Source organism: Lepidochelys kempii, chromosome 1 (genome assembly GCF_965140265.1).
Source record: "Lepidochelys kempii isolate rLepKem1 chromosome 1, rLepKem1.hap2, whole genome shotgun sequence".
NCBI classification, from domain to species: domain Eukaryota; kingdom Metazoa; phylum Chordata; order Testudines; family Cheloniidae; genus Lepidochelys; species Lepidochelys kempii.
Window position 1 is genome coordinate 5,484,957 of NC_133256.1, and position 57,754 is coordinate 5,542,710.

A 57,754-nucleotide genomic window follows, 5' to 3' on the forward strand; every position below is an offset into this window, starting at 1 on the left:
AATACAGAAAGTAGGATTTAAGAGGTTCCAAGTAGTAACAGATAGAACATCTTGTGGGTGGAGATCCCCTCCACTCCCCTAGACAAAGTCCAGCTGCAAAATGGAGTTTTGGGGTCCCCCGGGCAAGTCACATGTCCACGCATGACTGAGTTCCCTATCAGCCAAGCCACATTCCTGGGAAAGCCCAGATGTGGATCGCATCTCCTAGTTCATTGTTGGCATAAGGGCTTCTTGATCGGGCACTGACTGAGAATAATCTTTTCTCACGAAGCTGACCAATTGCTTCACTGAAACCTACTCAGAATTAAACAAGTATGCAGCCAATATTCATAATTTCAAATACAGAAATGAGACATGCATACAAACAGGATTAATAGATTCAGTAGATCATAACCTCTACAGAGGCAATAAAACCTGTTTATACGTAGCTTCAATGCAGGACAGCTAAATAGAATCACTGTTTTCAGCTATATAGAATGACTCTTTTCACTGCACTTGCCATGTCTTTACCATCTGATACATATGATACAACGGGTCACACTCAGAAGTGGAGGGCCAGAAAGGGTGTCTTTAGGAAGGTCGCAACTGTACAATCACACAGTGCTCAAGTAGGCTGTGGAACTCAAAGCCACAAGATACGAATGGGGCCAAGGGCTAAGTATGATTCAAAGAAGGACTGGAGGTTGATATGGGTAACCAGAAAATCCAATTACAGTCATGAGGATTTGTTTTTTAAAGTCTTGGAAGAGCTCTAAACCTTCCAGATTTACATCACAAAATATGCCTAACCAGTTGGTGTCAGGGGGACACTTTTCCTGGGAGCAGGTTATCTCATAGCTGCCTATTGCAGGGCTTCTTCCACTTTCCTCTGTATCATCTGGAACTGGTCATTGGATACTGGGCTAGATGAAGTGCGGGTCTGATCCACTCTGGCAGTGCCTATCTTCCTATTGGTGCTGCAAATCCAACGATATGTATTTGTTGATCTTCCTTAAGCTCCTGAAAGTCTCTCAAGTGCCACAGAGAGCAGAAAAATGTCTCATTAAATATCATCTAGTCTCCTGTTCTTTTTTATTTTAGGAAGTAAATCTCAAAACTCTTCGGAATGGCCCAGTCCATTATGTCAGCTGCGAATGAAACCGTATTCAACTCTGCAGTATTCCTTTTCACTGGGATACCTGGGCAGGAAGATGTCCATATCTGGATCTCTATCCCCTTCAGCTTAATGTACGCTATTTCGATATTTGGAAATTCAGTCATTCTGTTCATTATAAAAACAGATCCAAGCCTCCATGAGCCCATGTACATTTTCCTTTCCATGTTGGCCGTCTCAGACCTTGGCTTATTGATATCCACCACACCGACAATCCTGGGCATATACTTGTTTAACTCTAGGGAGATCAGCCTTAATGCCTGTTTTGCCCAGCTGTTCTTCATCCACTTTCTTGCAAAAATTGAATCTTCTGTACTCTTGTTCATGGCCTTTGACCGCTTTGTTGCCACCTGTAACCCACTGAGATATGCCTCCATCTTAACTCCACCGAGAATAGCCAAGATGGGGTTGGTGTTTGTGGTAAGAGGGGTGGCTGTAGCATCACCATTCCCCTGTCTCCTGAAAAGGTTCCAATACTGTCGAGCCAACGTCCTCTCGCATCCCTACTGCCTGCACCAGGATGTCATGAAGTTGGCTTGTTCAGATATCATAGTCAACACCATCTACGGCATGTTTACTACAGTTTTCACATTGGGGTTGGACTCGCTGCTCATCTTCTTCTCTCATGTGATGATCCTCAAAACAGTGCTGAGCATCGCATCCCACACGGAGTGCCTCAGGGCCCTGAACACCTGCTTCTCCCACATCTGTGCCCTCCTGCTCTTCTATATACCAGACATTGGCCTGGCTGTGATACACAGATTTGGGAATAGCTCTTCTCACTTACTTAGGATTCTCCTGGGATACGTCTACCTGCTGGTCCCGCCCCTGATAAGCCCAATCGTGTATAGCGTGAAAAGCAGACAACTTCGTGTTAGGATAATCAGGGCCTTCATCAAATGAAAGGTCAGTTCTTCACCCAGCTCCAGCATGTGTGAAAGAAGAGAGAAAAAACATGAGTGACGGCAATGGCCACCTATTCCATCCTGGTTCCTATTTCCCTGAGGCTGCTCTCTTTGCCTCATCTCTTCCCCCAAGGCCCCACCCGTACTATTCTCCTTTAACTGAGACTTTGCTCTCTCTTCTGGCTGCAAGCCAGAGCTGGGCCGTGGTAAGAGCTGCCCAGACAACCACAGCCACTGTGAGCTGCCCCAGACTCCCCACATTTTACCCCCAAGGATGTACAAGTCAGGGAAAGTGAACAGTCTGGAGCTCCTCACAGCAGCCAGTGCTCCCGGAGCAGCTCTTACCATAGTCTGACTCAGGTCTGCATGTAAGGCGGAGCATCAGGGAAAGTGGAGAAGCAGGAGGCAGGGCTTAGTGGGAAGAGATGGGATACAGGGTGGGGCTTCAGGGGAAAAAGGAGAGTAGGGGATATGGCAAGTCTGAAACAAATGTCACCCCAGCAAGCAAGATGGTGGGGATGTTCCTGAGTAAAGGAGGAAGATGGGGCTGGAGGATCGGAGAGCCTGTGTTTTGGAGAAGACTAAATTAATGTGACCCCACAAAGGGGGCTCCTCTTTTAAGTATCCCAGGCTGAGAGTAAGCCACTGCAAGAATCTCAGAGGGAAGGTCAGCGTGCCTTCAGGGCCACCTCAGGCCTGAACGAGGCACCCTAAGGTGGCATCTGTGCTCAGCGACTTAGCCAGAGTGTGCTGTGTTCTAAGAAGCTGTTACCAATGGGAGTATGTGTGAAGTTATTGACATGAACTGTGACCGTATTGATCATTGTTGCAACCAAGGTCTTATGGTGGCACCAAATATGGTAAAGCTTGTTGTGTAAGGTGTCTATGGAAAGGTTATGATTTGCTGGGGATGATCATGCTGTCTGTATGCATGTATTGCTGTTGTACTTAAAGTTATATGTATTGGTTCTATGCTGTCTGTATTCCAAACTTGCGCTATACTTCTGGGTGACACCCCAGACAATTTGGCATTAGCAGTACCTAGCCTGCTTGATGGCCAATCATCAGCTGTACAATTGACCCTTTGAAAGAAGGCAGGTACACTTTGTGACTCAGCGAGGAAGGCAGGGACATGCCTATGGACAGAACTGGTTTTACCATGCCCTGTGCTGGGAAGCTTGTGTTTGGAATCAGAGACTATAAAAGGCAGCTGCATCTTCTCCATTTTGTCTTCAATCCTGCTCCTTACCCCGGAGGAACTTTGCTACACTGAAGCTCCTAATAATGGCCTGAATGACCCACCCAAGCTGTGGATGGACTCCAGAGACTTGATTTGAGCCTGCAGTTTATTCCATCACTGCTGCAAGCCTGAACCAAGAACTTTGCCATTGCTGTATGTAATTGATTACTTTGACCAATTTTAGCTCTCATCTATATTTCTCTCTTTTATGAATAAACCGTTAGGTTTTAGATTCTAAAAGATTGGCAACAGCATAATTTGTGGGTAAGATCTGACTTTTATATTGACCTGGGTCTGGGGTTTGGTCCTTTGGGATCAGGAGACCCTTTTTCCTTTCACTGGGGTGTTGGTTTTCATAACCATTCATTTCCATAAGCAGTGATGCTAGCGGTGATACTGGGAAACTGGAGTGTCTGAGGGAATTGCTTAAATGATTTCTGGTTCGCGAGTGGGGTAAAACCGAAGTTCTCTGTGTTTGCCTGGTTTGGTGTGCCTTAGTTGTGAAGGACCCACAGCCTTGGGCTGTGACTGCCCTGCTCCAAGCAATTTGTCCTGAATTGATACTTTCAGAGGTGTCCCGTCAGAGGCCGCATTGCTACAGCATGCCAGCTCAGCCCCCAGGCTGCCCTAAACTCCACTGCGGTAGGGTGAGAACAGGCCAGTGAATCAAACCTCTCCTTACCATCCTCAATCTCCACAGCGCAGAGGGGAGATCTGCTGGTATAGCAGAGAATCCAGCCAGGCCTGTCACCACTCTGGTGACTGGAAGTCTGGTTCTGTGCTCCAGACACTGCTCTGTGACTCAGGACTGCTGGGTTTGCTTCCCTTGCCATGTGTCACCATGGCCAAGCCATTGGCTGTCTCTCAGCCTCTGCACAGGTGGATAAGAGCCCTGCCCTGCCTCACAGCAGTGGCGAGACATTCCAGGTGCTCAGACACTCTGAGACCCTAAGATCAGGGCGGTGTCAGGGTTCCATAGAGCATCACCTCTGACATTTGTTGATAAAAGGCTTCTTACAACAGCCTCCTGTGACAGCTGGCCTCTGGGAAGCCCCATGATTCCAGCACCTTAGTGTCTGCAACACATTTGGGGGTGCTCGGGGCTGAGAGTGAAGGGTCGGTAGTGGATTTCTGAGGGGAGTGATGGAGTGTCACAGGGATACCAGGAGTTTCAGCACAGTCACCCGATTGGTATTTGCAACCCGTTGAGGCTCAATGGGTCTAACTGCCAAACAGTGGAGCAAGGGTCACTGGGGCCTCATCTTAGATGTCTGGCTGAGAGAAAGCAGTCTCGGGGCAAAAGTCAGTTTCACACCTCAGCTCTGTAACATGGACATGGCTGAGCACTGTGGTGACTGGGCCCAGGCTCACACAGGTTTCAGCAAAGGCTGCTTCCACAAGAAAATGGCCAAAAGATGGGAAGATGCTCTCATAGACACAGGGTAACTAAGCTGTGTCCCAAGAGCTCCTTGGCTTTCCAAAAGAACGTAAGATGGGCCAGCTCTGTTCCTCTATCTCCAGAGCAAACCCTGTCTAACTTAGTTGGTAGAGAGATGTGAGATGGATGAGTGTAGATGTGTGACAGCTGCCTGTTATTTTAAAACCATTTTCTCTAATGCTTTGTGCTATTTGACAATAAACCGTCTACTTTGAAGGAGGCTGGGTTGGACTATGTAGTGCTGGTCACAAAGCCCCCTAAAGGGAAGGGATTGTGCTGTCCTACTCTCCTGCTGTGTGGGGCTATGCTGACTCTTTAAAATAAAAAAAGCCTCAGGCAATTCTGATTCCTAAAACAAAGAGTGGTTAATTTTCAGTGACACAGTTAATGTCCTTTTTAGAAACTATTTCAGAAGTACTCCACATCCTGGTTGCAATGGGTTTGTGCTATTAATTGTTTTGTTCAGTGAACCATTCTATGATACTATCTCCTGGTAACTCACAGGAAGCTGTTTCTAACACATACATTAAGGTCCTGCATTCATTTACTATGCAAGACTTGTGCAAGGCTTTCCAAACAGCCCTGAGAGTACAGAACCGCTGGCCTGTGTTACTGCAAAGAGCAGAGTCGAGGTGCAGCAAAGGGGAGTGCAATAGAGGTTGTACATAATTTACACCCATCAACTGTTACGCATTCATGGCTGAAGTAACCTGCACACTCAGCTAGGTATTAGTGCACAACTAGTGTTTGCATTATTCACCCATTTGTGAAGCCAACCCTTCCCCCCAGCTGAAGTAACTGTCAGTCTTATCTTGTAACTTGCCTGATATCCACAGATCATTGCACGGGGAGATGATGCCGTTCCTGTTAGGGTGAAGAGAATCTTGTTGGATGATTGATTTCTCTGGAATCAGTCAATGCTGACCGGGCAAAGCACTTCAATTTCTCTTGGAGGGATTCTTGAGAGTCAGGGTGTATCACAAAGAGCATTTGGTAAGGGAGAGTTAACAGAGTTCAGTTCTGATCGAATTTACACATTTATATGTGGAGTGCTGCAGTTGAAGTCACTGTTACTGAATTCAGAACCTGGCCCTGCGAATTGATCCCATGTGCTACAAAGAGGCAGTGGCAGAATTTTGACTCTGATGAGTTCTCATAAACATACAGCTGAGGGTAGCCTAGAATTCCTCCTTACCTGTAAGGGGTTAAGAAGCTCAAATAACCTGGTTGGCACCTGAGCAAAAGGACCAATGGGGAAAGAAGATATTTTCAAATTGGGGTTGTGGGGAGGGGGGTGGAAGAAGGCTTTGTTTGTCTCAGTATTGCAAAAAGACTAAGTAAATAAGGCAAGGCGTGTTAGGTTATCTTTTGTTTTTAGCTTGTGAATTTTCCCTTTGCGTAGAGGGAGATTTATCCCTGCTTTTTGTAACTTTAAAGTTTACCTAGAGGGGAATCCTCTGTTTTTTTATTCTGATTACCCTGTAAAGTTACCTTCCATCCTGATTTTATAGAGGTGCTTCTTTTACTTCTTTATAATAAAGTTCTGTTTTTGAAGAATCTGGTTTACGTATTTGGTACTAGATTATTCTCAAGGCTCCCCAGGAAAGGGGTTATGGGACTTGGGGGGATATTTTAAGGAAACAGGAACTCGAAGTGGTCCTTTTCCTGAATTTTTCTCTAACTCACTTGGTGGTGGCAGGAGAACCCATCCAAGGACAAGGAAGGATTTGTGCCTTGGTGAAGTGTTTAAGCTAAGCTGGTAGAAATAAACTTTGGGGGTCCTACATACGGGTCCCCACATCTGTACCCTATAGTTCACAGTAGGGAGGGAACCTTGACAGGAGTGGAGAAAGTGAAAAGAATGTATATAATGAGGCAATGAAACACATTTACAAATAGCTTCAATGGAGGACAGATAATACAACGACCGCTTTCACCATGCACTTGCTATGTGTTCATGCACGAGTCATGATACAATGGGCCACACTCAGAAGTGAAGGGCCAGAAAGGGTGTCTATGTGAAAGTTACAACTGTAAAATCACAGTTATCAAATAGGCTGCGGAACTCCCAGCCACAAGATATCACTGGGGATGAGACTATAGCAGGATTCAAAGAGGGGCTGGATGGTTATAGGGGTAATTGGAAAGGGCTGTAGACCCTCCTGATTTACACCACAAAATATGTCTAACTAGTGGTTGTCAAGGGGAAACTTTCCCTGGGTGCTGGTTATCTCATTGCTCCCTATTGCAGGGTTTCTTCCACCTGCCTCTGAAGCTTCTGGAACTGGCCACTGGATAGTGCACTAGATGGGCTACAGGTCTGATCCAGTCTGCCAGTGCCTGTCTTCCTATTAATGGTGTAAATCCAAGAGTGTGTTTTTGCTGATCTTTCTTGAGCTCCTGGGAGTCTCTAGACTTGCACTCAGAGCAGAAAGATGTCTAATTAAATATCAGCTAGTCTTCTGTTCTTTTTCCTTTCAGGAAGGAACGCTGAAAACTCCTTGAACCTGCCCAGTCCATTATGTCAGCTGTCAATGATACCAAATTCCAATTTACAATTTTCCTTCTCACCGGGATACTTGGAAAGGAAGATGTCTATCTCTGGATCTCTGTCCCTTTCTGCTTAATATATGTTATTTCAATAGTAGGAAATTCAGTCATTCTGTTCATTATAAAACAGATCCAAGCCTCCATGAGCCCATGCACATTTTCTTTCCATGTTGTCCATCACGGACCTTGGCTTATCAATATCTACCATACCAACGATACTGGGCATGTTCTTGTTCAACTCTAGGGAGATCAGCCTTGATGCCTGTTTTGCCCAGCTGTTCTTCATCCACTTGCTTCAATGTATGGAATCCTCCTTCCTCTTGTTGATGGCCTTTGACCGCTTCATTGCAATCTGTAACCCACTGAGATATGCCTCCATCTTAACTCCATGGAGGTTATCCAAAATGGGACTGCTGTTTGTGGTAAGAAGGGTGGTCTTAGTATTACCATTCCCTTTTCTGCTGAAATGGTTCCAATACTGTCAAACTAATATTCTTTCCCATTCCTACTGCATATATCAGGAGGTCATGAAGCTAGCTTGTTCGGATATCACAGTCAACAATATCTATGACGTGTCTACTCTAGTCTTAACCATTGGGTCGGACTCGTTGCTCATCTTCCTCTCTTATGTGATGATCATCAAAACAGTGCTGAATGTCGTGTCCCATGCAGAGTATCTCAGGGCCTTGAACACCTGCGTTTCCCACCTCTGTGCTGTCCTGCTCTTCTACATACCAGAGATCGGCTTGTCTGTGATACACAGATTTGGGAATAGCTCTTCTCACTTGCTTCAGTTTGTCCTGGGCTACTTCTATCTGCTGGTCCCACCCCTAATGAACCCCATTGTGTACAGTGTGAAAAGCAAACAACTTCATGCAAAGATAATCAGGATGTTCATCAACTGAAGGGTGAGTTCCTCACGCTCCTCCCATACTAGTGTGGAAGTATAACATTGTATAAGTATAACGTTGTATAAGGGGACATGGTGGATACATTGTATATGAGAGGGCATGCCAAAACATGTTACAAAGTATCTGAGGGAGCACACGTGGGGACAGTTAGCTTTTGAATGGAGAAGGAATTAAGATAGAGCCAGCACGTCTAAGAAGCAGGCATCAGAATGGAAGGTGTGAAGGGCAATTACTTAAGTTAACTGGAAGCTGTTAAAGGAGATTGTTAAGGGTGGCAGGTAATTGAAGATACGTGACTGGTCTCAGGGATCTCGGAGGGTGGTGACTAAAATCTTTTTCTTCTTTTGTCTGTAACTTCTCTGTAACTTGTTCTCCAGCAAGCTGTATAAATTAAGAGACACAAGCCCCACTCAGGGGGCTCACTTCTAAATGTATTAGCAGAGCAGCTTTGCTAATAAAACAGAGTGGTCTGATAAATTGTGAGTCTGAGTCAAACTTTGACAATTTGGAGGTCCCACCAAGATGGCAAGCAGCTTCACTGAGGCTGTGTGATCCCTGACTGCCTTGCAGGACGATCGTGGTAGCCGGCACCTGGAGGCTTAGTCCAAGCGATCCTCCACAAGACAGAAAGGTACACAGCAGCAGTGCAGTCTACGCCATTGAACTTGGTGGTTCCCACTCTGTTTGGGTAGGGGTCTTTGGATCCAGCTTCTGGAGTCAGACGTCTCAGGTAATTATTATTTTTTGTGCTTTAACCGGTTTGAGGACTGTCTTGTCTTTGTGTCTATCAGTCTTCCCCGTGGTGTGTGTGTGAATCTGGGAGCCATCTCTGTCCGGAGACTGGCTGACCAAGGGGTCCCCGTCCCCACGGTCTGAATAAGTGGAATCTGCACAGCTGCAGCCGCACCACGCCTTGGGTATAACCCCTGGTGTGAAAGCAAGGGCAGTTGAGGCAGTAGCCTGTGGGCTCCTTTCTGTGTTTTGCACCGGGCACCGTTCTGCTGAGCACGAATTTCCTTCTTGTGTGAGTGCTGTGTGAAGTCCTCCTGGATGGGTAGTCAGAAGTCTAAGGTAGAACAGTTCCCTAGGGGAACTCCAGCTTATTTTATGTATTTTAGGAGGGGTCCGGACTCTTGTAGGTTTCTTGAAAAATGGTCCAAATTAGCTCTAGAGAACCCCAAATTACAGTGGCCACTGTTAGGTTCTTGGGACAAGGATAGAGTGGATGCTTTAAAAAGCAAACTCGTCCTCCCAAAAACCAAATTGGAGAGAGGAGAATTAGACTGCTTCATGCACTGGTGGGAAGAGGCAAATCGTAGATGGACTGAGTCAAAACTCACCTCTCTTAAAAATTCTATCAAAAAACTAACAGTTCAATTGGATGCAGTCTCTCCCACCACTAGTCCGAGCGCTCCCCTTTGTCCAGTCCTGTGCAATGATCCGGATCAAACCCGACCCCCACCATACTCCTGCGCAAATAAGAAATCAGAAAAGAAAAAATCTTCAGTGACTACAGATAATGAAAGTGAAGATACCCTCATTGGCCTCGCAGCTCTGCAAAATATTATGAAGAAGAAATCCAAAGCAGACTGCAAAGATTCTCTTGACATCTTTTCTTGGAAAAGAGAACCTGATGGGAGGTTAATGAGAGACTCTGATCAAACTGTTGTGGCACCCTTACGAGTCCTTAAGATAGGAGAAAGTGAGTCCATATGGGATTATAAGCCCTGGACTCGTACAGAACTTTTATCTATAGTTAAAAGTTTTCCCAAACCACAGGAAAACTCTGTCAAATTTGCTGAGGAGTTTCTGTTAATCTGTGAAACCTATGAACCCTCTGAGACAGATCTCCTCCAACTGTGTAAATTGTTAGCTCCTGCCAGTTTTTATGAAAAATGTTTGGCTGCCGCAGACTGGCCAGCTGAGGCATGCCACTCAACCATAAAAAGTACTGGCCCAGATTCGGCATACAGAGACCGGTGTATGGCTCTTTGGATGCGCCTGCATCAAGCCATTCCCAAAGTGTGGTCTCCTAAAACAAACTGGACAGCAATACATTGCTGTAAGCAAGGGCAAGGAGAAAGCCCAGGTGACTATAGGTCCCGGCTAACTGATATTTTCCTACAACATTCAGGAATACCAGAGCCCGATGTAAATGGGCAGGGGGCCTTGGCACATGCATTTGTTGATGGTCTTCTCCCTGCCACAGGCAGCATGTTAAAACGAATAAGTGTGGGATGGGAGACTGAAACCATGGACAAATTGCTGGCGGTAGCAGAGCATTGCCACCACACTTTAAAAGAAAAGGAGGAACAGTCCTCCTAAAAGTTAATGGCTCTGCAGATACAGCATTATTCAGGACTAAGCAGACCACACCGGGGACAGGGACGGGGTTGCGGAAGGGGGCGGGGGGCTGCATTAACTGGGGTTTGTAACTACTGTAAACAGCCTGAACACTGGAAAAAAGAGTGTCCAAGACGACCTAATAATTGTATGGGAAATCAAGTGAACCCCCCGCTGGTTCCTCCAGCTGATCCCCAACCCTATTTTTCACCCCAACAATGATGGGATGCTGGGGAACCTCACAAAGGTTTAGCTCCCTTATTACCTCTGTCCCCTACTGGAGAATGTGTCCTAACTGTAAATGATCTCTCTCTCCCTTTCCTTGTTGATACTGGAGCTTCTCTTTCTACAATCCGCACCACTGACTTGCCTGAGGTTCCCCGATCTGGAAAATCTGTGTCTGCTGTTGGCATTACAGGGATCCCTACCTCTTTTCCCCTCTCAAAACCTTTGTCTGTTCAGGTCGGTCCCCTCTCTGAGGAGCATGCATTCCTCCTCTCTGATTCCACCCCTGCAAACCTTCTGGGAAGGGACTTGTTATGCAAACTTGGCTGTTCTATTTACTGCTCCCCAGATGCTGTCTATCTGCAAATCCCTCAGTCTTCCTTATGTGATTCTGTAGCCTCCCTGCTGTCTGAAACTTCCCTCTCCACTCCGGTCCCTTGCTGTCCCTTAACTCCGTCCCTAGAGCACCTAATCTCTCAGGTTCCTCCCTCCCTATGGCCATCGCACCCATCTGAAGTGGGCCGATTAAATACTGACCCAGTTCGGATTACTGTAGACAATTCCAAACTTCTGCCTCGCCTGTCTCAGTATCCTTTGAATCCTGAGGCAGAGGCTGAGATTGCTCCAGTTATATCTGCATTAAAAGAACAAGGAATTATTGTCCCTTGTTCCAGCCCCTGTAACACCCCTATCCTCCCAGTTCAAAAGGCTGATGGCAAATCATGGTGATTTGTTCAAGACCTTCGAGCTATTAACCGTATTGTCATACCTTCTTTTCCAGTGGTTCCTAACCCTGCTACAATACTAGCGTCTATTCCTTCAAATGCAACCACTTTACTGTTGTAGATTTGTGCTCCGCTTTCTTCTCTGTCCCAGTTCACTCTGAATCCCAGTATCTCTTTGCCTTCTCCTACAAGGGTCAGCAATATACATGGACTACCCTTCCCCAGGGGTATACAGAGAGTCCATCCTATTTTTCTCAAGCCCTAGCCAGGGATCTCGCTGATCTGGTTTACCCATCAGGATCCACACAGATCCAATATGTGGACAACTTACTCCTGTGCTCCCCCTCTCTGTCTGCCTCAGAAACTGATTCACTAACACTTCTCACAGCTTTCGCAAACAAGGGTCATAAGGCTTCTCGCACAAAATTGCAGCTCTGCCAAACCTCTGACACATACCTAGGCTTCCTTCTCTCCTGGGCTCCCGTACACTCTATCCGGCCTGGATACAAGCCATCCTTAGCTTTCCCCAGCCTTGCTCTCCACGCCAGGTCAGAAAATTCTTAGGCATGATAGGGTTCTGTAGGCAATGGATTCCCCAATATGCTTCTCTGGCTAAAACACTCCAAGAACTCACTCGATCCTCTGTACCTAACCCCATGCCATGGCCACTTGAAGCAAATGCTGCTTTCATCTCCCTTAAGCAGAATTTAGCATCTGCCCCTGCCTTAGGGTTACCTAACTATGACAATCCTTTTACCCTTTTCTGTCACGAACAATCTGCTTGTGCCCTCGGGGTTCTTCCTCAGGAGCACGGTGACAGAAATCACCCGGTGGCTTATTTTTCTGCAACCTTGGACCCTGTAGCCCAGGGTTTACCCCCTTGCCTACGCGCTGTAGCTGCTGCAGCACGCCTGGTTGAGATGTCTGAGTCCCTTGTCCTCCGCTCTCCTCTCACTCTCATGGTTCCCCATTCTGTGGAAACTCTCCTTCTGCAACGCAACACTGCTCACCTCTCCTCTGCTCGCCTCACTAGGTATGAACTTTTGCTGCTTTCAGCCTCACATATCACTATTAAGCGCTGCTCCCGGTTAAACCCTGCTACCCTCCTTCCTTTACCTAGTGATGGTGAACCCCATGACTGCCTTGCAACTGTCTCCGCTATCACTGTCCCGCGCCCCGACCTTTCAGATGTACCTCTCCCTACCTCTCCCTAATACCTCTCCTGGTATTATTCACTGATGGGTCCTGTTATAGAAATGACCAAGGCCACCTTCTTGCAGGGTACGCTGTGGTCTCTCTCTCTGAGACCATAGAAGCTGCGCCCTTACCCTCTGTGACCTCTGCCCAGGTGGCTGAACTGATTGCTCTAACCTGTGCCTGCTTTCTAGCCATGGGGCTCTCTGCCACTATTTTTACTGATTCTCGGTATGCCTTTGTGGTTGTGCATGACTTTGGAACCCTCTGGCAGGCTCGAGGTTTTCTTACCTCTACTGGTACCCCTATCAAGAATGTCCCCTACATTGCCGCCCTCCTGTATGCAGTTTTACTACCGTCTGCCTTGGCAATTGTTAAGTGTACTGGCCACCCAGCGGCAGACACTGAGGTGGCAAAAGGTAATGCACTTGCTGATGCTGCTGCAAAACATGCCGCCACTATAAAACCTTCACCAGAAGCATTTCTTGGTCCCCTCTCTGTCTCTGTAACGCCACCATCCCTGTCTCATCTCGCTCAGCTCCAGGATTCTGCCCCAGAAACAGAGAGACTCCTGGAGTGCTTTGGGTTGCTCTTTGCATTCTGATTCCCTTTGGTGATTGCCCACCGGTACCTTTGTAGCCCCCCCTCTCACTCTACCCATCTCTAGCCACCCTGCTACATGGTGTTTCGCATGTCGGCAAGGAGGGGATGGTCTCTGCTATGAGTAAGGCGGGGTGGTGGGCTCCCCATTTCAGCTCCTTTGCAACCCGCCACTGTGCCGCTTGTGTTACTTGTCAAAGCCACAATGTCGGCAAATCTGTAAAAGTAACACAAGGGTTCCGGGGTTTGCCTCAAGCACCTTTCCTACACTGGCAACTTGATTTTGTATAAATGCCAAAGTGTCAGAAATATTAATTCATTTTAGTTATAATATGTCTGTTTTCGGGTTGGATTGAAGCCTTTCCCTGTCGCAAAGCTGATTCATTGTCCGTTGCAAAATGTCTGTTAAACCACATTATCCCTACCAAGGGAATTCCTGCCACTTTGTCTAGTGACCGGGGAACACATTTTACTGGAAAAATTGTTCAACATCTAAACCAGGTATTACATGTCACCCACCTGTTGCACTGCCCTTACCATCCACAGAGTGCAGGGGCAGTTGAAAGGCAAAATGGTGTGCTTAAAAATAAGCTGGCAAAAATCTGTAGTTCCGCAGGGTCAAACTGGCCAGCTGCTTTACCACTGGCCCTTATGGAAATTCGGTCATCCCCATCCCAGAGACACAAATTGAGTCCATTTGAAATCATCCTGGGACGCCCTATGCGAACAATGGTTACTATTACCCCAGCCCCAGACCTAAACCTAACTCACAGCACACTCCTCCAGTACTGCAAAGGGTTAATGCAAGCTGTGAGATCCTTCCATTCGCAGGTGTGAGCAGCTTGGCCGAGGGAACCCACCTCTGCTGCCTGTCACACCCCTGAGCCTGGTGAGTGGGTCTGCCCGCGGCACCACCTTCGGAAGCCCTCCTTGGAACCCCGGTGGAAGGGTCCGTACCAGGTACTGCTCACCACCCAGACAGCAGTGAAATTATCTGGCATCGCTGCATGGATCCACGCCTCATAGTGTAAGCCAGCGCCACCTCAAGGGGACCAAGCACCTCTGCAAGACCACGCAGAACCAGCTTCAACCCCAGAAGACAAAGAGGAACAGCCTGCAATACCTTACTATCTGCGCTCTCGTAAGGGTTGCCAGAAGCAGAGGGTAAGCAGACAGCAGGACCCAACAAACAAGATGCAGCAGTGAGCCTAGCGCCTGCTGCCTGGTGGACGTAAAACCGTGACTGGGGTTCCCTCGAAAGGGGTTGTCAGAACCAGAAAGGGTCCTGCTTCCAACATGTGTCCTTTGAGAAGCTTAATCCTCAGCTCCTGTGTCCTGAAGGTCTGGGGAATCCAGAGTGACAGTGACAATTCTTTCATCCAACAACAGGTGCAGATAGCCCAGATCCTGAATATTTCTAATTGCTGAGTCTGCAGCCACATCCCAGCTCACTCCCAAGCTAGTATCCCCACCATGGTAATCCCTCTGAATTCCTCAGAGCTTGCTGGAGAACCCTATCCATTTAAAAGGACATGGAAGGAAAATGACACTTGGGGGCTGGGAAAAACATATGTTCCTAAACTTATAAGTGTGGTGAAAGGAAAGGGCCACTGGTGCTGGGTGTGTAATGGGACAGGGTTGAATCTAGGGAGGAGCAGCTGTCTCCAATACATCGTGTCCCATGGTGTATGGGACTATTTAAACAAGATTGGAGAATGGCAAACCGGGTATGGAAAGATAAACTTCCTCTCAACCTAGGACCAAACCAAAGATTCAATCTCTTGCTCCCCTACAGCCTCCCTGAGAAAAACAGCACCATCTACAAATATCATGTGAATGCTACCTCTTCTCCCAGTGAAAATCATCCTGTGCCCTTTGGGGGATACTATTGCTCCTTTGTAAATTTCCAATTGATTTCTTGTTGTATCCAAAACTGCACAAGACACACCATCCATCAGGTTACCCCTAACCAGAGTACTAATCTAATGTTGTTGAATGTCACCAGTGAAAGTAATGGAAAAAAAAAAAAGATTGATGTATGGAATCCACTAAGTCATTGGTCATGGGCGTAGCCTTGACCAAAAGGGTGAATTGTGGAAGTATAACACTGTATAAGTATAACGTTGTATAAGGGGACATGCTGGATACATTGTATATGAGAGGGCATGCCAAAACATGTTACTAAGTATCTGAGGGAGCACACGTAGGGACAGTTAGCTTTTGAATGGAGAAGCAATTAAGATAGAGCCAGCACATCTAAGAAGCAGGCATCAGAATGGAAGGTGTGAAGGGCAATTACTTAAGTTAACTGGAAGCTGTTAAAGGAGATTGTTAAGGGTGGCAGGTAATTGAAGATATGTGACTGGTCTCAGGGATCTCGAAGGGTGGTGACTAAAATCTTTTTCTTCTTTTGTCTGTAACTTCTCTGTAACTTGTTCTCCAAAAAAAACTGTATAAATTAAAAGACACAAGCCCCACTTGGGGGGCTCACTTCTAAATGTATTAGCAGAGCAGCTCTGCTAATAAAACAGAGTGGTCTGATAAATTGTGAGTCTGAGTCAAACTTTGACACACAGCATACTTGAGCACTGTGTAATTTTACAATTGTGACCTTCACGGGGGCACCCTTTCTAGCGGTCCACTTCTGAGTTGGCCCGTTGTATCATGATGCCCATAAATACATGGAAGTGCATGGTGAAGATGGTCATTTTATTTATCTGTCCTGCATTGAAGCTATTTATAAATGTGTTTCATTGCCTCACAGATATACTTTTTATTTTCTCCACTTCTGAGACTTCAAATTATTCCAATCTCTATTTCCAGCACATGGGATAAATTCTTAGTGCCAGATTCTTAATTCAATAATCGTAACTTCTACTAGGTTGATCCAGGTTTACATGTGTAAATTCAGTCAGAATCGGACTTTGTTAACTTTCCCTTACAATATGCTCCTGGTGATAGACTCTGACCCGCAAGAATCCCTCCAAGAGAAGCTGAAGTGCTTTGCCTGGCCAATGTTAACTGGAGCCTGAGCATATGATCATCCCCACAGGACCTGCATCCTCTCCCCATGCAGGAGGGTCTATAGATACTTGGCAAGTTACCAGCTTACACAGACAGTTAATTCATCTGGGCGGGGGAGGGATTGACATCACAATTGGGTGAATATGCAAACACTACATTTGCACTAATATCCACTTGTGTGTGCAAATTCCTTCAGCCATACTCACATAAGTGGCGATGGGCAAAAATTATTTATATTATATTACACTCCCCTTTCCTGCACCTCAGCTCTGTAACACTACTGAAACAACTACCAGCAGCTCCGTTCTCTCATAACTTTTTGGAAAGACTTGCAGCCGTATTTGTGAGGGATTATCACATCTGTAGTTTAGCACACACTTCAACCCATCCCTTCCCCTCTCCTCTTCTTTCAGAGATGATTTCTCAGGTTACAGTGGGACTTAAACTGTAGCGTCTGTCACCTGGATTTCTTCAGAATCTGAAAAGATCACAGTGTCTCAGCCCTCATTCAGTCCCTTGTCAGCAAACAGAAGTCTAGTAGCTCCTCTGTCCCTGGGTCAGTAGCTGACTGGTTCTCCTCAGGTTCTCTTCTGTCAGTCTGTAGCCTGTATCTGGACTGGTAACAAGCCTTGGGGTCAGGATAGAAAATATTCATTCCCTGATCTCTGGCTTACTCGTACATAGTAACCCCAGCACCGGTTATTCATCCAAGATGAGAGTTTGCAGGAAGTGGATTTGAAAGTCAAATGCATGAGTATTCATGGAAATGGAACTTCATTTCCCACGTGAAAGTAGTTAATTGGTCTCTCTCTCGCTCGCACTTTGATTGTCTCTGTCCTGTATTCACAAAATACTTGGCATCTGGGAACAGCATTGTGACAGACATGGAGCTGAGCTGCCATAATGAATGTTTATGTTACACCCAGTTCTTGGGATGTTTGCTGCAGAGCTATATTGGGTTAACATTTGGGATATTTAAGTTATGGCTCTATTGGGTGAAACCAATATGGATCTTCCTAGTTTCATAGCAGGCTGCTGGAAAACAAGCAAGAAGGGAAGCAATAGCTCAGGAGAAGCCATCACTCAGCCACCACCCCAGGGAGGACAAGAGACAACACAGAAGCTACAAGCTGGGAAGAGCCCGTTTCTGAGTTCCAGCCGCATTCCACAGCTTGTTTTGCCAGTTCTGTCAGTCTGTCCAGAGGTGGGCAGCTGTTGTGAGAATCTCTTCAGACTGACAGGCAAAGACACTGTTGGGAAATCTGAAGGCCCTCAGCCTGCCTGGGTCCCCGTAAGAGCAGAAGGGCTTGGGGTCAGAGATCTGTACAGATTGCTGTTTTAAAACCCTCTGATTCTCCCATGTTCCACTTTCTTCCTGCTGTTCAGATTCAACAGTATTTTGGTTCTCGAAGGCTGGCTGGTCACTCGTCTCACCACTGGTCACAGACTCCCAGAGGGGAGAACCACAAACACTCGGACCTGCTCGCCAAGCACAGTCGATCGCAGTGTGTTGTAGCCCAGAGCCTAGTCTGAGGGTGGGAGAATCGTGGGATTCCACCCCAAGAGAGGGAAAACTACAAGGCCTGACATCTGGCACTCAAAGACCAGAGCGGGGACAGAGATACTGGTTGCCCTGTAACTCTGAGGGGTAGCTACAGTGTAGAAATGCTGGAGCCCTCAGCCAGTGAGGAAATGAAAATATGCCCAATTGCAGCTCTTACCACAGAGCAACAGAGCTCTGAATTCCTGCGTTGACAATCAAGCCAGAGAATAAAACCTTTGAACATGCATTTGATGGTTACATTTCCCTGAGAATATAAACCTGAGATGATTTTGGAACTAATCTCTGATGTTCCATGGGGTCTCTTCTCGCTCAGACACTGGCTGGATTGGGCCCAGAGAACACGGCACCTCTAGCAATGGGACCCCTTGAGAAATCCTGACTCAGGGCATTGGGGTTTTAACAGTCCGAGCTCGCTTTGAATGTCAGATTTTTGTGCAACTTGAGTAACTCCCAGAGCAGCGTGGGCAAATGTAGCCATGGGGTTCCCAAGCTACCTAGCACTGCCTGCCCATCAGCCCCTGTCACTGAATCACCCCGACAGCCCCGCTGAGTCCTCTGCTGCTGTACAGAACATCTGCTAATGGAAACAGCCTGCAGCCTTTCCCCTTCACTTTGCATTTTAAAGACAGTGAAACCTGCCAACGTACCCAGGTCCTGGTAGACGTGGAGCTGCTGACACCAGAGGTCTTCACCCAAAAGGACAAGGAGTCATCGGAAAGGTTGCAAGGGCAGCAGGCAGTATCTGTTCAGATAGGGAGGCAGGTGTTTTTATGAAGCGTGCTCACACAGTCCCTGGGGGGGCCACTTGGCCATCAGGAACCTCAGCTCCTTGGTTTCTTGTTCATCGTCTTTAACCCCGTCACGGCCAATGGCAAATGGCAGGAGGCCAAATCACAGGGGATTTGTGGAGATGCTACCCAACCGGACTGCAGGCCAGCCCTGCTGCAGGCTCTGCTCCTGGACTCCAGGCTTGTCATCACTGTTTATGGTTCCGATTAGTCACAAGGCTACCTCGAGGGCAGCTGAGCGATAATGATGACACTGTCACAGCTACGATCTTGCTGAAATAAAATAAAATAGAATAATAATAATATTATATAGGAGCAGATTTCTCTCTATTTCCCCTTGTTTTTTCCTACCCCCACCCCCCACCCCCAGACGTTCTGGTTAAACTTGGATTTATGCTGGAAATGGCCCACCTTGATTATCATGCACATTGTAAAGAGAGTGGTCACTTTGGGCAGTCTACATAAGAAGTCTTCCTGGAGACATTCAAGATGCCATCTGGGCAATGGCTGCTGCCTGTAAAAACTGAGAGTCATGCATGGACATGTGACTGGCCCAGGTGACTCCAGAACTCCATCTTGGAGCTGGACTCTGCATAGGCGAGAGGAGGGGGTCTCCACCCTCAAGAGAAAGTCTAGTTAAGCCCATGGGAGACTCTTCCTTTTTGTCTTCAGCTGGCTAAGGAGACAGCATCTCCACCCCCAAGGATACCTGAAAGAACCTGGAACAAAGGACAGCAATTACAGTGGGTGTGAGTGATTGCTGGACCCAGGCTAGAAGGAGTCTGGTCTGGAAAAGAGAGCTTACTGGAACTGGTGAGGTTTTTATCTGTATTCAGTTTGATTCAACATAGACTTGCCTCTTTTATATTATTTTGCTTGGTAATTCACTTTGTTCTGTCTGGTACTACTTGGAACTACTGAAATCCTACTTTCTGTATTTAATAAAATCACTTTTTACTTCTTAATTCACCCAGAGTATGTATTAATACCTGTGGGGGCGGGGGAGGGGGACAGCTGTACATATCTGTCTATCAGTGTTTTAGAGGGTGAACAATTTATGAGTTTACCCTGTATGAGCTTTATGCAGGGTAAAGCGGATTTGTTTAGGGTTTGGACCCCATTGGGAATTGGGCATCTGAGTGTTAAAGGCAGGATCACTTCTGTAAGGTGCTTTCAGTTAAGCCTACACCTGTTAGGGGATGTAGTTCAAGCCTGGGTCTGGGTTTGCAGCAGGCTAGCGGGTTTGATTAAACCAGGCAGGGCACTGAAGTCCTCAGCTGCCAGGGCAGGAAAACAGGAGCAGAAGTCATCTTGGCACATCAGGTGGCAGCTCTCAGGGGGTTTCTGTGATCCAACCCGTCACAGGAGGCATTTCTATGTGCTCCCCCTGCCCCGCAGACCCACTCCCCCGCTCCCCTCCAGGGGCACACAGAGATGTTCCAGCAGCCGCACAGCAGGCCGGGGTGTAACGATGTTGTCTCTGCCAGGACTCAACTGAGAGTGTCAATTCTGGACAAATTGCTTTGAGCAGGGCAATCACAGCCCAAATCTGGGGATCCTTTACATATAAGGCATGCCAAACCAGCAAACAGAGAGGACTTTGGTTTTACCCCACTGGCTAACCAGAAGTCACACAAGTAGTTCCCTTAGACACTCCAGTTTTCCAGTATCATCACCGGTGCCACTTATTATGAGGGTGAATGGTTATGAAAACCAATGCCCCCGTAAAAGAAAAAAGGTTCCCCCGATCCCAAAGGAACAAACTCCAGACCCAGGTCAATATACAAGTCAGATCTTATCCACAAATCACGCTGTTGCCAATCTTTTAGAATCTAAAACCTAAAGGTTTATTCATAAAAAAAAAGAATTTCATAGATAAGAGCTAAAATTGGTTAAATGGAATCAATTTCATACAGGTCTTGGTTCAGGCTTGCAGCAGTGATGGAATAAACTGCAGGTTCACATCAAGTCTCTGGAGTCCATCCACAGCTGGGATGGGTCATTCAGTCCATTCTTCAGAGCTTCAGTTTGTAGCACAGTTCCTCCAGAGGCAAGAAGCAGGATTGAAGACAAAATGGAGGAATTTCCAAGGCCTTTTATATTCTCTGCCATGTAGAAGGACACCCCTTTGTTCTTACTGTGGAAATCACAGCAGCAAGATGGAGTTTGGAGTCACATATCCATGCATGACTCAGTTCTTTGCAGGCCAGTGCCATTGTTTACATGATAGTTTGAACGTTCCCAGCAAAACTCAGATGTGCTTTGGAGTCTCCCAAAGTCCATTGTCAGTTAAGTGTTTCTTGATTGGGCACTTAGTCTGCAGAGTCCCTTCTCAAGAAGCAGACCAAATGCTTCACTTATGCGACACATTGAGATACAAGTACATAGCCAATATTCATAACTTCAACAACGAAATGATACACACATACAGATAGCATAATCCTAACCAGCAAATCATAACCTTTTCATAGACCCCTCATATGACAACCTTTGTACAATATTTGCTGCAAATATATAACAGTGGTTGCAACAATGATCTATATGGTCACAGTTTATGTCAATAATATCATACAGGGTGATGGTGGCTCCCTCCCCACTCTGCCTCCCTCCCTCTACCCCGTTCCCAGAAGTGGTGGGCATGTCCCTCCAGCCCCTGGGGCCGGGGGGTGTCACTCTGTGCTGCCCTCACCCCGAGCGCTAACTCCACAGCTCCTATTGGCCAGGAACATCTGTCAGTGGAAGCTACTGGGGTGGCACCTGCCGCCAACTGCCCCCTCCCCCCCCGGCCTAGAAGCTGCTGCCAGAGGGGTGTGAATGCCAGTCACTTTGGGAGCCGCGCCACCCTAGGTAAGTGCCATGCCCCTGACCCCTGCTGCACTGGAAGGCCCTGGCCCAGCCCAGAACCCACACCCGTCACCTGAACATCCTCTCAGAGCCCGACACCCTCACGGCCTCCCATACCCCAACCCCCTGCCGCAGGCCAGAGCCGGCACTCCAACCCCCTGCCCCAGTCCAGAACCCACACCAAAACTTCCTCCCAGAACCCGACCCCCGACACCCCTTCCCATACCCCAACCCCCTGCCCCAGGCCAGAGCCTGCACCCTGCACCCACACTCCCTCCCACACACCCCAACCCCCTGCGCCAATCAAGCTACCTCACTTTATTTTCATTTACTTCCTATTACTTATAACAGAGGAGGAGGAGGAAGAAAAACAGAATGAAAAATGGGAGGGGCAGATAAGAGAGAATGTTCTTTTCTTGGCTGGGTCCCAAGGGGGGGGGGACCCAAAGATAAAGCGACGCATGGGGGTCCCCACTAACTCTATGTCCCCCACTGGTAACGACAAGCCCGGATTCCAGGAATAGAGCCTGTGGCAGGGCTGGAGTTGCCGTCCAGTTGGGCAGCATCACCGGGCGTCCCCTGTGAATTGGCCTCCGGCAGTTTGCCATTGGTCATGCCAGGGGTTAAAGCTGGTGCGTACAAAGCCAGGCAGCTGACATTCCCTGATGGCCAAGAGGCCCCCAAGGGACTGTGCCGGCACGCTTCATAAAGACACCTGCCTCCCCATCTGAACAGAGACTGCCTGCTGCCTGTGCCACCTCTCCAATGACTCCGTGTCCTTTTGGGTGAAGATCTCTGGTGTCAGCAGCTCCACGCCGTGCAGGAACTGGGTACGTTGGCAGGTTTCACTGTCTTTAAAACGTGAAGTGAAGGGGAAAGGCTGGAAGCTGTTTCCATTGGCAGATGTTCTGTGCAGTGGCAAAGGACACAGCTGGGCTGTCGGGGTGACTCAGTGAGGGGTTTGGAAGACAGGCAACGCTAGACAGCTTGGAAACTGTGCTCCACGGTGGGCTCTTCAAGCTACACAGAAATCTGACATTCAAAGTGAGCTCAGACTACGAAAATTCCCATGCCCTGCATCAGGATTTCTCAATGGGTCCTATGTCTAGGGTGTATGTCTGCTTCCTGAATGGCTGAGGGCTCTAGAATCTCTGCCCTGTAGAAACCCCTCAGAGTTACAGGGCTCCCGGCATCTCTGGCCTCTCTCTGGATTCCTAGTGCCATTTTCAAAATTTTACTCTCTGGCTCAATTGTGAATGCAGGAATTCAGAGCTGCAGATCATCCAGATACAGGCTACAGACTGACAGAACAGAACCTGAATAGACCCAGTCAGCTGTGAACCCAGGGACAGGGGAGCTACTAGATTTTTGTTTGCTGACAAGCGACTGAGTGAGGGTTGATCTTTTCAGATTCAGATTCTGCGATCTTTTCAGATTCTGAAGAAATCCAGATGACAGACGCTCCATTTCAAGTCCCACTGTGTCCTGAGAAATCATAGAATATTAGGGTTGGAAGAGACCTCAGGTGGTCATCTAGTCCAATCCCCTGCTCAAAGCAGGACCAATCCCCAACTAAATCATCCCAGCCAAGGCTTTGTCAAGCCAGGCCTTAAAGACCTCAAATGAAGGAGATTCCACCACTTCCCTAGGTAACCCATGCCAGTGCTTCACCACCATCCTTGTCAAATATTGTGTGTATTAAAGTACAAATGTGTAAATGTTTTGCCAAAACTTCTCATTGTAATACAAATATTACAAATCAAACTTTCATGACATGCCTGTAGTAGAGTTGTTGGAATGTGTACACGAAAGAGTAGTGGAAACTTTACAGCTGAGGTGCAGGAAAGAGGAGTGTTATAGGGGTTGTATGAAATTTACAAATATCACCTCTTACATGAGCATGGCAGAAGTAACTTGGACAATCGATTGGTTATTAGGAGAATCCTAGTGTTTGCACACGTCACCCATGTCTGACGCCAACCCCTCCCCCATCCAGCTGAAGTAACTGTCCATGTTAGCTTATAACTTGCCAGATAACTACAATCCCTTGCATGGGGAGAGGATGCAGGTCTTATGAAGATGAAGAGAAGGCTGTAGGATGATCCACATCTCTGGATTCAGGCAACATTATTCAGGTAAAGCACTTCAGCTTCTCTTGGAGGGATTCTTGGGGCTCAGATTGTATCACCGGGAGCATTTGGTAAGGGAAAGTTGATAGTTCCCAGTTCTGATCAAATTTACACATTTAAATCAAGAGTGATGCAGTTGAAGTCACAATTATTGAATTAAGATCCTGGCCCTAAGAATTTATCCCATGTACCTTAAGAGACAGTGGCACAATTTGGACTCACAGGAGGTGAAATATATATATATATATATATATATATATATATATATATATATATATATATATATATATATAATGAGGCAATGAAACATGTTTATGAATAGCTTCTATACAGGGCAGATAAATACAATGACCATTTTCACCATGCACTTGCCATGTGTTTCCATACATGTCGTGATACAATGGGCCATACTCAGAAGTTAAGAGCCAGAAAGGATGTCTGTGCAAACGTCACAATTGTAAAATAACAGTGTTCAAGTAGGCTGCGGAACTCAAAGCCACAAGATATCAATGGGGCCAAGAGCTGAGAAACTTTCAAAGAGTGACTGGGTGTGTATATAGGTAACCAGAATATACAATTCCAGTATTGAGGATTGTTTTAAAAAGTTTTGGAAGGGCCCACAACCTTCTTGATTTATACCACAAAATACATCTTACTTGTGGGTGTCGAGGAAAACTTTTCCTGGGAGCAGGTCATCTCATAACTGCCTATTATAGGGCTTCTTCCACCTTCCACTGAAGCATCTAGAATTGGTCACTGGATACTGAGCTAGATGGACTGCAGGTCCAGTCTGGCAGTGCCTATCTTCTTAACCGTGGTGTAAATCCAAGAGTATGTTTTTGCTGATCTTCCTTGAGCTCCAGGGAGTCTCTAGAATTGCACAGAGAGCAGAATGATGTTTCATTAAATATCACCTTGTCACCTGTTCTTTTTCCTTTCAGGAAGGAAAGTCCAAAACTCTTGGGACCTCCCGTGTACATTATGTCAGCTGTCAATGACACCAAACTCAACTCTGCAATGTTCCTTCTCACCAGGATACCTGGGCAGGAAGAGGTCCATCTCTGGATCTCTATCCCCTTCTGCTTCATTTATGTTTTTTCAATATTGGGAAATTCAACCATTCTGTTCATTATAAAAACAGATCCAAGCCTCCATGAGCCCATGTACATTTTCCTTTCCATGTTGGTCATCACAGACCTTGACTTATCGATATCCACCATACCGACAATACTGGGTATATACTTGTTTAAATCTAGGGAGATCAGCCTCGATGCCTGTTTTGCCCATCTGTTCTTCATCCACTCATTTGCATTAATTGAATACTCCATACTCTTGTTGATGGCGTTTGACCGCTTTGTCGCAATCTCTAACCTACTGAGATATACTTCCATCGTAACCCTGCCGAAAATATTCAAGATGGGACTGGTATTTGTGCTAAGGGGGGTGGCCGTATCATCCCCATTCCCCTTTCTCCTGAAACGATTCCAATACTGTCGAGTCAATGTCCTCTCCCATTCCTACTGCCTGCACCAGGATGTCATGAAGCTGGCTTGTTCGGATATCACAGTCAACTACATCTATGGCTTGTTTCTTACCATTTCCATGGATGGGTTAGATTCACTGCTCATCTACCTCTCTTCTCTGATGATCCTCAGAATGGTGCTGAGTGTTGCATCCCACAAGGAGTGCCTCAGGGCCCTGAACACCTGCGTCTCCCACCTCTGCTGCAGTTTCCACGGTATGCATCCGATGAAGTGAGCTGTAGCTCACGAAAGCTCATGCTCAAATAAATTGGTTAGTCTCTAAGGTGCCACAAGTACTCCTTTTCTTTTTGCGAATACAGACTAACACGGCTGTTACTCTGAAACCTCCCACCTCTTTGCCGTCCTGCTCTTCTACACACCAGATATCGGCTTGGCTTTGATACACAGATTTGGAAAGAGCTCTTCTCCCTTACTACAGATTGTTCTGGGCTACATCTACCTGCTCGTCCCACCCCTGATGAACCCAATCATGTACAGTGTGAAAAGCAAATATCTTCGTGGGAGGATAATCAGAGTGTTCGTCAAGTGAAAGGTCAATGCTGGCTCCAGTGCTGCTGACCTGGGAGATGAAAGACATGGTCCACCGATTCCTTGCTAGACCCTTACATCTGAGACGACATGAGCTACTGATCTCCAGTCTGTAGAGAGAGGTTCAGATAGTGTTTAAGGCCTAGAGCAATGGGAGTGGGGCTGGTGACGGAGCACAGCTCACTGCTGGATGGAGACCAAGGCAGTCAGCAGCATTTACAAAGGGCTTGTCTACACTAGCAAGTTTTGTCAATGAAATTTATGTGACACGAAAAAATTGACAAAAGCAAAGTCACTAAAGCGAGTCTACATTTGCTCCCTCTGTCAACATATTGTGTCCACATTCGGGGTACCTATTGTCGACAGCATGAGCGATGCACTGTGAGTATGTATCCCACAGTGCCTGGTGACACCATTCTGACGTTGCACCCTATAATGCTTTCTGGAAATATGCTCATGAATGTAAATATGACATAACTGGAATATGTTTGATTCTACGTATGCCATGTAACATATCCCTGTGAAGGTTCTGATCTACTGAATATATTCATCCTATGTGTATGCATGTGTCATTATTGTGTTTGAAGTTATGAACAGTGGCTGTGTACTTGTTTGATTTTAAGTAGCCTTTGTAAGGCATTTGGTCAGCTTCTTAAGAAAGGAATTTGCAACTTAAGTGCACAATCAAGAAACACTTAATTGACAATGGAACCTTGGAAGACTCCAATCCACATAAGAAGTCTACTTGTGATGTTCAAGGTAGCATGTGAACAATGGCTGCCACCTGTAAAGTTCTGAGTCATGCATGAACATGTGACTTGCCCATGTGACTCGAAAACTGCAGCTTTTAGCTGGATTCTGCATAGGAGAGAGAAGGGGATTCCACCCACAAGAGAAAATCTATTTAAGCCTGGGGGAGACCCCTCCATTTGCCCTGAGCTGGCTCAAGAGATAGCCTTTCCACCCCCAAAGGATACCTGAAAGAAACTGGAACAAAGAACAATAACCACAGGGGTGTGAGTGATTGCTGGACCCAGACTAAAAGGAGGCTAGTCTGTCAAAGAAACTTACTGGAACATCTCTGAGGGTGAGATTTCATCTGTAATAAATTTCTTACTGTATTAGGTTTTGACTTGCGTGTTTTATTTTATTTTGCTTGGTAATTCACTTTGTTCTGTCTGTTATTACTTGGAACCACTTAAATCCTACTTTCTGTATTTAATAAAATCACTTTTTACTTATTAATTTAACCAGATTATGTATTAATACCTGGTCAGGGGGAGGCAAAAAGCTGTGCATATCTCTCTATCAGTGTTATAGAGGGTGAACGATTTATTAGTTTACCTGCATAAGCTTTATACAGGATAAAACGGATTTATTTAGGGTTTGGACCCCATTGGAATTTGGGCATCTGAGTTTTATAGACAGGAACACTTCTGTAAGCTGCTTTTAATTGATCTTACAGCTGTTAGGGGACGTGGTTCAGACCTGGGTCTGGGTTTGTAGCAGGCTAGTAGGTTTGGCTCAAACCAGGCAGGGCACTGAAGTCCTAAGGTGACTGGGCAAAAAAGCAGGAGCAGAAGTAGTCTTGGCACATCAGGTGGCAACCCCCAGGGGGTTTCTGTGATCCAACCCATCAAACCACATATGATGTCTTAAAGCGGGTTTCCTAAGTTCATACCCTTTCAAACTTAACAGGTACAGCACAACTTGGAAAAACCCAAAATAACCGGGTAGGACAGAAGGGTGGCTGAAATGCTCACAGGAAGGCTAAGCTTTTCTACAGTCCCGTGTCTTCCTTTTTATTCCAGGTTTCAGAGTAACAGCCGTGTTCGTCTGTATTCGAAAAAAGAAAAGGAGTACTTGTGGCACCTTAGATGAAGTGAGCTGTAGCTCACGAAAGCTTATGCTCAAATAAATTGGTTAGTCCCTAAGGTGCCACAAGTACTCCTTTTCTTTTTCCTTTTTATTGTTGTACCTGAAAGGCTACTTGTTGGTGTTACCCAGAGTAAGCACATTTCAAATTCAGATATATAGTCCATATTGATAACTTCAGGTACAAAAATGAAACATGCACACAAATAGGATAATAATATTCAGGAAATCCTAACTTTTCCAGTGACAGATCACAAGACATATCTTATACCAGATGCATCATAATTATGTCATAATCATCAATATGGGGTGTAGTGTCACAACTTCCTTTACTGACACCTCGACGTGGGACTCAATTTGTCTCCTGAAAAGAGGGACTCGGGTGTGGGAATAGCCCTCACATCCTCTGCAGTGAACACCAATGCAAAGAATTCATTTAGCATCTCCGCAATGGCCTCATCTTCCTTGAATGCTCCTTCAGCACCTCAGTTATCCAGTGGTCCCACTCATTCTTTGGCAGGCTACCTGCTTCTGAGGTACTTTAAAAAATTGTTCCTAATTTTTATGACTTTTCCTAGTTTCCCTTCACATCTTTTGAACTACTTGCGCAGTATTGCCGAGCCCAGTTCAAAACTATGAGCCACACCCCAGAAAATCATCACATGGTTCAAAATAATGAGATTTAGAAGTATAGTTATGAGAGCCCCGTTACGCCACAGACCTCCAGACATAACAGTGACTAGCTCGCAGAGCCACTTGGTACCTGAGACACAACTCACTCTCTCCCCTTCTTCAGCCAAGAGACATGCAAACACTTGTTCAGCAAGGCTATGTACATTCTGAATAGAAAGAGGCATGACCCAAATCCAGCTACAACTCTCTATTGGAACCAAACAACCCCCTCCCCCTGATCCAGCTACCTCCAAACTTGGTGATAATGGAAATTTGGATGCAGAGTGTGAGGTCTATCACCAGCACTAGAGCGGCTCTTACTGATCATGGAGCAGGTGGGGGTCAGGAAAAAAGTGAGGGGCAGCCCAGCAGGGCTCTGTTTGCCCAGGCAACACTCTCCAGATCCTTCATTCACTGAAACCACGTCCTGATTCTCCCTCTTACTGCTGAGCTGCAGGAGGGGCCCAGAACTCCCTCATCAAAAGGTGCTGTGCTAATGACAGGCCTCATCACCACGGGGTGTTGGGAAGAGTTCAGGTTCTCCACCGAATACCCCAAATCATCCTTATGAGGCATAGAGCTGAAATCTCTCTAAAGCTCTTAGCTCCAGCCCCAATTATCGTAGCATCCGAGCGCCTGTCAATCTGTGACATATTTATCAGTACAACACCCCGTGCGGCAGGGCAGAGCTACGAACACCACTGGGCAGATCCCAAAGCCAGAAGGCACCACTGCTATCTCATAGTCTGACAGCCTTTACAGCACATGGCAGAGACCTGCACCAAAATAAGCTCTAGAGCAGTGCTGTTAGAACTACATCCTGACTTGATGTAACAATTGTCAGTGATGGCAAATATACTACGGCCCTTGGTAAATTCATCCAATGCTTAATTACCCTCATTGTTAGAAAATATTACACCTTAGTTCCAGTCTGAATGTGTCTAGCTTCGACTTCCAGCCACTTCCTGTTATAACTTTCTCTGGTAGATTGAAGAGCCCATTGTTCAATGCTTGGTCCACATGCAGGTACTTACAGACTGCGATTAAATCACCCCTTTTCCTTCTCTTCCTTATGCTAACTGCATTCAGCTCCTTCAGTCTATCACTCTAAGCAATGGTCTACACTTGGACCTGAGGTCGAATTTTGCAGCGTTAAATCGATTTAACTCTGCACCCGTCCACACAAAGAAGCCCTTTTTTTCGACTTAAAGGGCTCTTAAAATCGATTTCCTTACTCCACCCCCGACAAGGGGATTAGCGCTGAAATTGGCGTTGCTGGGTCGAATTTGGGGTATTGTGGACTCAATTAGATGGTATTGGCCTCCAGGAGCTATCCCAGAGTTCTCCATTGTGACTGCTCTGGACAGCACTCTCAACTCAGATGCACTGGTCAGGTAGACAGGAAAAGGACCGCGAACTTTTGAATTTCATATTCCTGTTTCGCCAGCATGGCAAGATGCAGGTGAGTGCAGAGCTCATCAGCAGAGGATAACGTGATGGAGTCCCAGAATCACAAAAGAGCTCCAGCATGGACTGAACGGGAGGTACAGGATCTGATCCCTGTGTGGGGAGAGGAATCTGTGCTATGAGAACTCCGTTCCAGTTTTCGAAATGCCAAAACATTTGTCAAAATCTCCCAGGGCATGAAGGACAGAGGACATAACAGGGACCCAAAGCAGTGCCGCGTGAAACTTAAGGAGCTGAGGCAAACCTACCAGAAAACCAGAGACGCAAACGGCCGCTCCGGGTCAGAGCCCCAAAATGCCACTTCTATGATGAGCTGCATGCCATCTTAGGGGATTCAGACACCACTACCCCAGCCTTGTTGTTTGACTCCTTCAATGGATCTGGAGGCAACACGGAATCAGGTTTTGGGGGCAAGGAAGATGATGATGATGATGAAGTTGTAGATAGCTCACAGCAAGCAAGCGGAGAGACCGGTTTTCCCGACAGCCAGGAACTGTTTCTCACCCTGGACCTGGAGCCAGTAGCCCCCGAACCCACTAAAGGCTGCCTCTCAGACCCACCAGGCACAGAAGGGACCTCTGGTTAGTGTACCTTTTAAAATACTATACATGGTTAAAAGCAAGCATGTTTAATGATTAATTTGCCCTGGCCTTTGTGGCTCTCCTGGATGTACTCCCAAAGCCTTTGCAAAAGTTTTCTGGGGAGGGCAGCCTAATTCCGTCCACCATGATAGGACAAAAAGAAAAGGAGTACTTGTGGCACCTTAGAGACTAACCAATTTATTTGAGCATGAGCTTTCGTGAGCTACAGTTCACTTCATCGGATGCATGCCGTGGAAACTGCAGCAGACTTTATATACACAGAGAATATGAAAAAATACCTCCTCCCACCCCACTGTCCTGCTGGTAATAGCTTATCTAAAGTGATTATCAGGTGGGCCATTTCCAGCACAAATCCAGGTTTTCTCACCCTCCACCCCCCCACACAAATTCACTCTCCTGCTGGTGATAGCCCATCCAAAGTGACAACTGTTTACACAATGTGCATGATAATAAAGTTGGGCCATTTCCTGCACAAATCCAGGTTCTCTCACCCCCTCACCCCCCTCCCAAAAACCACACACACAAACTCACTCTCCTGCTGGTAATAGCTCATCCAAAGTGACCATTCTCCCTACAATGTGCATAATTAAGGTGGGCCATTTCCAGCACAAATCCAGGTTTTCTCACATTCCTCCCACCCCCATACACACACAAACTCACTCTCCTGCTGGTAATAGCTCATCCAAACTGAATACAGACTAACACAGCTGTTACTCTGAAACATGATAGGACACTTTACCACACCAGGCCAGTAGCACCTACTCGGGAATCATTGTAGAACAAAGCATTGCAGGGTATGTTTGCTGGCATTAAAACAACATCCTTTCTTTATCTCTCTGTGTTATCCTCAGGAGAGTGATATCATTCATGGTCACCTGGTTGAAATAGGCTGCTTTTCTTAAGGGGACATTCAGAGGTGCCCGTTCCTGCTGGGCTGTTTGCCTGTGGCTGAACAGAAATGTTCCCTGCTGTTAGCCACAGGGAGGGGGGCAGGGGAAGCGGCTAGCCACGCACTGGTGGGAGGCAAAATGCGACCTTGGAACGGAAGCACATGTGCTTTGCATGTAATGTTAACAGCAAGGTTTACCCTGAAAGAGTGTACCCATTGTTCTATAAAATGTGTCTTTTTAAATACCACTGTCCCCTTTTTTTTCTCTACCAGCTGCATGTGTTTCAAGGATCACAGGATCTTCTCCTTCCCAGAGGCTAGTGAAGAGTAGAAAGCGAAAAAAACACACTCGGAATGAAATGTTCTCTGAGCTCATGCTGTCCTCCCACACTGACAGAGCACAGACGAATGCATGGAGGCAGATGATGTCAGAGTGCAGGAAAGCACAAAATGAACGGGAGGAGAGGAGGCAGGCTTAGGAGAGTAAGTGGCGGGCTGAAGAGAGGGCTGAAGCTGAAAAATGGTGGCAGCATGATGACAGGAGGCAGGATTCAATGCTGAGGCTGCTGGAGGACAAAACTAATACACTCCAGCGTATGGCTGAGCTGCAGAAAATGCAGCAGGAGCACAGACTGCCGCTACAGCCACTGTGTAACCAACCGCCCTCCTCCCCAAGTTCCATAGCCTCCACATCCAGACGCCCAAGAGCGTGGTGGGGGGGGCCACCGGCCAACCAGCCACTCCACCACAGAGGATTGCCCAAGCAACAGAAGCCTGGCATTCAATAAGTTTTAAAGTTTTAAACTTTTAAAGTGCTGTATGGCCTTGTCCTTCCCTCCTCCACCACCCCTCCCGGTGCTTCTCTCCTCCACCACCCCTCCTGGGCTACCTTGGCAGTTATCCCCTTATTTGTGTGATGAATTAATAAAGAATCCATGAATGTGAAGCAACAATGACTTTATTGCCTCTGCAAGCGGTGATCAAAGGGAGGAGGGGAGGCTGGTTAACTTACAGGGAAATAGAATGAACCAAGGGGCGGGGGGTTTCATCAAGGAGAAACAAACAGAACTTTCACACCGTAGCCTGGCCAGTCATGAAACTGGTTTTCAAAGCTTCTCTGTTGTGCACCACGCCCTCCTGTGCTCTTCGAACCGCCCTGGTGTCTGGCTGCACGTAACCAGCGGCCAGGCAATTTGCCTCAACCTCCCACCCCAGCATAAACGTCTCCCCCTTACTCTCACAGATATTGTGGAGCACACAGTAAGCAGTAATAACAGTGGGAATACTGGTTTCGCTGAGGTCTAAGCGAGTCAGTAAACTGCGCCCGCGCGCCTTTAAACGTCCAAATGCACATTCTACCACCATTCTGCACTTGCTCAGCCTGTCGTTGAACAGCTCCTGACTACTGTCCAGGCTGCCTGTGTACGGCTTCATGAGCCATGGCATTAAGGGGTAGGCTGGGTCCCCAAGGATAACTAGGCATTTCAACATCCCCAACAGTTATTTTCTGCTCTGGGAATAAAGTCCCTTCCTGCAGCTTTTGAAACAGACCAGAGTTCCTGAAGAGGTGAGTGTCATGTACCTTCCCCGACCATCCACGTTGATGTTGGTGAAACGTCCCTTGTGATCCACCAGAGCTTGCAGCACCATTGAAAAGTACCCCTTGCAGTTCATGTGCTCGCCGGGTTGGTGCTCCAGTGCCAAGATAGGGATATGGGTTCCGTCTCCGGCCCCGCCACAGTTAGGGAATCCCATTGCAGCAAAGCCATCCACTATGACCTGCACATTTCCCACGGTCACTACCCTTGATATCAGCAGATCTTTGATTGCACTGGCTACTTGCATCACAGCAGCCCCCCCAGTAGATTTCCTCACTCCAAATTGATTCCCAACTGACCGGTAGCTGTCTGGTGTTGAAAGATTCCACAGGGCTATTGCCACTCGCTTCTCAACTGTGAGGGCTGCTCTCATCTTGGTATTCTTGCGCCTCAGGACAGGGGAAAGCAAGTCACAAAGTTCCATAAAAGTGCCCTTACGCATGTGAAAGTTTTGCAGCCACTGGGAATCGTTCCAGACCTGCAACACTATGCAGTCCCACCAGTCTGTGCTTGTTTCCTGGGCCCAGAATTGGCATCCCATGACATAAACCTGCCCCATTAGCACTGTGATGACTGCATTGCCGGGGCCCATGTTTTGAGACAAGTCTGTGTCCATCGTGCTCAGCCACGTCTGTGTTACAGGGCCTAGGTGTGAAGCTGACCTTTGCCCTCAGACTGCTTTCTCTCAACCGGACAATCAAAGAGGACGCCCCCGTGGCCATTGATCCATAGTTTGGCAGTGAGACCCATTTAGCCTCAATGGCTTACTATCACTGGTTCTGTGCTGAACCTCCCTGTGACACTCCAACATTACCCTCAGAAATGCACTACTTACCCTTCACTGTCACCCCCACATCTGACACAGACACTAAGGGGCTGGAGTCATGGGTCTTCCCAGAAGCCAGCTGTCACAGAAGGCTGTGGTCAGAGGCCTTTTATAGACGAATATCAGAGAGATGCTCTGTGGAACCCTGACACCGTCCTGATCTTAGGGTCTCAGAGTATCAAACTGCATCAAATGTATTTATCTTCCCACCACCGCTGTGAGGCAGGGCAAGGCTATTATCCACCTGTGCAGACATATCCAATGGCTTGTCCACAGTCACGCATGGCCTGGGAATCAAACGCAGCTGTCTGGAGTTGCAGAGCCGTGCCCAGACACAGGACCAGCCTTCCAGACACCTGAGCGGTGACAGGCCTGCTTACATTCTCTGCTGCACCAGCAGACCTCCCCACTGCGCTGTATAGAGGGGGGATGGCCATGGGACAGTTTCAGAGGTTTGATTCACTGGCCTGTTTTCTCCCTGACTCAGCAGAGTTTACAGCAGCCTGGGGGCTCGGATGACATCTGCCTGTTGGTAACAGCTTCCAAGAGCACAGCCCACTTTGGACAAGTCCCTGAGGATAGAGCCACCCCAGAGTGCCCCCTTGGGGTCTGAGATGGCCCTGCAGGAACCCTGCCCATCCCTCTACGGTCCATGCAGTCACTTACTGTCAGCCTCAGATACTTAAAACAAGAGCCCCCTTTGTGGGGTTGCATTTCTTTAGTCGTCTCCAAAACACAACATCTCTTTCCCTCCAGCCCCAGCCTTCTCCTGCACTCAGGATCACCCCCATGGTCCTAATTACTGCAGTCAGCATTGGTTCAGACCCTACTCCCCTTTTTCCCCTGAGGCCCTATCCTCTGCCTCATATCTTCTCACTAAGCCCAGCCTCTTGCTCCTCCACTTTCCCCAAGGCTCTGCCTCTGAGCCAGGCCAGAGTCGGGCCATTTCAAGAGCTGCCCTGGGAGCAAAGGTTGCTGTGGGGAGCCCAAGACTCTCCACATTCCATGACTTGTACATCCTGGGGGATAAAATGTAGAGGGTGTAGGACATCTCACAGTGGCTCTGGTTCGCTGTGCAACTCTAAGCAAGGCCTGATGCTGGCTAAGGGGGCAGAGTCTCGGGTAAAAGAGAATAGCAGAGGTGTGGTCTTCGGAGAAGAAATGAGGCAGAGGAAAGGGCTTCATGGGCAGCGGATCCAGGATGGAATTCGTGGCCATGCCCATCGCTCATGTTTTTCCTCCCCCATGTCACCAGCACTGGAGCCAGGTGATGAACTGACCCTTCACTTGACAAATGCCCTGATTATCCTCTCACGCAGGTGTTTGCTTTTCACACTGTACACAACTGGGTTCATCAGGGGCGGGACCAGCAGGTAAATGTAGCCCAGGATAATCTGAAGCAAGTGAGTAGAGCTATTTCCAAATCTGTGTATCAAAGACAGGCCAATGTCTGATATGTAGAAGAGCACGACAGCGCAGAGATGGGAGACACAGGTGTTTAGGGCCCTGAGGCACTCTCTGTGGGATGCGATACTCAGCACTGTTTTGAGGATCATCACATAAGAGAGGAAGATGAGGAACGAGTCCAATCCATCTGTCATGACTTTAACAAACAAGCCATAGATGCTGTTCACTGAGATGTCTGAAAAAGCTGCCTTCATGATGTCCTGGTGCAGGCAGTAGGAATGGGAGAGGACATTGTCTCGACAGTATCGGAACCGTTTCAGGAGAATGGGGAGAGGGAGTATTAGGGCCACCGATCTTACCACAGCCACCAGGCCCATCTTGGCTATTCTCGGAGGAGTTAAGATGGAGGCATATCTCAGTGGGTTACAAATTGCAATGAAGCGGTCAAAGGCCATCAACAAGAGGACAAAGGACTCAATTTTTGAAAGCGAGTGGATGAAGAACATCTGGGCAAAACAGGCCTCGAGGCTGATTCTCCTAGAGTTAAACAAGTATATGCCCAGTGTCGTCGGTATGGTGACAATGGATAAGGCAAGGTCTGTGACGGCCAACATGGAAAGGAAAATGTACATGGGCTCATGGAGGCTTGGATCTGTTTTTATAATGAACAGAATGACTGAATTTCCTACGATTGAAAGAACATACATGAAGCAGAAGGGGATAGAGATCCAGAGGTGGATGTCTTCCAGCCCAGGTATCCCGGTAAGAAGGAACATTACAGAGTTGAATTTAGTGTCATTGACAGCTGACATAATGTACTGGGCAGGTCTGGGGAGTTTTGAACTTTTCTTCCTGAAAAGAGATAGAACAGGAGACTAAGTGATAGTTAGCGAGAAATCTTTCTGCTCTCAGTGCAAGTCAAGAGATTCTCAGGACCTCTAGGGAAAATCAGCAAAAACATTGTCTTGGATTTATGCCCCCAATAGGAAGGTAGGCACTGCTGGACTGGATCAGACCTACAGTCTGCCTAGCCAAGTCTTCAGTAGGCATTATGAGATGCTGCAAAGGAAGGTGGAGGAAGCCCTGCAATAGGGAACTAAGAGATACTCTGATCCCGGGGAAAGTTTCTCCCTGACACCCACTAGTTAGACACATTTTGTCATGTAAGTCAGGAAGATTTAGAGTACTTACATCTGTAGTATGCAAGGTCTTGGAGAAAATTTTGAAGGAGAAGGTAGTTAAGGACTTTGAAGTCAATGGTAAATGGGACAAAATACAACATGGTTTTACAAAAGGTAGATCGTGCCAAACCAACCTGATCTCCTTCTTTGAGAAAGTAACACATTTTTAGACAAAGGAAATGCAGTGGATCTAATTTACCTAGATTTCAGTAAGGTGTTTGATACCGTGCCACATAGGGAATTATTTGTTAAGTTAGATAAGATAGGGATCAATAGGAAACTTGAAAGGTGGATAAGGAATTGGTTAAAGGGGAGACTACAACGGGTCCTACTGAAAGGTGAACTGTCAGGCTGGAGGGAGGTTACCAGTGGAGTTCCTCAAGGATAGGTTTTGGGACCAATCTTATTTAATCTTTTTATTACTGACCTCGGCAAAAAAAGTGGGAGTGTACTAAAAAAGTTTGCGGATGATACAAAGCTGGGAGGTATTGCCAATTTAGAGAAGGACAGGGATATCCTACAGGAGGATCTGGATGACCTTGTAAACTGGAGTAATAGTAATAGGATGAAATTGAATAGTGAGAAGTTTACGGTCATGCATTTAGGGATTAATAACAAGAATTTTCATTGTAAGCTGGAGACGCATCAATTAGAAGTAACGGAGGATGAAAAGGACCTTGGAGTATTGGTTGATCATAGGAGGACTATGAGCCGCCAATGTGATATGGCCGTGAAAAAAGCTCATGCGGTCTTGGGATGCATCAGGACAGGTATTTCCAATAGGGATAAGGAGGTTTTAGTATTTTTATACAAGGCACTGGTGAGACCTCACCTGGAATACTGTGTGCAGTTCTGGTCTCCCATGTTTAAGAAGGATGAATTCAAACTGGAACAGGTACAGAGAAGGGCTCCTAGGATGATCCGAGGAATGGAAAACTTGTCTTATGAAAGGAGACTCAAGGAGCTTGGCTTCTTTCGCCTAACTAAGAGAAGGTTGAAGGGAGATATGATTGCTCTCTATAAATATATCAGAGGGATAAATACTGGAGAGGGAGAGGAATTATTTAAGCTCAGTACCAATGTGGACACAAGAACAAATGGATATAAACTGGCCACCAGGCAGTTTAGACAAAAATTAGACAAAGGTTTCTAACCATCAGAGGAGTAAAGTTTTGGAAGAGCCTTCCAAGGGAAGCAGTGGGGGCAAAAGATCTATCTGGCTTTAAGATTAAACTCGATACATTTATGGAGGAGATGGTATGATGGGATAACGTGGTTTTGGTAATTAAATATTCATGGTAAATAGACCCAATGGCCTGTGATGGGATATTACATTGGGTGGGATCTGAGATACCCAGGAAAGAATTTTCTGTAGAATCTGGCTGGTGAATCTTGCCCATATCCTCAGGGTTTAGCTGATCACCATGTTTGGGGTCGGGAAGGAATTTTCCTCCAGGTCAGATTGGAAGAAGCCCTGGAGGTTTTTCGCCTTCCTCTGTACCATGGGTCACGGGTCACTTGCTGGAGGATTCTCTGCTCCTTGAAGTCTTTAAACCACGATTTGATGACTTCAATAGCTCAGATATAGGTGAGAGGTTTTTTCTGTGGCCTGTGTTCTGCAGGAGGTCAGACTAGATCATCATAATGGTCCCTTCTGACTGAAATATCTATGAATCTAAGACATTTTTTTCAAAAATTCTCAGTACTGTTATAAATGTTAAATGTTCATAATGGGGAGGGGTAACGAGTGGTGTTCCCCAAGGGTCAGTCCTATGACCAATCCTATTCAACTTCTTCAGAAATGATCTGGAGAAAGGGGTAAACAGTGAGGTGGCAAAGTTTGCAGATGATACTAAACTGCTCAAGATAGTTAAGACCAAACCAGACTGTGAAGAACTTCAAAAAGATCTCACAAAACTAAGTGATTGGGCAACAAAACGGCAAATGAAATTTAAGGTGGATAAATGCAAAGTAATGCACACTGGAAAAAAATATCCCCAAGTCCACGCAGTGTGCAGCGGCAGTCAAAAAAAAAAAGCAAACGGGATGTTAGGAATCATTAAAAAAGGGATAGAGAATAAGATGGAGAAAATCTTATTGCCCTTATATAAATCCCGGGTGCACCCACATCTTGAATACTGAGCATAGATATGGTCTCCTCATCTCAAAAAATATATACTGGCATTAGAAAAGGTTCAGAAAAGGGAACTAAAATGATTAGGGGTTTGGAATGGGTCCCATATAAGAAGAGATTAAAGGGGCTAGGCCTGTTCAGCTTGGAAAAGAGGAGACTGTGGAGAAAGTGAAAAAGGAAACGTTATTTACTTGCTCCCATAATATAAGAACAAGGAACCACTAAATGAAATTAATGGGCAGCAGGTTTAAAACAAAGAAAAGGAAGTTCTTCTTCACTAAGTCAACCTGTGGAACTCCTTGCCTGAGGAGATTGTGAATGCTGGGACTATAACAGGGTATAAAAGAGAACTGTATCCATTCATGGAGGATAACTCCATTAATGGCGATTAGCCAGGATGGGTAAGGAATGGTGTCCCTAGCCTCTGTTTGTCAGAGGGTGGAGATGGATGGCAGGAGAGAGATCACTTATCGTTACCTGTTCGGTTCACTCCCTCTGGGGCACCTGGCATTGGCCACTGTTGGTAAACAGGATACTGGGCTGGATGGACCTTTGGTCTGACCTAGTAAGGCCATTCCTATGTTCTTATGTAATTGGATTTCCTGATTACCCATTTAAACATCCCATCCCTCTTTGAAGCCTGAGACGTTCTTGGTCACATTGATATCTTGTGGCTGCGAGTTCCATAGCCTACTTGAGCACTATGTGATTTTACAATTCTGACCTTCATACAGACACTCTTTCTGGCCACACACTTCTGAGTTGGCCCATTGTATCATGATGCCCATAAACACATGGCAAGTGCATGGTGAACACGGTCATTTTATTTATCTGCCCTGCATTGAAGCTATTTATAAACGTGTTATATCATTTATATCATTGCCTCACAGATATACATTTTATTTTCTCCACTCCTGAGACTTCAAATTATTCCACTCTCTCTTTCCAGCACATGGGATAAATTCTTAGTGCCAAGTTCTTAATTCAATAATCGTGACTTCTACTGGGTTGCTCCAGATTTCATGTGTAAATTCAGTCAGAAACAGGCTATGTTAACTTTCCCTTACCTTATGCTCCTGGTGATACCATCTGATCCCCAAGAATTCCCCCTAGGGAAGCTGAAGTGCTTTGCCTGGCCAATGTTAACTGAAGCCTGAGCATACGATCTTCCTCACAGGACCTGCATCCTCTCCCCAGGCACGGGTCTATAGATACTTGGCAAGTTACAAGTTAACACAGGCTGTTACTTCAGCTGGGTGGGAGAGGAATTGGCGTCACAAATGGGTGAATATGCAAACACTACTTTTGCATCAATACTCATTTACACATCTGTAGTTTAGCACACACCTGTCAACCCATTCCTTCCCCTCTGATCTTCTTTCAGGGATGATTTCTCAGCTTACAGTGGGACTTAAAATGTAGGGTTTGTCATCTGGTTTCTTCAGAATCTGAAAAGATAGAAGTGCCTCAGCCTTCATTCAGTCCCTTGTCAGCAAACAAAAGCCGAGTAGCTCCTCTGACCCTGGGTTAATAGCTGACTGATTCTCCTCAGGTTCTCTTCTGTCAGTCTGTAGCCTGTATCCAGAGTGGTAACAACTCTTGGAGTCAGGATAGAAAATATTCATTCCCTGAGCTCTGACTCACTCGTACATCGTAACCCCAGCACTGGTTATTCATCCATGATGAGGGTTTGCAGGAAGTGGATTTCAAAGACAAATGCATGAGTATTCATGGAAATGGAACTTCATTTCCCATGTGAAAGTAGTTAATTGCTCTCGCTTGCACTTTGACTGTCTCTGTCCTGTATTCATAAAATAGGTGGCATCTGGGAACAGCATTGTGACAGACATGGAGCTGAGCTGTCATAATGAATGTGTATGTTAAACCCATTTCTTGGGATGTTTGCTGCAGAGCTATATTGGGTTAACATTTGGGATGTTTTTGTTATGGCTCTGTTGGGTGAAATCAATATGGATCTTCCTAGTTTTCATAGCAGGCTTCTGGAAAACAAGCAAGAAGGGAAGCAATAGCTCAGGAAAAGCCATTGCTCAGCCACCACCCCAGGGAGGACAAGAGACAACACAGAAGCTAGAAGCTGGGAAGAGCCCGTTTCTGAGTTCCAGCCGCATTCCACAGCTTGTTTTGCCAGTTCTGTCAGTCTGTCCAGAGGTGGGGCAGCTGTTGTGAGAATCTCTTCAGTCTGACAGGCACAGACACTGCTGGGAAGTCTGAAGGCCCTCAGCCTGCCTAGGTCCCCGTAAGAGCAGAAGGGCTTGGGGTCAGAGATCTGTACAGATTGCTGTTTTAAAACCCTCTGGTTCTCCCATGTTCCACTTTCTTCCTGCTGTTCGGATTCAACAGTATTTTGGTTCTCGAAGGCTGGCTGGTCACTCGTCTCACCACTGGTCACAGACTCCCAGAGGCGAGAACCACAGACACTAGGACCTGCTCACCAAGCACAGTCGACCCGCAGTGTGTTGTAGCCCAGAGCCTAGTCTGAGGGTGGGAGAATCTTGGGATTCCACCCCATGAGAGGGAAGACTACGAGGCCTGACATCTGGCACTCAAAGACCAGAGCGGGGACAGAGATACTGGTAGCCCTGTAACTCTGAGGGGTAGCTACAGTGTAGAAATGCTGGAGCACTCAGCCAGTGAGGAAATGGAAATATGCCCTACTGCAGCTCTAACCCCAGAGCAACGAAGCTCTGAATTCATGTGTTGCCAATCAAGCCAGAGAATAAAACCTTTGAAAATGCATTTCATGGTTACATTTCTCTGCAAAAGATATATATATCTTTTCTTATAGGTCAAGTATTTGATGTACTGTAATAGGTTTATAGATTTATATTCAAGTAAGTTTGGTTGTAATGCAAGAGACCTACAAGCCATATCCTCTATGTTAAGCTAAGGCAAAGTTAGCATATATATATTAAGACCTTTTACCCAGAAAAGTAAAGTTGACCTATACTTTGTTACCTAAATCGATAAGTACCCACGCTTATGTCTATGACCTTTTATCTAGACCTATAGACAATGGAGAATGGCATAGGGGTTTTTTCAATGTTGTACCCACAGACTTAACAGGTACACCACAAGGAAACTTATGTGCAGATGTACCTGTTATCAATACACACAAACATACAAGCCTATGGGGTAAGAGTACCCTAACATTTTGTTGGGTGAGGAATTAAATTTGGGCATAGGAGGAAGGATTTCCAGCAATTTGCCCAAAAAAGAGGTGTCCCACCTTGACAGAGTACTCCATTTTCTATTCTTACTTATTTAATTTCTACTCTATCTCTCTCTATCTATTCTATCAGTCTACGATGACTGCTACTATTAGTAGGCTCTACTTGTTCTTCTTAAACTTTAAGTTTCAAAGGAAATAGGCGAAGCTTGGTTTCCCTAAGTTTTTATTCTTTATTAGGTTTTGATTTTAAGTTTAAGTTAGTCAAGTAAACCCTAAGTTCGCTTCAATAGCTCGTAGCATTTGTGTCTTCTACGCACTGCATCCCTCACTCAAGAATTGAGAAACCTGAACCGCAAGGCTGTTCCTGTGTCTCTTACCACCAGGTTATCAAGGAAGGCTGTGAGTATATTAAGCAAAGCTTTGTTGCATATAATACTTTATTATCATATGTATCTTTTGAATAGCATTAATGCAATTATAACTTTGAAAATATGAGTATTTTACCATTGACTTACTATTATTGATTTTAAGAAAAAGTCTTTAAGGCAATATCTGTCTCAGTGTGAGCTTCCCGTCATACCCCGAGGGTCCTTTGTAAATTCTGTGGAGCCTGATTTGGGACAAGAACTTTTATCTTCTGATCAAACAGATTGGCAAACCTAAAATCCATACTATTAATATTTGTAATTAATTAGTATTAATATTATTAATCAAATTACATTACATTACATTAAAATTTATGAATTATATTAATATTATTTGTGCACCCTAAATCAGGCTACAAGTGAGATGATTTGGCAACTAGTCACTGGTATTGCGTGGGGCTTCTTCTCACTCAGCCCCTGGCAGAATCATCCCAGAGCACACGGCACCTCTGGAAATGGGACCCCTTGAAAAATCCTGACTTGGGGCATCGGGGTTTGAACACTTTGAAGTTGCTTTCAATTGGAGACTTCTGTGTTGCATGAACAGTCCACCATGAAAAATGGGCAGGTGTAGAGGAGGGGTTCCCAAGCTACCTAGCGCTGCCTGCCCTTCAGCCCCCTTACTGAGTCACCCCGACAGCCCAGAACATCTGCCAATGGAAACAGCTTCCAGCCTTTCCCCTTCACTTCACATTTTAATGATAGTGAAACCTGCCAACGTACCCAGTTCCTGCCCGGCGTGAACCTGCTGTCACCAGAGGTCTTCACCCAAAAGGACACGGAGTCATCGGAGAGGTGGCACAGGCGGCAGGCAGTCTCTGTTCAGACGGGGACGCAGGTGTCTTTATGAAGATGCCGGCACAGTCCCCTGGGGGCCACTTGGCCATCAGGGAATCTCAGATGCTTGGTTTCATGCACATCAGCTTTAACCCCATCATGGCCAATGGCAAACTGCAGGAGGCCAAATCACAGAGGATTTGTGGAGATGCTACCCAACCGGACTGCAGGCCAGCCCTGCTGCAGGCTCTGCTCCTGGACTCTGGGCTTGTCATCACTGTTTATGGTACCAATTACTTACAAGGCTACCTCGAGGGCAGCTGAGCAGTAATGATGATCATAGACTCACAGAACCATAGAAGATTTGGGTTGGAGGGAACCTCTGAAGGTCATCTAGTCCTATCCCCTGCTCAAAGCAAGACCAAAACCTACTAAATCATCCCAGCCAGGGCTTTATTAAGCCAGGCCTTAAAAACTTCCAAGAATGGAGATTCCACCACCTCCCTAGGTAACCCATGCCAGTGCTTCACCTCCCTCCTAGTAAAACAGGATATTATCCAATATCCAACCTAGACCTCCCCCGCTGCAACTTGAGACCATTGCTTCTTGTTCTGTCAATTGCCACCACTGAGAACAGCTGAACTCCATCCTCTTTGGAACCCCCCTTCAGGTAGTTGAAGGCTACTATCAAATCACCCCTCACTCTTCTCTTCTGCAGACTAAATAACCCCAGTTCTTTCAGCCTCTCCTTGTAAGGTATGTGCCCCAACCCCCTAATCATTTTCGTTGCCCTCCGCTGGACTATCTCCAATTTGTTCACATCCCTTCTGTAGTGGGGGGAACCAAAACTGGATGCAATACTCCAGACGTGGCCTGACCAGTGATGAATAGAGAGGAATAATTACGTCCCTCCATCTGCTGGCAAGGCTCCTACTAATACAGCCCGATAGTCCGTTGGCCTTCTTGGCAACAAGGGCACACTGCTGACTCATATGCAGCTTCTCGTCTGCTGTAGCCCCCAGGTCCTTTTCTACAGAACTGCTGCTTAGCCAGTTGGTCCCTAGCCTGTAGCGGTGCATGGGATTCTTCCTTACTAAGTACAGGACTCTGCACTTGTCCTTGTTGAACTTCATCAGTTTCTTTCAGACCAATCCTCCAATTTGTCTAGGTCACTCTGGGCCCTATCCTTACCCTCCAGCGTATCTACCTCTCCCGAAGCTTCTTGTCATCTGCAAACTTGCTGAGAGTGCAATTCATCCCATCATCAAGATCTTTAATAAAGATGTTGAAAAAAACCTGCCCCAGGACCGACTCTTGGGGCATTCCGCTTCCTACTGGCTGCCAACTAGACATCGAGTCGTTGATCACTATCCATTGAGCTGGACAATCTAGCCAACTTTCTATCCACTTTATAGTCCATTCATCCAATCCATACTTCTTTAACTTTCTGACAAGAATTCTGTGGGAGACTGTACCAAAAGCTTTGCTAAAGTCAAGGAATAACACATCCACTGCTTTCCCCATATCCACAGAGCCAGTTATCTCATCCTAGAAGGCAATCAGTTTGGTCTGAATTGACTTGCCCTTGGTGAATCCATGTTGACTATTCCTGATCAGCTTCCTCTCCTACAAGTGCTTCAAAATGGATTCCTACAGGACCTGCTCCATGATTTTGCCAGGGACTGAAGTGATGCTCACCAGTCTGTACTTCCCCGGGTTCTCTTTCTTCTCTTTTTTTAAATACGGCACTATATTTGCCTTTTTCTAATCACCCGGGACCTCCCCCAATCGCCACAAATTTTCAGAGATAATGGTCAATGGCCATTTCATGGGGTCAACAAGCTGGTGGACAAGGGGCATTCAGTGGATATAGTGTCCTGAGTTTTATCAGGGTCCCTCAACAAAGGTTCTTAAGCAAATTAAGATGTCAGGGGATAAGAGGAAAAACAACAAGGAGTCCTTGTGGCACCTTGGAGACTAACAAATTTATTTGGGCATAAGCTTTTATGGGCTAAAACCCACTTCATCAGATTCATGGAGTGAAAAATACAGTAAGCAGAATATATATCAAAACACATGAAAAGATGGGAGTTGCCTTACCAAGTGGGGGGGGTCAGTGCTAATGAGCCAATTCAATTAAGGTGGAAGAGTTCTATTCTCAACAGTTGACAAGAAGGGTGAATACCAAGGGAAGAAAAATGCTAATGAGGCCAGTGGACCCATTTCCAACAGTTGACAAGAAGGAATATTTCTTTGTGTAGGGAATTTCTTCTCATGGATTGGTAACTGGTTAAAAGATAGGAAACAAAGGGTAGGAATAAATAGTCAGTTTCAAAATGGAGAGAGGAAAATAGTGGTGTCCCTTGGGGTGTCTGTCCTTGGACCAGTCCTATTCAATATCTTCAGAAAAGATCTGAAAAAAGGGGTAAAGGGTGAGGTGGTAAAATTTGCAGATGATACCAAGCAGCTCAACATAGTTAAGTCCCAAGCAGAGTACGAAGAACTTCTCAATGATTTCACAAAATTGCATGACTGGGCAACAAAATGGCAGATAATGTTCAATGTTGATAAATGCAAAGTAATGCACACTGGAAAACATATAAGATATTAGAGACTAAATTAGCTGTTACCACTAAAGAAAGAGATCCTGGAGTAATTGTTCCATGAAAACATCCACACAATGTGCAGCAGCAGTCAAACAAAACCATATCAAAATGTTGAGAATCATGAAGAGAAGGAGAGATAATAAGACAGAAAATATAAATCCATGGTATGCCCACATCTTGAATACTGTGTGCCGATGTGTTTACCCTATCTCAAAAAAGATATATTGGAATTGGAAAAGGTTCAGAAAAGGGCTAGAAAAATGATTAGGTGAATGGAACCGCTGCCATGTGAGGAGAGATTAATAAGGTTGGGACTTTTCAGTTGGAAAAGAGATGATTAAGGGGGATATGACAGAGGTCTATAAAATCATGACTGGCAAGGAAAAAGAAGATAAGGAAGTGTTATTTACTCCTTCTCATAACACAAGAAGTGGTTGGCACCAAATGAAATCAATAAGCAGCAGGTTTAAAACAAACAAAAGGAAGTATTTTTTTCACATAACACACAGTCAACCTGTGGAACTCCTTGCCAGACGATGTCGTGAAGGCCAGGACAATAACAGGGTTCAAAAAAGAACTAGATAAATACATGGAGGATAGGTCTATCAATGGATATTGACCAGGATTGGTAGGGATGGTGTTCCTAGCCTCCTTTTGCCAGAACCTGGGAATTGGGAGACAGGAGATGGTTGATGATCACTTGATGATTAATCACTTGATGATTATCTGTTCCATGCACCGCTACAGGCTGGGGACCAACTGGCTAAGCATCAGTTCTGCAGAAAAGGATCTGGGGATTACAGTGGACGAGAAGCTGGATATGAGTCAACATTGTGCCCTTGTAGCCAAGAAGGCCAACGGACTATTGGGCTTTATTAGTCGGAGCATTGCGAGGAGATCGAGGGAAGTAATTATTCCCCTCTATTCAGCACTAGTGAGACCACACCTGGAGTATTGCCTCCAGTTTTGGTCCCCCCACTACAGAAGGGAAGTGGACAAATTGGAGAGTGTCCAGAGGAGGGCAATGAAAATGATTAGGGGGCTGGGGCACATGACTTAGGAGGAGAGGCTGAGAGAACTGGGGTTATTTAGTAGGCAGAATAGAAGAGTGAGGGGGGATATGATAGCAGCCTTCAACTACCTGAAGGGGGGTTCTAAAGAGGATGGAGCTTGGTTGTTCTCAGTGGTGGCAGCTGACAAAATAAGAAGCAATGGTCTCAAGTTGCAGTGGGGGAGGTTTAAGTTGAATATTAGGAAACTAATATTCTGCGGAAAAGGACCTAGGGGTGACAGTGGACGAGAAGCTGGATATGAGTCAGTAGTGTGCCCTTGTTGCCAAGAAGGCCAATGGCATTTTGGGATGTATAAGTAGGGGCATAGCGAGCAGATCGAGGGACGTGATCGTTCCCCTCTATTCGACATTGGAGAGGCCTCATCTGGAGTACTGTGTCCAGTTTTGGGCCCCACACTACAAGAAGGATGTGGAAAAATTGGAGAGAGTCCAGCGAAGGGCAACAAAAATGATTAGGGGACTGGAACACATGAGTTATGAGGAGAGGCTGAGGGAGCTGGGATTGTTTAGCCTGCAGAAGAGAAGAATGAGGGGGGATTTGATAGCTGCTTTCAATTACCTGAAAGGGGGTTCCAAAGAGGATGGCTCTAGACTGTTCTCAATGGTAGCAGATGACAGAACGAGGAGTAATCATCTCAAGTTGCAGTGGGGGAGGTTTAGATTGGATATTAGGAAAAACTTTTTCACTAAGAGGGTGGTGAAACACTGGAATGCGTTACCTAGGGAGGTGGTAGAATCTCCTTCCTTAGAGGTTTTTAAGGTCAGGCTTGACAAAGCCCTGGCTGGGATGATTTAACTGGGAATTGGTCCTGCTTCGAGCAGGGGGTTGGACTAGATGACCTTCTGGGGTCCCTTCCAACCCTGATATTCTATGATTCTATGAAACACTATTTCACTAGGAGGGAGCTGAAGCACTGGCATGGGTTACTTAGGGAGGTGGTGGAATCTCCATCCTTGGAGGTTTTTAAGGCCTGGCTTGACAAAGCCCTGGCTGGGATGATTTAATTGGTGTTGGTCCTGCTTTGAGCAGGTGATTGGACAAGACAACCTCCTGAGTCTCTTCCAACCTTAATATTCTATGATTCTATGATCATTCTAGTAAATTGGTGAGGCATGATTTCCCTTTACTAAAACTATGTTTACTTTTCCTCCCCAAATTATATTCACCTAAATGTCTGACAATTTTGTTCTTTACTACATTTTCAACCAGTTTGCCCACTTCTGAAACTAGTCTTACCAGCTTGTAATTGCTTAGATCACCCCTGCAGCCCTTTTTAAGAATTGGCATCAAAATTAGCTACCCTCCAGTCTCTTGGTACAGAAGCTAAGTGATAGGTTCCAAACCATAGTTAGTAGTTCTGCAATATCACACTTGAGTGTGTGGTAGGGTGCCCATTGGTCCCGTTTTGGCTTGTACGGTCCCTTAGTTAAGTCCTGTCACAGCTGACCTGACATTTTTTTTCCAAAAGAGGCTTTTGTCCCGTATGCTCTTGCTGACTTCGTAAGTGCTAACTGGAGAAACGTCTGTTCCTGTCAAAACGGTGGGGAGCAGAGGAATGTTCGGTGGAGACGAATTGAGATGCCAGCTCCCCGTATGGGGTAGGCAGAGCTGGAGGCAGGGAGGCAGGTTCCAGCCACAGGAGACAGCCTTGCACAGGAGGGGACAGGGGTGGCCTCTGGCGAGCAGCTGGGTGTCTCCTGTTTTCTCTTTGGAAATATGGTAACCCTAAAGGACTGCCCAATGTGGGAGTGCTGCCACCCAGGGGTGTGGTCCTGTACCACAAGGGGGAGAGGCTGATGCTGGGCTGGAAAACAGACACCGTAAATAACTGAGATTCAAACTGAAATGTTCCCCTTTCACCCATTTATTCAGGAGGAGATGTCATAGGAAAAGGATCATTTTTCTCTGAAAGCTCAGCTGCCATGATGCTGCCCAGCTGCAGCTTCCTGGAACCCCAAAAGAAATTGGAGGCTTTTCATCTGCCTGGTCCTTATAACATCAATGACGGTTGCATTGACAGAGTCTTGGGCTGCACTCTGGGTATGGAAATGTCAAAACCTCCTGACCAGTCTATGGCTGGGGTATTGTTCCCCTCAGCTACTCTCCCCAGCCCTCCCATCTCTGTGCAGTCCCCTCCACCCTGTACCATACCCCTTCAGCAGATCCTGTGTCAGTGGCTGCTGTGACAGGCCTGGTAGCAGATCTCTGATGAACATGTGCTAGCAGGGAGCTGGAGAGGGTCCTAGAGCAGTAACTACAGGGGCTGTGAGTGCTTGCTGGACCCAGACTAGAAGGAGGCTGGTCTGTAAAAGAGAACTTATTGGAACTGCTAAGGTTTTTGTCTGTATTCTGTTTGATTTTACACAGACTTGCCTATTATTTATTTATTTATTTTTTTGCTTGGTAATTCACTTTGTTCTGTCTGTTACTTCTTGGAATCACTTACATCCTACTTCCTGTATTTAATAAAATCACTTTTTACTTATTAATTAACCCAGAGTATGTATTAATACCTGTGGGGGCAGAGAGGGGGGGAAGCAAACAGCTGTGCATATCTCTCTATCAGTGTTTTAGAGGGCGAACAATTTATGAGTTTACCCTGTATGAGCTTTATACAGGGTAAAACGGATTTGTTTAGGCTTTGGTCCCCATTGGAACTTGGGCATCTGAATGGTAAAGGCAGGATCATTTCTGTAAGGTGCTTTCAGTTAAGCCTACAGCTTTTAGGGGATGTAGTTCAGACCTGGGTCTGGGCGTACAGCAGGCTAGCGGGTTTCGCTCAAACCATGCAGGGCACTGAAGTCCTCAGCTGCCAGGGTAGGAAAACAGGAGCAGAAGTCGTCTTGGCACATCAGGTGGCAGCTCTCAGGGGGTTTCTGTGATCCAACCCGCCACAGGAGGCATTTCTATGTGCTCCCCTGCCCCACAGACCCACTCCCCCGCTCCCCTCCAGGGGCACACAGAGATTTCCAGCAGCCGCACAGCAGGCCAGGGTGTAACGATGTTGCCTCTGCCAGGACACAACTGAGAGTGTCAATTCGGGACAAATTGCTTCGAGCAGGGCAGTCACAGCTCAAAGCTGGGGGTCCTTTACATCTCAGGCATGCCAAACCAGCAAACAGAGAGGACTTTGGTTTTACCCCACTGGGTAACCACAAGTCACACAAGCAATTCCCTTAGACACTCCAGTTTCCCAGTATCATCACCGGTGCCACTTATTATGGGGGTGAATGGTTATGAAACCCAATGCCCCCGTAAAAGAAAAAAGGTTCCCCTGATCCCAAAGGAACAAGCCCCAGACCCAGGTCAATATACAAGTCAGATCTTACCCACAAACCACGCTGTTGCCAATCCTTTAGAATCTAAAACCTATAGATTTATTCATAAAAAAAAAAAATTTCATAGATAAGAGCTAAAATTGGTTAAATGGAATCAATTGCATACAGGTCTTGGTTCAGGCTTGTAGCAGTGATGGAATAAACTGCAGGTTCAAAACAAGTCTCTGGAGTCCATCCACAGCTGGGATGGGTCATTCAGTCCATTCTTCAGAGCTTCAGTTTGTAGCACAGTTCCTCCAGAGGCAAGAAGCAGGATTGAAGACAAAATGGAGGAATTTCCAGGGCCTTTTATATTCTCTGCCATGTAGAAGGACACCCCTTTGTTCTTACTGTGGAAATCACAGCAGCAAGATGGAGTTTGGAGTCACATGTCCATGCATGACTCAGTTCTTTGCAGGCCAATGCCATTGTTTACATGACAGTTTGAACGTTCCCAGCAAAACTCAGATGTGCTTTGGAGTCCCTCAAAGTCCATTGTGAGTTAAGTGTTTCTTGATTGGGCACTTAATCTGCAGAGTCCCTTCTCAAGAAGCAGACCAAATGCTTCACTTATGCGACACATTGAGATACAAGTACAAAGCCAATATTCATAACTTCAACTACAAAATGATACACACATACAGATAGCATAATCCTAACCAGCAAATCATAACCTTTTCATAGACCCCTCATATGTCAACTTTTGTACAATATTTGCTACAAATATATAACAGTGATTGTAACAATGATCTATATGGTCACAATTTATGTCAATAATATCATACAGGGCGATGGTGGCTCCCTCCCCACTCTGCCTCCCTCCCTCTACCCCATTCCCAGAAGTGGCGGGCATGTCCCTCCAGCCCCTGCGGGAGGTGTCACTCTGTGCTGCCCTCACCCCGAGCGCAATCTCCACAGCTCCTCTTGGTCTGGAACATCTGCCAGTGGGAGCTACTGGGGTGGTGCCTGCCGCCAACCACCCCGCCCCCCACCACTCCCCCTAGAAGCTGCTGCCAGAGGGGTGTAAATGCCAGTCACTTTGGGAGCCACGCCACCCTAGGTAAGTGCCATGCCCCTGACCCCCTCCTGCACTGGAAGGCCCTGGCCCAGCCCAGAACCCACACCCGTCACCCAAACGTCCTCTCAGAGCCTGACCTCTTCATGGCCTCCCATTCCCCAACCCCCTGCCCCAGCCCAGAACCCACACCTAAACTTTCTCCCAGAACCCGACCCCCCACACCCCCTCCCATACCCCAACCCTCTGCCCCAGGCCAAAGCCTGCACTATGCACTGAAACGTCCTCCCAGAACCTGAACCCCCTTCCCCAGCCCAGAAACTGCACCCAATCTTCTTCCCAGAACCTGATTCCTCACACAACCTCCTATACCCCAAAACCCTGCCCCAGGCCAGAACCTGCACCCCGCACCCAAACGATCTCCCGGAGCCCGACCCCCAAACCCCCTCCCACACCCCAACCCCCTGCCCCAGGCCAGAGCCTGCACCCTGCACCCACACCCCCTCCCACACCCCAACCCCCTGCCCCAGGCCAGAGCAAGCACCCTGCACCCGCACCCCCTCCCACACACCCCAACCCCCTGCACCAATCAAGGTACCTCACTTTATTTTCATTTACTTCCTATTACTTATAATAGAGGAGGAGGAGGAAGGAAAACTGAATGAAAAATGGGAGGGGCAGATAAGAGAGAATGTTCTTTTCTTGGCTGGGTCCCAAAGGGGGGGACCCAAAGATAAAGCGACGCATGGGGGGCCCCACTAACTCTATGTCCCCCACTGGTAACGACAAGCCCAGATTCCAGGAATAGGGCCTTTGACAGGGCTGGAGCTGCCGTCCAGTTGGGCAGCATCACCGGGCGTCCCCTGTGAATTGGCCTCCGGCAGTTTGCCATTGGTCACGCCAGGGGTTAAAGCTGGTGCGTACAAAGCCAGGCAGCTGACATTCCCTGATGGCCAAGAGGCCCCCGAGGGACTGTGCCGGCAGGCTTCATAAAGACAGTTGCCTCCCAATCTGAACAGAGACTGCCTGCTGCTGATGCAAACGCTCCGATGACTCCTTGTCCTTTAGAGTGAAGACCTCGGGTGTCAGCGGCTCCCCTTCTAGCAGGAATTGGGTATGTTGGCAGGTTTCACTGTCTTTAAAACGTGAAGTGGAGGGGAAAGGCTGGAAGCTGTTTCCATTGGCAGATGTTCTGTGCAGTGGCAGAGGACACAGCTGGGCTGTCGGGTGACTCAGTGAGGGGTTTGGAAGACAGGCAGCGTTAGGCAGCTTGGGAACCGTGCTCCACGGTGGGCTGTTCAAGCTACACAGAAATCTGACATTCAAAGTGAGCTCAGGCTATGACAATTCCCATGCCCTGCATCAGGATTTCTCAAGGGGTCCTATTTCTAGAGGTGCCGTGTGCTCTGGGCCCAATCCTGCCTGGGCCTGAGTGAGAAGAAATCCCATGGATTATCAGTGACTAGTTCCCAAATCACCTCAGGTTTATTTGCTCCTGGAATTATATTCAACAAATGCATTTTGAAAGGTTTTATTGTCTGGCTCAATTGTGAACACAGGAATTCAGAGCTGCGTTGCTCTGTGGTAACAGGTCCTGGTAACTGACCAGAAGCTGTTTCTATCACTTACATTCAGGGTCATGTAGACAATCCCAATGCAAATCTCTGTTTCAGCAGTAGAGAGCTGAGGTGCAGGAAAGAGGAGTGTTATAGAGGTTGTATGAAATTTACAAATATCACCTCTTACATGAGCATGGAAGAAGTAACTTGGACACTCGACTGGATATTAGGAGAATCCTCGTGTTTACACACGTCACCCATGTCTGACGCCAACCCCTCCCCCATCCAGCTGAAGGAACTGTCCATGTTAGCTTATAACTTGCCATATAACTACAATCCCTTGCACGGGGAGAGGATGCAGTTCCTATGAGGATGAAGAGAAGGCTGTAGGATGATCCACATCTCTGGATTCAGGCAACACTATTCAGGCAAAGCATTTCTCTTGGAGGGATTCTTGGGGCTCAGATTGTATCACGGGGAGCATTTGTTAAGGGAAAGTTAATAGATCCCAGTTTTGATCAAATTTACTCATTTAAATCTAGAGTTATGCAGTTGAAGTCTTTATTATTGAATTAAGACCTGGCACTAAGAATTTATCCCATGTACCTTAAGAGACAGTGGCATAATTTGGACTCTCAGGAGGTAAAAAAATTATATATAATGTAAACCTTCTGCCAATCAGAGTTGGCAGCAACAAGGGCTGGGTTCAGTATCTAGGGGTTCCATTCCAATGACACAATGCAAAACCGGCTCGAGCCCCCACCCAGTGACCTGGGACAAATATATACCACCCCCCTGGGCGCCTCCAAGAGGCAATACTTCCCCTCTCGCAAGCACAGAGTCTGAGTGTATCAAAAAGTCTTTTAATAACAGAGAGAAATAGAGTGGCATTATGTTGGGCAAAAACCACCAAAAGGATTCGTAACACAACCCATGAGCAAAAAACCCACCCCAAGCAAATTGGGGCGTGTCCTTTCCCTTTGGTTCTTGAGTCCAGCAACCCAAAATCACCCAAAGTCCCAAAAGTCCAAGAACCCAAAAGTCTCTGTCCCTGGTCAGGGCAGCCCCAGAGTTCGAAAGTTTATCTGCAGAGTTTTACCTCCCAACCTGGGTGGAGACGTGGGTGGGAGGGGGGGTTAAAGGGCACCTTAAGTAGTCCAAAGCTGATTGCCCCACCTCTCCATGGGACTCTGCTCTGCCAGCCACCCCCATGAGCTGCTCCAGGCATCCAACAAACTGCTCTGCTCCACTAGCCGCTCTGCTCTGCTCGCCGTCACGCAAACTGCTTTGCAATAGATTTTTGGGCTCCCCCACTACTTAACGCAACACTCAGTGATTTCAGCTATTAGTAACTTTAGCTCTTTTGTGATTTCAGCTTGTAGTAGGGGAACCCCAGTGCTCGTGCACTATTATCCCAAAGCAAATTCAGCTTAAGAGCCTGTACCTAAACCCCTAATAGAATCATAATTAGCTCTGAAAACCTACAGTAAAGAGAAAAGGAAGCACAATCAGCAAGTGATACCCTCACTAGGGGGCCCACACCAACAAGCATTAATACCTGTCCCCATCCTCTCTCTAGTCACTGGGTTTTGGAACCCATGACCCTTGTCTAGCAAGTGCTGCTTAGTTGATGATGAGTCCCTCCATCATAACAAAAGGCCAAGTACAGTTCCACTGTCGTTGATTCATATAATCAGGATAATAACAGTTTATTCCTGCCCCAATAACAGAGAAACTGGGGCTCTTAGAGTAGACAAAGTGACCACTAGGCAGGGTGGGTGTGCCTATGCAAATGAGATCAGCCCTTGAAGTTCTTTTCCACAACACACCATGACTCGCCACCAGATGTCAGGGTAAAGCTCATCCTGACTCTGCTTACATATATATATATATATATAATGAGGCAATGAAACATGTTTATGAATGGCTTCTATGCAGGGCAGATAAATACAATGACCATTTTCACCATGCACTTGCCATGTGTTTACACACATGTCATGATACAATGGGCCATACTCAGAAGTTAAGAGCCAGAAAGGGCATCTGTGCGAAGGTCAAAATTGTAAAATAACAGTGTTCAAGTAGGCTGCGGAACTCAAAGCCACAAGATATCAGTGGGGCCAAGAGCTTAGACCCTTTCAAAGAGTGACTGGGTGTGTATATGGGTAACTAGAATATACAATTCCAGTATTGAGGATTGTTTTAAAAAGTTTTGGAAGGGCCCACAAACTTCTTGATTTATACCACAAAATACGTCTTACTTGTGGGTGTCGAGGGAAACTTTTCCTGGGAGCAGGTCATCTCATAGCTCCATATTATAGGGCTTCTTCCACCTTCCACTGAAGCATTGAGAACTGGTCACTGGATACTGAGCTAGATGGACTGCAGGTCCAGTCTGGCAGAGCCAATCTTCTTATCCGTGGCGTAAATCCAAGACTATGTTTTTGCTGATCTTCCTTGAGCTCCAGGGAGTCTCTAGAATTGCACAGAGAGCAGAATGATATCTCATTAAATATCACCTTGTCACCTGTTCTTTTTCCTTTCAGGAAGGAAAGTCCAAAACTCTTGGGACCTCCCGTGTACATTATGTCAGCTGTCAATGACACCAAACTCAACTCTGCAATGTTCCTTCTCACCGGGATACCTGGGCAGGAAGAGGTCCATCTCTGGATCGCTATCCCCTTCTGCTTCATTTATGTTTTTTCAATATTGGGAAATTCAACCATTCTGTTCATTATAAAAACAGATCCAAGCCTCCATGAGCCCATGTACATTTTACTTTCCATGTTGGCCATCACAGATCTTGGCTTATTGATATCCACCATACCGACAATACTGGGTATATATTTGTTTAACTCTAGGGAGATCAGCCTCGATGCCTGTTTTGCCCAGCTGTTCTTCATCCACTCATTTGCAATCATTGAATCCTCCATACTCTTGCTGATGGCATTTGACCGCTTTGTCGCAATCTCTAACCCACTGAGATATGCTTCCATCTTAACCCTGCCGAGAATATTCAAAATGGGACTGGTATGTGTGCTAAGAGGGATGGCCGTATCATTCCCATTCCCCTTTCTCCTGAAACGGTTCCAATACTGTCGAGTCAATGTCCTCTCCCATTCCTACTGCCTGCACCAGGATGTCATGAAGCTGGCTTGTTCGGATATCACAGTCAACTACATCTATGGCTTGTTTCTTACCATTTCCATGGATGGGTTAGATTCACTGCTCATCTTCCTCTCTTATCTGATGATCCTCAAAACGGTGCTGAGTGTTGCATCCCACACGGAGGGCTTCAGGGCCCTGAACACCTGCGTCTCCCACCTCTGTGCCGTCCTTCTCTTCTACACACCAGATATCGGCTTGTCTTTGACACACAGATTGGGGAAGGGCTCTTCTCCCTTACTACAGATTGTCCTGGGCTACATCTACCTACTCATCCCGCCCCTGATGAACCCAATCGTGTACAGTGTGAAAAGCAGACACTTTCGTGGGAGGATAATCAGGGTGTTCGTCAAGTGAAAGGTCAATGCTGGCTCTCATGCTGCTGACCTGGGAGATGAGAAACATGGGCCACCTATTCCTTGCTGGACCCTTACATCTGAGAAGACATGAGCTACTGATCTCCAGTCTGTAGAGAGAGGTTCAGATAGTGTTTAAGGTCTGGAGCAATGGGAGAGGGGCTGGTGAGGGAGGAGAGCTCACTGGGGGATGGAGAACAAGACAGTCAGCAACATTTAAAAAGGGCTTGTCTACACTACCAAGTTTTGTGAATGAAACTTATGTTGACCCGAAAACAATCGACAAAAGCAAAGTCGCCAAAGCGAGTCTACATTTGCCCCCTCTGTCAACAGATTGTGTCCACATTCGGGGCACCATTATCGACAGAGTGAACGATGCATTGTGACTATGTATCCCAGAGTGCCTGGTGGCACCATTCTGACTTTGCACTCTATAATGCTTTCTGGAAATATGCTCATGAATGTAAATATGACATAACTGGAATATGTTTGATTCTACGTATGCATGTAACATATCCGTGTAAAGGTTCTGATCTACTGAATATATTCATCCTATTTGTATGCATGTGTCATTATTGTGTTTGAAGTTATGAATAGTGGCTGTGTACTTGTTTGATTTTAAGTAGCCTTCGTAAGGCATTTGGTCAGCTTCTTAAGAAAGGAATTTGCAAGAGCCCAAACAAGAAACACTTAATTGACAATGGAACCTTGGAAGACTCCAATCCACATAAGAAGTCTACTTGTGATGTTCAAGGTAGCATGTGAACAATGGCTGCCATCTGTAAAGTTCTGAGTCATGCATGGACATGTGACTTGCCTTCCTATGTGACTCGAAAACTGCAGCTTGTAGCTGGATTCTGCATAGGAGAGAGAAGGGGATTCCACCCACAAGAGAAAATCTATTTAAGCCTGGGGGAGACCCCTCCATTTTGTCTTCAGCTGGCTCAAGAGATAGCCTTTCCACCCCCAAAAGAATACCTGAAAGAAACTGCAACAAAGGACAGGAACCACAGGGGTGTGAGTGATTGCTGGACCCAGACTAGAAGGAGACTAGTCTGTCAAAGAAACTTACTGGAACATCTCTGAGGGTGAGATTTCATCTGTAATCATTTGCTTACTGTACTAGGTTTAGACTTGCGTGCTTTATTTTATTTTGCTTGGCAATTTACTTTGTTACTCCCTTTTATTACTTGGAACCACTTAAATCCTGCATTCTGTATTTCATAAAATCACTCTTAACCTATTAATTAACCCAGATTATGTATTAATACCTGGGGGGCGGTATTTGAAATACAGATATATAGTCCATGTTGATAACTTCAGGTACAAAAATGAAACATGCACACAAATAGGATAATAATATTCAGCAAATCCTAACTTTTCCAGTGACACATCACAAGACATATCTTATACCAGATGCAACATAATTATGTCATAATCATGTCAGAATCATACCACTATCATCAATATGGGATGTACCGTCACAACCTCCTTTACTGACCCCTCGATGTGGGACTCAATTTGTCTCCTAAAAAGAGGGACTCGGGTGTGAGAATCTCCCTCACGTCCTCTGCAGTGAACACCAATGCAAAGAATTCATTTAGCCTCTCCGTAATGGCCTCATCTTCCTTGAGTGCTCCTTTAGCACCTCAGTCATCCAGTGGCCCCACTCATTCTTTGGCAGGCTTCCTGCTTCTGAGGTACTTTTAAAAAACTGTTCCTAATTGTTATGACTTTTCCCAGTTTCCCTTCACGTCTTTTGAACTACTTGCACGGTATTGCCGAGCTCAATTCAAAAACTATGAGCCACACCCCAGAAAATCATGAGATGGTTCCAAATAATGAGATTTAAAAATATACTTATGAGAGCCCCCGACTGTAGGTAACAGAGTTATGCCACAGAGCTCCGGACATA

At 46.4% G+C, this 57,754-nt stretch overlaps 4 protein-coding genes and 1 pseudogene across 4 annotated transcripts; 4 read left to right on the top strand and 1 right to left on the bottom strand.

The window, feature by feature from the left end:
• The first annotated feature begins 1,120 nt into the window (after positions 1 to 1,120).
• On the top strand, positions 1,121 to 2,056 carry LOC140896977 (olfactory receptor 51G2-like). The gene has a single exon (XM_073309247.1). It carries the CDS (start codon positions 1,121 to 1,123, stop codon positions 2,054 to 2,056), a length of 936 nt encoding a protein of 311 aa, XP_073165348.1.
• A 5,201-nt stretch (positions 2,057 to 7,257) lies between these two features.
• Positions 7,258 to 8,191, top strand: LOC140897054 (olfactory receptor 51G2-like; annotated as a pseudogene).
• A 16,423-nt stretch (positions 8,192 to 24,614) lies between these two features.
• Positions 24,615 to 25,706, top strand: LOC140897116 (olfactory receptor 51G2-like). The gene is made up of 2 exons (XM_073309489.1): positions 24,615 to 25,357; positions 25,514 to 25,706. The coding sequence occupies exons 1-2, from the start codon at positions 24,615 to 24,617 to the stop codon at positions 25,704 to 25,706; spliced, it is 936 nt and encodes a 311-aa protein (XP_073165590.1).
• A 9,211-nt stretch (positions 25,707 to 34,917) lies between these two features.
• On the bottom strand, positions 34,918 to 51,609 carry LOC140897174 (olfactory receptor 51G2-like). The gene is made up of 2 exons (XM_073309598.1): positions 51,584 to 51,609; positions 34,918 to 35,815 (listed from the first exon to the last, which is right to left on the bottom strand). Exons 1-2 carry the CDS (start codon positions 51,607 to 51,609, stop codon positions 34,918 to 34,920), a joined length of 924 nt encoding a protein of 307 aa, XP_073165699.1.
• Positions 51,610 to 54,904: 3,295 nt separating this feature from the next.
• On the top strand, positions 54,905 to 55,840 carry LOC140897265 (olfactory receptor 51G2-like). Its single transcript, XM_073309694.1, has one exon. It carries the CDS (start codon positions 54,905 to 54,907, stop codon positions 55,838 to 55,840), a length of 936 nt encoding a protein of 311 aa, XP_073165795.1.
• Positions 55,841 to 57,754: the final 1,914 nt, after the last annotated feature.

What these genes read in the sequence shown, in the direction of transcription:
- LOC140897265 (XM_073309694.1), top strand. Translation starts at nt 54,905, where the DNA reads ATGTCAGCTGTCAATGACACCAAACTCAACTCTGCAATGTTCCTTCTC.
- LOC140897174 (XM_073309598.1), bottom strand. Translation starts at nt 51,609, where the DNA reads ATGCTGCCCAACTGGACGGCAGCTCC. An exon ending in CCCAACTGGACGGCAGCTCC is followed by an intron (nt 35,816 to 51,583) that starts AGCCCTGTCAAA and finishes CAACTCTGTAAT; the next exon opens with GTTCCTTCTTACCGGGATAC.
- LOC140896977 (XM_073309247.1), top strand. Translation starts at nt 1,121, where the DNA reads ATGTCAGCTGCGAATGAAACCGTATTCAACTCTGCAGTATTCCTTTTC.
- LOC140897116 (XM_073309489.1), top strand. Translation starts at nt 24,615, where the DNA reads ATGTCAGCTGTCAATGACACCAAACTCAACTCTGCAATGTTCCTTCTC. An exon ending in ACCTGCGTCTCCCACCTCTG is followed by an intron (nt 25,358 to 25,513) that starts CTGCAGTTTCCA and finishes CTCCCACCTCTT; the next exon opens with TGCCGTCCTGCTCTTCTACA.